The sequence below is a fragment of the Lytechinus variegatus genome, chromosome 19 (assembly GCF_018143015.1).
Source record: "Lytechinus variegatus isolate NC3 chromosome 19, Lvar_3.0, whole genome shotgun sequence".
Taxonomy (NCBI): Eukaryota; Metazoa; Echinodermata; class Echinoidea; order Temnopleuroida; family Toxopneustidae; genus Lytechinus; species Lytechinus variegatus.
In genome coordinates this window covers 22,942,744-23,009,318 of record NC_054758.1, presented here as the reverse complement: position 1 = coordinate 23,009,318, position 66,575 = coordinate 22,942,744, and the positions used below count along the sequence as shown (strand labels likewise).

Genomic DNA, 66,575 nt, shown 5'->3' with positions numbered 1-66,575 from the left:
TTCTGTTTTCACACAAGCTTTCTTGTTCTAAAAGTTTCATTCTTAGACAGCGATATCTGACCATTAATTGAAATTCTTATTCCAATGCCACTTACTTTGTGACTGATTCCCTAATCAGAGTAACTTCTTATGAAGACAGTTCAACAAAATACCTCCATGTATATTTACATGTATATGGTTATATTTTAATGAGAATATGCCCTTATAGGGATTGTTTAAAAATCTCTATCTGATCATGTTCGTAAAAGTTTGCTATTTTGGAAATTTTCCCTTATTTTACTGTATTTTCCAAGTCACTGCCGTTCCATGAAGAAGCAGAGATAGATAATAATCCTTCCTTCAATATTTGCTTTTCTGTATATTCCTTTTAATCAAAGAAGCAAAACAAATATCCATTGTTTATTTCCAAATTTCTGGTCATTTTATGGAAAAACGATGACGTCATTATGATTATTCAACGAAGGTGCAGCACAAAGGATGGTGTCCTAGTTTGGATTCAACTCTGGTTATATTTTAAACAGGAAACACCGAATCATCTCTTGTATATCATTATATCGAAATGTTGAATCAAACATCATTTAGGTTTGGCTAAACAAGGTTCAGGTGATCATAATTATGCAACTTTAGGTATTTCGGAGTTCAAACTTAAATTACTATTATGAATAGCGAACCTCTTCTACTGACTAGCGGACAGTTCTACTATTATGACTAGCAACGTTACGCTTAACATGCTTAATGAACCATTTTCATTCTTTATGACTAGTGACCTTCATTTATATAGTATTATAAATACCGACCTTTCTTGTTGATTATGACTAGAAATCATTATGATCAGTGACCCATATGGCTGATCATAGATGATGACCACTTTCTTGCGTTATGAACATTGGTCCTTATGACTTATGGTCCGAATGACTTTATGATGAGATACCCTTTTCCCTTTTATGATTAGCGAACCTTCGGGCATAGTACTCAACTACACTTTATGATTATCGGTCTTAATGACTAGCGAGCGGGCTTACCCCGGGCAGCGTGCCCTTGGTCAACATAGTCTTTAGATCTTGTAATATAGTTGTTTAAAGGACAAGTCCACCCCAACTAAAAGTTCATTTGAATAAAAAGAGATTTCAACAAGCATAACACTGAAAATTTCATCAAAATCGGATGTAAAATAAGAGAGTTATGGCATTTTAAAGTTTCGCTTTATTTAACAAAATAGTTATATGCACATCTCGGTCGGTATGCAAATGAAGGGAACTGATGACATCACTCACTCACTATTTCTTTTGTATTTTATTATATGAAATATGGAATATTTTGATTTTCTCGCCATTGTCATTTGAAATGAAGTTTCATTCCTCCCTGAACACGTGGAATTCCATTATTTTAACATTTTGTGTTTCAGGCAAGGAGGTCTTAATCGTCAAATTCGCAAAAATTGAAATGTCGTATGATTCAAACAATAAAAAACAAAAGAAATAGTGAGGATGTAACTGGCTCATTCATATACTAGTAATTATTTTGTTAAAAATAAGCGAAACTTTGAAATGTCATAACTTTCTTATTTCACATCCGATTTTGATGAAATTTTCAGCATTGTTCTTGTCTGATTTTTCTCTATTGATTGAAATCAACATATTTCTGAGGTGGACTTGACCTTTAAATGAAATATAAAATATTCTAATTTTCTCTTCATTCTCCTGTGAAACAAAGTTTCTTTCCTTCCTGAACACGTATGAACATGTGGAATTACCATCAGTCTGGACATAATTGACACTCTCATTTGCATATCATTGAGTTGTGCAGATTTCTTTTTTTGGGGTGAAAATTAAGCAAAACGTTAAAAAGTCATATATTTCTTATTTCAAATCCGATTTTGATGAAAGTTTTACCGTTATTCTTGTTTGTTTTTGCTCTATTGATTCAAATTAATATTTGTTCTGGGATGGATTTGACCTTTATGGTAGAAAAAAGGCATTTGGCACTGGGAAATTGGTGGGGGCGAAACCGACCCCCCCCCGCTTTCAGCGACCCCGCCATCAGTAAAAAAATAAAAACAGACAAATTATTTGTTTAAATCTAAATGGTGCACATGCCCACACGCGTGTCTGCAATCCGAGCTCTTTTCATTTCCACAATATTGGATAAAACATGATCTGATTAAAAATAAATAGACTAACAAACACAAAACTGAAAATTTTACCAATGACGTCACTAAATTGCTATATCTCAATTTTTTTTATTATAGGAAATACAAGATATTCTGATTTTTTTCCTTATTTTCCTGTGAAACACGTTTTCTCCCTCCCTGAACATGTGGAATTACCATTTTTAAAGAAATGTAATTGTACACTCAAGTTTAACTGGGTCCTTATATATTTTCATATCTGTAAAAACTGATGTATTGTTTCATTCAAATAAAAACAAAAGAAATAGTGAGTATATCATCGACTCTCATTAGCATGTAACCAATTTATGCTTATTTTTATAGGGTACTTAGCGAGATATGTATCTTGCCAAGTCGACTTATAAAACATATTATTTCGACATGGCAAGATATGAAGTGTCCAAGGACCGGCGGCGAGGCCGCGAGAGTCCAAATATCTCGTCAAGTTGACATATAACTTTTTATAAGTCAACTTGGCAAGATAACGTATCTCGCAAAGGCGACATAACCTTTTATAAGTCGACTTGGCGAGATAACTTATCTCGCAAAGGCGACATAATAAGGTTATTATGTCGACATGGCAAGATAAAGTATCTCGTAAATTCGTCAAGTCGATGGCACTTTAAAGGCTACGTACAAAATAGACCTGTATCAATTTTAAGTACTTTAGCAGGTAAACGAACTGATATATGGCAAAGCATAATAGGAATGATATAAAACTCTTAATAGTTTCCTTATTCCATTTAGTTATTCTGTAAGTTTTTGAAGGTAACTGATTTACTTAAATCCTTCAAACTTACATAGGATCCCAATTCTACAGAAGAGATAATAATTGAAAGACCACTGATAGACCCGACAATTGGCAAGGTCTTCCTCCAAAATCACTGACATTTATCATCTCTATGAAATGGCTTTAAAAAACCCCTACTAATACTTCTCGTTTTTCTGAACTTAGGTTAGTCATACAAAGATCCTTCAGTTAACTTTCATTAGTATTTTAATAGTCCACGGTAGAAAGGGCATCCTCGCTTCCAGCGACCGCACAATCAGGAAATAATTAGATGAACTTATTTGTTTAAAGATGATTCTGAAGACTTGTTTCTGCAAAAACTCTCAATTGCGCACATGTACGCACGCATGCATATCAAACGTCTGACCACTTATAATTTCCGTGAAATATTTGGTAAACCATAGTCAATCTTTACTATGAAAGAGTTTGTTTTGAAATTCTTTTAAAGGGAATGTCACACATGGATGATTTAACTATCGTATCCGGTATCGTATGGTGATGACGTATGAAATATAATAACAGTAAATATGTAATTAAGTGTGTGGCTTTCCATGAAGGTTATGAAGTCCTAACTAAATGGGTCACCATAAATAAAAGGCGAATAAAGCAACGTGAGTATTGGCATGAAGTTAAGTTTTTAGCTTAATGATAAGGTCCTACTGATTTAGGTATTTCACCAGTGCACATCCTCCACTCCCTGGGGAGTACAGTAGCTGGACAAGCTACAATTACTTTTACATCCTACCGCGTACTCATTAAGCACAGTCCTGGGTCGAGAGTGGCAATGTGTGGATTAACGCCTTTCCAAAGGACGCTGTAGACCGCGCGGGTTTCGAAAACACGACCCTCTGTTTACAAGGCGAGAGTACTGTACCACCATGACCACGACTCTTCCAGTAGTCAATCTGAGCGATCTCTCCACAAAATACGCATACAAATTACCAGTTTATAGATGAGTATAATTTTCAACTTTTACAAAATTACATGCCTACACACGAGCGTTTTTAAGTTACGTGACATATTTGATAAACCATGATAACATGATAAATCAAAGATATTCTTGTATGTTCACAAAACATGGTTTGTAAAATTCGTTCAGGTGCGATTTAACCAATGTCCTTTTTTCCTGCGCCCGGTCAACAAAGTGATTTGTGTTCACAACCATTATTGTGAAATATCCCTCTAGTTTTTTATAGATAAAGTATTTTGGAAGTTTTTGTCAAGTTTTGGTAAAATGGGTGAAATGAAATTGAAAAGCAACACTTAGAGCCTTACTTCCATAAGCATATACAACAGAACTCTTCAAATTAATCATGCTAATTGAAAATAAATTACTGAGGATTCACTTAATATTCATCTTAGCCCTTCTTACCAAAAAATCAAACAAATCTGTAGTTGCTGATGTGGTTTACGGTACACCATGTGGAGTGTTATAGAAACAGTGGATAGAAGGAGAGAAGAAGTGGATAGGCGAGAAAGTGGAGATTTGAGAGTAGAGTATTCTTTCTTGAAAAAATAGTCCTGAAAAGGACTGTAAACCAGAAGGAATGTTGAGTGAGAACAGCTTGAGTAGTAGAGCTGATGAGGAGATGCTTGGCTTGAGTCGGCGAGTAGAGATGATGAGTAGTAGAGAGACTCGACTATTCGGACAGGTTGACTTCTCCTGAAGACGGACAGTCAACCTGTCCGAAACGTCGAGTCTCAACAGTCCTTTTCATGACTATTTTTTCAAGAAAGAATACTCTACTCTCAAATCTCCACTTTCTCGCCTATCCATTTCTTCTCTTCTTCTATCCACTGTTTCTATAACACTCCACATGGTGTACCGTAAACCACATCAGCAATTGTACATGCCACCATGCAAACCTTCAAACAACATCCAAATCTGTAGTTAGTATTTAATGTCTTCAACATCAAACATCTGAGTCAGCGAATGATTAGAAATACATATAGGGTATCAATAAAAACTGGTAAATTAAAGATGTAATATTCAACATTTTTTGATAACTGCAATTGAAGCCTTTATTCATACACACCGTATGCGATGAATAAAAGCATAGTAAACAACCCGTTTCGGTGCATGAAATTGTGATTAAAATTCATAACATATAGATTCTATACATAAAAAACAATTTTTACCACTTGCTTAAATCATTAAATATTTATTGAATCTATATTTCATTCATCTCCATGGTATACAATGTAAAACATTGGGGGTGTTAAAACTGAAACCAGTTGGTGTCCAATGAGGATAGCAACCGGTGCAATCAGAGTTGAACACAACACCAAAGAGTGTCAAAGTAACAACTAAAGCTGTCATAATAATATATTGGTGCTTAACTAACACTTTGATTCTTACACCGGAATAAATAATGTTATGGTCATCTATGTACACTGGCTAACACAGAATTATTGCCGGTGTTTGGGTCAGAGGAGCATTTTTATGAAGAGGTTTATCATCAATTTTAACTGACTAATCTGATCCATGACCAGTGGCGTACCTAGGACTTTCCACAGGGGGGCAAATTCGTCCGCCAAAAAAATTGACAAGCAAAAACAGGGTCTTAAATTCAACCACAATTAAAGAATTTCGTACCAGAAATAAAATTGACAAGCAAAAAAAAGGTCTTCAAGTTCAAAGGAGCGGATCAGGGAGCAGTTGTGACTTGTCAGCGGTCGGGGGGGGGGGGAGTCTGCCCCCCGTAGGTACGCTAGTGTCCCTCAGGCTGACCCACATATGTTCAAATATAAGAATTTTTTGCACCCCATAAATTTATCAGTGATTTATTAAAACATGTAAAATAATCGTACAAAACATGTTGATAAATTGAAAGTGTTGATCTAATATCAATTTGAAACGGTGTCAAAGGTATCAGGGTTACGCCTTGTACGGTATACCACAGTGTTTGCTACCGATTCACCACAACCTTGAATTCATGACCCTATAATTCTAAAATTTAATTGATTAAAACAACCCCCAATAAATAAACATTGTTAGCGCCAGTGGTTTGTTTCAAAGCCAGTGTTGAATCATACAGGATATAAATACAACTGTCCAGATCTTTTATTTCAAATTGACTTGAGAAGCAATCAGAAGCTATCACAAACTTTCAAAGCACTTGTTTCATTTCCGTTGCTTAACTCGCTCTTATAGAATTTTGTACGTATTGATTTTTTTAAATTCCCACCATCATAAATACTTGAAGATAAACGACGACCAAACCCTAAAAGTATGCCTAGGGTATTGGACATAAGTCTTTTCTTATTTCTACTTGGTATTGTGTCTAGTAACCCAGTCGATCGCTATGACATCCTCTCCGATAATCAAAGTCCATTCTACATTGAAGAGGGCATCAATAAAGAGAATACTCAACAATCCAGAGTAATCAGAGAAATAATAGTAAGTATATAATGGGTGTTGATTTTGGTTTTATATTTTATTTGATTAATATAACTTAATTTATAACAATATATGAATGAAATTCGTTAATGGGCGATTCCCCCATGCTAGAAAAATCAGCCATTTTCGCAACATTTTTCAACCTATTGTCCACACAAATGAAGAACGTCAATTTTTTTTGTAATGATAATTTATTACTGGGTAGACATCTGAAAAAAAAATGGCAACCAACAAAAATATGTTGTTCATGGGTGAATTAGAGGTGAGATTGTGGCGTGTCATACGGGACATTCCTGAGTCCCGTACGACACACAACATAATCAAACATTTTTGTTGATCATCAGTTTTTCACATAACTATATACCCACTATAACTGTGTTACTGCCCCAAAATATGTATTTTTATTGCTCAAGCAATCAGCTACGGGACTGGAAATTGTTGACAAAGTGCAAAATGTCCCGTACGACCCGTATGGAATCGCCCTAATTCACTATAGATGATAGCTATTCAAGGTGGTTACCGTGAATGTCACATCTCTGATGAAGATGACGAGTGGGGCAGGGTTAAGGAGGCCCATTAAAGATCATTACAAACCCAAACCTTCCCCTCAAGATTGGATGCAATCAGTTCCCTCTATTACCATACAGAGTTTTGACAATCCATTTTCAATAAGCTAGGCAAGGACAATCAAAAGAAATGTCAAAAGAAAAGTATTGTAACCCAATGAAAAGAAATTATTGGTTTAAACTCTATTCTATTGTGTTCTCTGAACCGCCACCTTAACCGGTGATGCGTGATGTCACCTTTTAACAGATTAGGTTTTTTTTTTCATTTTTGTTGTACTGTTCATTATGATTAATGACAGTGAATTAAAACGAAAATTGTTGATTTTTATGATCTGTGATTTAGTACGTTGGTGAATGTGAGTCTGAATTACACATGTCTGCTTGCTCTTCAAGTTTGACTCTCTTGTATTAAACGCAGAGTACGTTTTGGGGGTCGAGCTCAGAGTGTGATTAACGTGCTGCGTAGTTTCGCGGTGATTTCGTAACTTTGGCGCTGTACATTTTTTTTTTTTATCATAGTCGATTGACAAACTTCCAGCTCCTCAGTTGAGCAGAATCACGGTAAGAACTGGAAATGAACCTTCTCAATTTCTACTAAGGCAGATATAATTCCGGATAATTGATGTCAGTGTTAATTTATGTAATTAATGTGAGACACTCATGTTTTGTGATTAAATTGTGACTATTGTTTTTATAAATAAAATCGATCATGGTCTCAAGTAGTGAATCAAAACAGCGGTGTCGACTCTGCACAAACCATTTTTTGCAAATTTTTCTCAGCTCCGACAATCAGCTCTCCCGGTTTACCAATTGTCTGTGATCTGATAGGCATTTTCAATAATTATACTATGTTGTAGAATCCGTCCCCGTTGCAATGGCTAAGGCTCGCTATCATCATTCTTTCTTTTTTGTTGGGGAGAGGGGCAAGGGCACAGTCTTTTTTAGAGGGCACAATTCTACATTATTCTCCAAGACCAATGATATGTTCATTGCGGCCAGGCAAGGGGGCATCCATGGTCAAAGTCTTATATTGATTTAAATCCAATCATTATTCAAACCAGCATTGTATAGCACCATCTCAAGTCCTCAACTTCTCAGTTCTGGCCACGTTTCTTACCCACAATGCAACCTTACGAACAGTATATAGTCTTGAAACAAAGGCCCATCCTACTGGGATAATGACTAGACTGTTAACCTTTCTACTCAATAAATTCATACAGCTATAATCATGTAACTTATTATCAGATATGTTAACATTCAGTTTTCAATTTATCAATTTAATTCATTTTCCACATTTTTACGTAAAAAAACCCATACAATATCAGTACAATACTTACAACATAAAAAAACAAATTTGGAGGGGATTGACAAAGGCCATATTGATCTATCAAGGTCAACCTTTTGGCTACTTATTAGGCTCAATTATATTTTAGTTTCTTTATACGAATAAAAATGTATAGGTCATTATTCTAAGAGGAGGAAGAAAATGAATGAAACAAGGGAGGGTAAGAATTGGGGGGGGGAAATTGACGTGTCCAAAGGACACAGATGCCCCCGCTTAACGCAATCAGAAATTGATTATAATATATCGTGCAGAAACCAATGTGCATTATAGACAAATTTTGACCTTTGACCTAAAGACTCACCCTTTCCATAATAATCTCTGACAGAAGATATGACGGTCAGGTCATTTGATGTGACCTGACTGTATTTTGGTGTCACCTACCTACACACCAAATATTTTTAAATCAGTTGAATATTTCATAAGCTATCATGCAGAAACCTATTCGCATATTTAATGAGCTGTGACCTTTGACCTTTGACTTGCGGACTCCGAATTTGAACTTAGCCTGTATTTTGGTGTCATCTACCAGAGCAGGAGCCAGGAGGGGTCAGCATAGCTGAAAAGTTAGACAATTTTCATGATCATGACATGATTTCCTGTATCACACAATGCAATGAATGGGGCGTCTGCCGTGTCCTAAGTGGTGGGTGTGGCCATAGGGGCCCTTAAAAGAGGGCCAAAAAATGAGCTAGCTCAGCTGGAAAGGTAACCACCTGAAACCAACAGGAAAATATTCGGCATAGTTCACTTGTACATGAATGACACTTAACTGACACTTTAAGTGGTGGGGCACCCCCGGCAGACGCCCCAAATTGGGGGCCCCAAATTGAGCTAGATCAGCTGGAAAGGTAAGCACTTGAAACCAACAGGAAAATGTTCGGCATAGTTCACTTGTACACGAATGACACTTAACTGACACTTTAAGTGGTGGGGCGCCCCGGCAGACGCCCCCAAAACCCCGCCCCCTCCCAAATTTAGCTAGATCAGCTGGCAAGGTAACCACCTGAAACCAACAGGAAAATGTTCGGAACAGTTCACTTGTACATGAATGACACTGTCTTAACTGACACTTTAAGTGGTGGGACACCCCCGGCAGACGCCCCCAATTGGGGGCCCCAAATTGGACTAGATCAGCTGGCAAGGTAACCACTTGAAACCAACAGGAAAATGTTCGGCATAGTTCACTTGTACATGAATGACATTTAACTGACACTTTAAGTGGTGGGGCGCCCCCGGCAGACGCCCCTAAAACCCCGCCCACTCCCAAATTTAGCTAGATCAGCTGGAAAGGTCACCACTTGGAACCAACTGGAAACTGTTCGGCATAGTTCACTTGTACATGAATGACACTATAACTGATACTTTAAGTGGTGGTGCAGCGGCGGCGCCGGCAGCGCGTTTCCGTTTTACACCCTGGCGAAGGCATTTTCCGCAAAAATAGCTAAAAAGCGACTAGTGAAGAGTCTACGTTTGTTTACATTATCAGCTGGGCGCGCGATGCAAAAGTCCGCACCGAAGATAACAACAGAACATGTTCAAATCATAGAGCTCTATGTTCACATGCAGCTGTATTCAGGTTCAACACCAATGTCTGCCTTGATCATTTGCCTTTGCCGAACTGCACGTAGTTTGCACCATGGACCTATTACAACGTAGTTCAGTGGTAATTTGCACCCTCACTATCATGGAAGAAGATGATATTCACCGTTGTATGACACTGCATTCTATGAGTATAAAAATATACCTATATTATAAAGTTTATTTTTGATGAAAGAAAAACAGTCATTATAGCCTATAGGGTATACGTAAGACACTGACTGTGTTTGTTGATCACTGCATTATTAATGTAAGATTAAGATTCATACAAGCTTGATGAATACAGTATGTGTTCAAACAATTTATTCATATTTTATCTATTCACTTGTTGGCAAGAAAATTTTCTCTTATTTTTTTAAAACTTTGTTTGATGTAAAGTACTGTATACTTTGTACCTTAATTTGACGATGGTATTTGGGGCCGTGCATGTATTAGTGATAAATGACATAAAAACTCAATAAATAGAGTAAACTTCGCAGAGTAAAATGCTGGAAAATTTATCAAAATCGGATAACAAATAACGAAGTTATTGAATTCTAAAGATTTGCATCATTCCGGTGAAACAATTCTTCATGAATATTCATTAGATGGGCTAATGATGTCATAGTTTGTATTTTATTTCATGAAATTGGGTTTATTCAATTGTTTTTTTTTTCTACCAAGAACTAAACAATTTGATTGACAACTAAATAAGCGCATTATTTATTTATTGCTGCAACTTATTTCATCATTTACAGATTTATGAAAAAGGTGAAAAAAATATAATAACATAAGAAAAGGAAAGTGGGGGTGTGACATCATCAGCCCACCTTGATGATATGCATATAACTGTTTTCACAAAAAATTAATAAACTTTTAAAACTTGTCCGATTCTGATAAAATTGTCATCATTTTGCTCTGTGAATTTTACTGTATTTATTAAGATTTATTAAGAAACATTTTCAGCCTGGACGATCCCTTTAAGGGGAAACAAACTGGACAAATTATACTTTGTTGATTATAAATTGCTACAAGTAGTTTTTACTTTGTTTTCAAATTGTAACTATAATTAGTAGTAGTAATAGTAATCGCCGCATCGTCGTCGTAGTAGTAATAATAGTAGTACATTTAATAATAATAATAATAGCTAGCATTTAGTACGCTCTCCATAGTTAACTATATCACAGCGTTTACAAACGAGTTTAAAACAAGAGTACATAATAATTACAATAAAAATACATTCAAAAGAAATTAATCGGAAAAGAGGTATGTTTTTAGAAGTTTCTTGAATTGATCTGAAGAGTTTGATGATTTAATGAAAGTGGGTATGTTGTTCCATTCTTTAGAAGCAGTAACACTGAATGTGCGATCACCTGATTTTGTACGAGTTTTGGGTATGGCAAGCAAATATGGGTCTTTAGATGAACGGAGATTAGGGCGAGTTGGTCTATGGGAAGAAAGGCTATCTTTGATATATTTTGGCATCTGGTTATTAAAGGCTTTGAAGACAAAAAGAAGTAATTTAAAGACAATTCTCTTCTTTACTGGGAGCCAATGAAGAGATTTAAGTAAAGGGCCAGGATCATGACGTCGGTCCACCCTAAAGATAATACGGGCTGCCCAGTTAGCAGTTAATGTAGTTATACATGTATTGTTATATTATAAATTATTATTATTAGCATATTTTTATCATGGTTAGTAGTAGTAGTAGTAGTCAGTGGCGTAACTACGGGGGGGGGGGCATGGGGGGCACGTGCCCCCCCCGTCGGCTGACCAAAAAAAAAAACGGGGAAAAGGAAGCTTTTAGTGTTTCATAAATTAAAATGAAAAGGAGCCGTTTCTCTTGTCTCTAGTACCTCCAATTCGGTTGACTATATTGCGATTTTGAACCTTGTTTTCAAAAGTGATTGTAAACGCACATAAGAGGTATACAATGGAGGAAATTAGAATGATAATAACTCCGCGCGAAGCGCGGAAGCTAAAGTGTTTTATCAATTTTTCTTGCCATAAAAAGGGTCCTGAGAAAAGGGTATGCTCAAACAGAGGCGTCGATTATGGGGGGGCAGGGGGGCGATCGCCCCACCAATGAAAATACTGGGGGGGCAAACCTATCATTTTGCCCCCCCAATAATTCCGCATGTGCTGAAAATAAAATAAGATTATAATGTTACACAGAAATCAGCAAGCGAGATTGAGATACACAACTCGTTCTTCGTCTAAAATCGTGCTCAAAATGTCCACTTTTCAGATTGGAATATCAAAAAATTTCAGCTCGCGCTTCGCGCTCGCATCATTTTTGTAACAAAAACCCATACTTTCCATGATTAAATAGGTGATTATGGTCCCGTTTTCAGTTCTAAACCTCAAAAGAACTCCCACTTCGATTTGCAACAATTTTTTTGTTGGATATATATCTTGTTCTTTATTAAAATACGTCCATTAAATTATTTTTTTTCAGATCGAAATATCAAAATTTTCAGCTCGCGCTTCGCGCTCGCATTAATCAGCTGGTGAGATATATATGTATATATATATATATGTGTGTGTGTGTGTGTGTGTGTGTGTGTGTGTGTGTGTGTGTGTATATATATATATACATATATATATATATATGTACACATATATATAGGCATATGTGTGTGTTTGTGTGATCGAGCGCCTTTGGAAAATTGATTCATGATTTTGCCCCCCCAATCTGAAAAATGGATCGACGCCCCTGTGCTCAAAGATATATTGAAACTTTCTTTGGAAAGATCAGATTTGATTACAAACAATTTAGCATCAGTGCATATTTTTAACTCGCAAAACAGAGAAGATTGGTAGAGGAAGATATTCCTCCCCGCGATGAGCAATGAAACTCTGAAATTTCAAAGGGCGGACGTTTCATCAAATGTAGATATCTCTAATACCCAATCGTCTCTAATTCAATTGATTTTCTAAGATTATTGAACTTCATTACAAGGAAAATAGTGCGCATAAAGTTGAAACTTCTGTGATTTATTGAAATTATCTATCTATATAATAAAGGATGATTATTTTTTTGACTTATCCTGAAGCGCTTCATTTTGAATATAAAGAAACTTAAGTGTCATTCAAAATTTCAAACTGAGGGCGCAAAACAGGACAGGAGATGAATGTATACAGGGAAATGACATGAAGTTTAATACAATTTGATAAAAAAAATATTGTACTTTTTTATTTAATACGACACGAATTCCATACCTTCCTCTTTTTAAATTAGGAACCTGTTTGCTCCCAAATTATGGTTGTTTATAGTAATGAGCTGAAAAGCGGGAGAAGCTGACTTTATGGAGGTGACGGCAGAAACTGATATAAAGATTTTACCCGCTCGGAGCCGACCAGACCAGAAGTTGCGCGATCAATTGAAAAAAAAGATAACTTCATACATTTACTTCGGCCTAACCTTACTCAAATTCATGCCCTAATGTATACAATTTTAACTTTAACTGGCAAGAAGCACATAGCTGAGGTGGAAAAACAGGGTTAGAGAAAAGGTGGGGGAACAATGGAGAACTTCAATATTGTCATTTAACCGCGCGCAGCGCGGAAGCAAAATTCATATATGAATTTAAAGCAAGAAGAGTGAAGGAGTTTCTCTTTTGAGAAAAAAATAAAGAATAAATAGAAAAAACACAAAGCTACCTTTCTTCCCTTTCCTTCCTTCCCTTTTCCTTTTCTCCTCTCCTTTTTTCCCTTCTTTTTTTTTCTTTTTGGGGGGCGACCACCCCCCCTGGCTACGCGCCTGGATATGGCCTTGATCAGAACACTAGAAACTTGAGAAATGTCATGAATTACGAGCGAGCGGAGCAAGCGAGCGGAAATGTTTGCGTTTTTCCGTCAAAACATACAATTCTTCTCAATAGCTTGTTGGTAATGATTACATATTAGTTGATGATACATGTCCTTCTGCTCGTAAGTCTCATGATATGGTCTTGATCAAGAGACTAGAAACTTAAGAAATTTCATAAATGATTACGAGCGAGCGGAGTGAGCGAGCCGAAATTTTCGCGTTTTCCCGTCAAAACATACATTTCTTGTCAATAGTTTGTTAGTAAATCAAGTATTAGTCGATGCTACATGTCCTTCTATTCGTAACACTCATAATACGGCCTTGAACAGGAGACTAGATACTTATGGAATTTCATAAATTATTACGAGCGAGCAGAGCGAGCTAACCGACATTTTAGCGTTTTCCGTCATTTCGGTTTTCATATTGGTAAAACATATTTCTTTGTCTTGGTTCACTTGTATTCATAAGTATACATCATGATAATCATGTATGGCCTTGTTGATGGCGATACCGTGATCATATCGGCGACATGCGGAAATAAAAGATATAATAAAATGGAGCGAGCGAAGCGAGCGGAAATTTTTTCTGTGTTTTTCGTCGGAAACATGAGATTCTGTTCATTATTGCTGTCATATACATTATTGGGTAGGGGAACTGTCCGTAACCAGACCAAGGAGTTATCAGGCTCTTGCCCGATAACTCCTTGACCAGACCGACCTCTGGGGAGACAAGCAAAAAAAAAAAAAAAAAAAGAAAAAAAAGGAAACGAAAAGGGGGGAGGGGTTTGAACCCCCGAAACCCCCACCTTGCGTACGCGCCTGACCTGTAACAGTACCCGGGGGGGGGGCACTCGACCAAAAAAGTGTTTGGGGTGTGCCGCGGGCGAGACAAAAAACGGGGGCCTCGGAGCGGGCTAATTGTAAAAAGGAGGGGCCTCGGAACGGGCTTCGGAACTACAAATGTTTGTGAAAACGGGGGTCCTTGGAACGAGTCGCCTGCATGTGAGTGCGCATATGCATCCCCATGGAACGGGCATACGTGCATAAAGCTAGCCCGGCGGCAAGGGCGCCGGGTGCGCTAGCACATAGGGTGCCATGAGCCTAATTACATCAGGAGGGCTCAAGATATTCGAATTTTTTTCAATCTGATGTTGCTGATTGACAAAACTGTATGAATATGATTCAAAATCTAACACTTATTCTAGAAATGGTTACTACTGAACTTCCTTCGCCCAAATTGGGAAGATAAAAAAGTGACTTGGAACTATTTTTTTGACTGGCGGACTAATTAGGGCTATTTTACTGTTTGAGTCGATGAATTTGATCCATTCATAGTTATCTTCATAAATGGCAATTTATTTTTAAAATGAGCTGGCTACGCTACCCTTTCCTGGTCAGATATGGAATGCCAGATATATATCCTATCCAATGGTAGTAAACATTCCACCCTCTAATTTCACATTTATTTTTTATGAATTTTTCAAAAGTGCCATTTTAACACACAAGTCTATGGGGAATGTTTTACGCGCGTGACACCTATAAGTAATATGGGAAATCCCTAGTAGTGGATGGAATTCCTGGCCAAACTCTTCAGTAGCAAACAATTTCTCACTGATATCAATATGTTTAGTCGTCAAGAGGTGCAAAGAATTGATTTAATGGCTAGCAAGGCCATATCAGCTAAAGTTAGTAGGTCTGTGTATATGTAAGCCTATATGTAGACTGGTCAATGTATAGAGCGTCTATGCCTCTTTTTGTTCTGATTCATCATAGGTTTGTGTTAGTGTACATCACATACTTAATATTAGAAAGACCTTTACAAATTGCTCATGTAAAAGGAAGGGGGTAGAGAGGAGCTTTGAGAACTAATTTACTGAAGAGAACTATAGATGGTACCTTCAAGAAGGTATTTAGAAAAAAGGCACAGAGTAAGGTAAGGTATCTAAGGGCTAATAGTGCATAACTAAGGAGGGATGGGGGGGGGGGGTGGCTGTGTGCTCCAATCTAAGTCTACCCCCCCTCTTTATAAGCCATGCCATCTATATAATTATCTTTCTTTCTCTCTCTCTTTCTATCTCTCTTTTTTTCTCTCTCTCTTCTATCTATTTTTATGTATCTCTTCCTTCTTACATCTGAGAGGCAATAGCCCAAGGAAAATTTTGATATAATAGGTCAAATGCAAATGTACTAAGGTAGTATGTTCTTATACTCTTATTGTTTCCTCATTCAATCTCATGTATATCTGGTAATTTTGATTGAGGCAGTTCTGGTATCCTGATATCTACACAAAATTTACATACACCTTTATATTACAATTAATAGGGACCTATTGTCATTACATTCACTGCTGGGCTGTATGCAGGCAGGATATGTATGCATCCATATAGTGAATATAACATGTATGAGTAATACATTAAAATGGGTCATTGCATAGAAAATAGGCATTTTCAATTCATTTCTTTGTGCTAGTGTGAGTGTACAGATATGAAAGAATAGCAAAGTAGCTATTCAATAAAATAAAATTCATAGGTCATATAATATAGGTGCCATGAGCCTAATTACATCAGGAGGGCTCAAGATATTCGTTCGACCCAACCCATTCGAATTTTTTTCAATTTGATGTTGCTGATTGACAAAACTGTATGAATATGATTCAAAATCTAACACTTATTCTAGAAATGGTTACTACTGAACTTCCTTCGCCCAAATTGGGAAGATAAAAAAGTGACTTGGAACTATTTTTTTGACTGGCGGACTAATTAGGGCTATTTTACTGTTTGAGTCGATGAATTTGATCCATTCATAGTTATCTTCATAAATGGCAATTTATTTTAAAAATGAGCTGGCTACGCTACCCTTTCCTGGTCAGATATGGAATGCCAGATATATATCCTATCCAATGGTAGTAAACATTCCACCCTCTAATTTCACATTTATTTTTTATGAATTTTTCAAAAGTGCCATTTTAACACACAAGTCTATGGGGAATGTTTTACGCGCGTGACACCATAGGCAATGGTCGGACATCGCTCAGCAGCCGCTTTTCACCAAAATTGCGGCTCATTGTAGCAGATCAATGCGACCGGAACGGCGTAACGGAAAATATGCGAAGCTTTGGAGCGGATTTCTTTCTTCGCTTTTCACGGTAAGAAGAAAATGCTATGCCTTGGAGCGGCTTTCTCTGTTCTTTTTCTCAATAAGACAAAAATGCTATGCCTTGGAACGGAAATTTGAGTGTAAAAATGGGGGTCCCCTCCGCGGCACATACCCACTAGCAGTGGCGTAACTACGGGGGGCATGGGGGGGGGGGCACGTGCCCCCCCAATCGGCTGACCAAAAAAAAAAAAAACGGGGAAAAGGAGAAAAAGAGGGAGAAAGGAAGATAAACGTAGTGGGAAAAAGATATTATTGTTCATTATAATGTTATATTATATCGTTCCTGGTGCTCACATTGTCTGTTTAACGAGATATATAACCCTGTAATACTAAATCCTCCCGTTTTCAAGTCAATATACAACATACTGCCAAATATATTTCCTCGCACTTCGAGTGATTATTGTTTTATGTACAATAGTATGCTTCTTTTTCAAGACTACTTAAAGTGATTGCCCCATTTTAAGGTCTTAATAAAAAACATTTCCTTCGCAGTAGTGGATTGGTGAAATATGTCTGCTCTACATGAATTCCTAGAATGAGTCCTAAATGTCCCTTTTTCTGATCTGAATATCAGAAATTTTCAGCTCGCGCTTCGCGCTCGCATCACATGGTAAGTGAACTACGTATGGTCTTCGTGAATTCCTACAAACAATGCCCCTCTTCGGGTCTGAATTTCCTAAATTTTCAGCTCGCGCTTCGCGCTCGCAAGATTTGATTAGTGAGATGGGTATGTTAATCATGATTACAAGTGCATTATGTGCATGTTTAGATGTAATTCTAACAAAATCAGCAAGCGCTTATTGGCACTCGCATTAGATGACTGGTGAGATGTGTATACTCTTATGGATTCCTGAAATATAGTACTTAAAATCTTTCTGTTTGGGGTCAATATTTACAAAAATTTCAGCTCGCGCTTCGCGCTCGCATTATTTAGTGAGACAGGTACGTATCATGATTACAAAAGATTAATTATAGTGTCCCTTTTTGGGTCTGAATATCAAAAATTTTAAGCTCGCGCTTCGCGCTCGCATTATTTGACCAAGGAAATACATATCCGTTTAATGGCACTGTCCTTAAAGTGACTCTATTAGGTCAGTATACCTGGCAACTGGGCGCGCTTCGCGCGCTCACTAGTGACTCAAAATTTTTGCTGGTGCCCCCCAATGCCATGACCCACGGTACGCCACTGCCCACTAGGCATTATATACTGAGTGCCCCCCCCCCGGGAACAGTACAAAGCCAAAGTGAGTACTGAAAGTCTATACATAAGTTATCAAGGATTATTGGGGTGACTTTGTAACAGTACAACCATGTGAATATGTAACTCATGTTGTATCTTTCTTCACAATGCGCAAAAATGTAGACATTACAGAATAATGTTGATTATGAAAAATCAACCACAAGTGGTTGTTTTTTACCAACTGATTGAGGAAACTTTGAGCTTCAAAACTTGCTCCTGAGGAAGAAAAAAATAATTTGACGCCTTGCTCCTTAGTTTCAGCAATAAGCTCCTTAGTTTCAGCAATATGCATCCTGTTTTTACTACTACTATATTGTAAGCCGTCGATAATACACGGGTCGTGTGGTCCAGTGGTTAGAGCATTGGACTCATAATCGCAAGGTTGTGAGTTCGAATCCCAACTCTGCCACTGTTTCCACTTTGATAAAAAGGCCCGAGAGTGATATCTGTCGTCTATAACGTCAGCCACTATGACTGATTAATCTAGACGTTAAATGTTTCATAGGTAATTGGTTATATACCAGCTTGGCGTTTACCAGCAAAATGCTGTCCTGCCGAGTTCCTACGGGAGTTACCAAAAACAGAAACAGAAACCGAAATACAGCTCCAATGTAAACCATGCATATATCATAACTCTTATTTACCCAGGGTAGCCACTCTCAGCTGTAACCTGTTCTTCTCCATTCTCATACATCGAGCGCATGACAAGAAGGCAGAAGGTCACATTTTAAAAGTTTTTGGTATGACTAGACCGGGGATCGAACCCACGACCACCAGCTATCATGATGATAATAATAATTTGAAATTTATATAACAAATTTAAGAAAAACAATAAATACTGTTCTTTATTCAAAACCCATGAAATTAAAATTTGTGTTCTCATCAACAGGATACGGCTCCACGTAGGAAGCGTTCTGATGGTATGGCGAATATGGAACCTATGGATATACAGAACAATGACACTACTTTGTTTGAAGGAGATATTAAACTTACTGAAGAACAAAGAGAATACATAAATAATGCTCGTATTGGAGGTGCTGAGACGAGGACTAAACGAAAGGCAGCCATCAATCTTTATAATATATGGGAGACTAAACAAGTCCCATATTTTATTACATCAGGTAAATGATTAATGAAATTCATGCATAGTGATTTGTAATGTAATTCTGAGGTAGACACCTGATCTATCTAGAATACGATATACAGTACTGAAGCCTACAGGGAGTAAATTTAAGTTTATGATTTAGCAAAAGAAGTATCTTTTTTTATCAAGGTAACAATATAAATAATGCAAAATGTTACCTTAACCATATCTTATCAAATAAAAGCAGAATGAAAAATCTTATTTTTTATTTTGAAGTACTTTTCCATAAAAAAACACTATTCCGTTTATTTCTAACACTTTTTCAGAATTGCTAGAATTATGATTATTGTGAACACGGATAGATTAAACTGTGAATAAAGAAAATTCCATGGAAGAATGATCTACGATATTGAAACCATATCATTCAATGAACCTACTCACAGCTAAGAAATTCGTTCAAAATGTGTCAAAATAATAAGAAGTTATATAGGTTTTAACAGATTGTCAGTGTTCATACATTGTGTATGGAAAATTACATTTCACAGTAAGGTAGCGGCGTACCCAGGGTACGTCCCCTGCATGAGTTGTGATTCGTCGCGGGGGGGGGGGGGGGCAGACTGCACCCCTTAAGTACGCTAGTGCAGTAAGGCTACTCTGCAAGTTTCTAGGAGGGCATGTTGTGGAAATATTTGACAGTGTGGCAACCTTCAGAGGCGCACTTTGACGCTCCGATAAAGAACAAATGAACAGAATACATATTACTAAGAATATAAACAATCTGCAAAACAATAAATAGAAAAATAATCCTAACCCTAAAATTAGACTGTCTCGCCAGGTAATAGTATAGTTTATCACAGATATTACTATTACCGCAGGGGCCGCGGAACGGTTTTCAAAGTGGGGGGGGGGGGGCTGACCATGCAAAACATCACAATCATATGGCCATTTTTACGTTTTTGTACACGGTTTTGGAAAAAGCCCCTCCCCCCGCTTCCGTGGCCCCTGTACCGGGTCCTTTCCCATACGTCAAGAGCGAAAAATCCTACTTGAGTTATTATTTCCAGACAGTTATGAACAAGGAGCAAATGTACTGAGAAATTGACCCTCTCCTGCTGTCATATATCTATAAGTTTAGAAGAAAATTGAAATGAAGCCAGAGTTCAGAATACGGACCGAATATAGTCCAGGGTAGGCCCCATAGAAAATTGACCAAACCTTGTTTTTTTATATATACAATATTTTTTTATGGTTTCTTGTCAATTCGAGGGTGCTGATTACGAATCTGAATGATGCCACTCGTGTAACCTTGAGCATTTTCCGCAAATTGGCAAAATCCAATATGGCCGCCATGATATGCAAATTACCCGTGAAAATCATGAAATTGTCCGCACATTGGCTGTGAAATGCATGAAATTGTATGGCAGGAGTGAAATACAATCTTAAAAAATAATTTTTGACAAAATATTTATTTTTGTGATATTCAAAATGGCCGCCATAGGCAATTTTAATGTACAATACGAATAGGGAAAACTAATTTTCACAAAAATGAGCACTAAACTGCAAAAATTGCGATGTATGAACGAAGTAATATATGCAAATCATCATTACTAATGAGAAATATTAATTATTATGTCAAATATGGGAACATTGCTGTATTCTAAAATAGCCGCCACTGGCCCAAAGAGTATTATGTACAATGGCAATGGCCGGGGTCAAAAAAGACAAGAATGAGCATTAAAATGCATATTATTAAGATAAACGAGTGGAATACTGACTAAAAACATAATTGTAAATATGTCATTTATGTGATAAATGCTGTATTTTGAAATTCAAAATGGCCGCCATAGCCCCTATACAGTGCGTATAAAAAAAACGGGACAGTTTTGAAAAGTCTATTAAAAAATTGTTTCAAAATATTATATCTATATTTTGATGTTAATAGATGCTGTGAGATCTTATCTTTGAAATGCCATTTAAAAAAATAAATTTTGTTCATACTTGAGCGAACAAGGGACGTTTTTGTCGGGGGTTCAAAAAGAGGCTTGCACCAAAATGGCAGAAATTAGAAATTTGAGAATAAGGCTTTTGGCTAATCAACACACTTTCTCTTAATCTTTTCATTGTATTTGCCATAATTTTCGAATCATGCTGTCAATTTTCATTACAATTTTATTTACCTGAATTATTTTGTTTTTCATTTAAACTACTTTTACCTCTGTATTTTCTTTCATACATGTAAGTAAGAAAATAAGACTTTTTGTCAACCCAAGTAGGAAGATTTGCATTATTAATTGGAAGAATTTGTATTTTTTTCAAATCCTTTTATTATGTGAAACAAATCATGTTATGGTACCTATAAAAGACATGAATCCTATTTTCAAGGGGTTATTGAACCCTTCACCAAGTTTAATCATGTGCTTGACAGGGCAAACAGGAAGGGATTTATGTCTTTTAATGGCAATCATTGCTCCTTCAAAATTGACTCAATAAACCATTATGGTTTATTGAGCAATGGTTTATTGAGTCAATTTTGAAGGAGCAAGATATGGCAGATCGAGTAAAATGTATTAAAAAGTTGTGAAGCTAGCAAGCAAAAAAATTTCCACCTTTTCATTAAAATGTCTGATTTTGTGATTTTGACATAATATTCAGAAAGCGATATCATATTTCACTTTCCATGTTTTCTGTTATTTTCTTGGTCATGATTTTTTTTTTTTTTTTTTTGGGGGGGATTACCCCTAGCCCCAACCCATCAGTATGCCACTGTTCAAGCACCATAACCTTTGTAGCACACAATGAAAGGATTTGAAAAAAAAACACTCTCTCATACTTCGGTTTAAAAAAAAATTGTTCTTGCCTAAAGAAGGAAAATTCAATGCTAAAACAGGATATCAAAAAAGGAACAACAGAAATATTTGAGCAAATTAGTAGATTTGGAAATGAATTTTGACCGCATAATACAAAAATTATGGCAAAGATAATGTAAAGATTAAGAGGAAGTCTGCTGTTAGCAAGAAGTCCGATCATCATGTTTATCATTTGATGCCATTTTGGCGCAAACCTCCTTTTTAACCCCTGACAAAAACATTCCGTGTTCGCTCAAGCGTGAACGAAACTAAATTTTTTTAATAGCATTTGAAGGATAAGACCCCAGAGTATCTTTTGACACCAAAATATAGAGATCATAATTTGAAACAAAAAATTTATAGACTTTTCAAATCTGTCCCGTTTTTTTTGATACGCACTGTATTCATCATGTACAATGCGAATGGAAAAACTTATTTTCACACGAGTAAGAAACATAAAATGCATGTAATTGTGATCCATGAGTAAATTATTGTCTGACAACATGTTTTATAGCAACACATATCATTTCTTTTGTCATGCATGAGATAAATACTGTATTATGAAATTCAAAATGGCCCCTATAGGCCCTATTAGTATTATCTACAATGTGAATTGGGACATATGATTTTGTAAGAATTTGGATTTGCTTGATTATGACATCCATATAATCCTGTTGTATGAGTAAAACGTTATTTGAAAACATTTTTTTTAGTCATCGCATTTCTTCTTCCGTATAGGCGATAAATACTGTATTTTGACATTCAAAATAACCTCTACAAGCCCTGACTAAATTATGTAACATGCGAACAGGGAAACTAATTTTCACAAGAGTGAGAATCATAAAATGCATATAACTGTGATGTACGAGTAAAGATATTGTCTTAAACATTATTTCTAACTAAATACATCACATATTGGTCGTGGACATGGTGGAGGTAATAAATGCTGTACTTTGAAATCCAAAATGGCTGCCATAGGTCCTAAAAGTATTGTGTACATTGTAACATGCATGGGACATAAAATTTTTAAAGAATTTGGCTTTGCTTGACTCTAAATCTTGCATATAATTGTGAATTGTGATGTAAGGGTGAATTATTGTCTAAAACCATGGTTTCTAACGAGATTTATCATAATTTTGTGTAATTAAGGTGATAAATGTTGCATTTTTAAATTGAAAATGGCCACCATAGGCACTTATCGTATAATATACAATTTGGGTGGAGACAAATAAGGTTCACAAGAAGGGCATATGGCAGCCATTTTGAATGTTGAAATACAGTATTTATCACCTAAATTACATAAGATATGGTATATTTTGTTATAAATCATGTTTTCAGACAATATTCCACTCTTACATCACCATTTGACCAAGCAAAGCCAAATTCTGTTGAAATGATTTGTTCCCATTCATATTGTGCATAATACCGTAAGGGACTACAGCGGCCATTTTTACTTTAAAATAACCGTATTTATCACTTAACTGGCAGAATAATCTTAGTAGAAAATATGTTTTCAGACAATATTTTACTCATAGATCACTATTACGTGCATTTATGGTGCTCACTCCTGTGAATATTGGTTTCCCACTTTGCATTGTACATAATACAGTTAATGTCGATGGCGGCCATTTTGAAAGTCGAAATACAGTATTTAACACAAACTTGAAACCTGAAGGATACATTTTGTTAGAAAATACGTTTTTGGACAGTATCCAATTAAGTTATCACATATATATGCATTTTAGCGCTCACTCTTGTGATTTCTTTTCTCCCATTTCTCATTGTGCATAATACTTTTAGGGCTTTTGGCAGCCATTTTGAATATCAAAATACAACATTCACCACATACGTGGCATATTAATAATATATTTCGTCAATATTTATGTTTATAGTCAGTATTCCACCTGTTTAATATTCATAATAAGCATTTTAGTGATCACTCTTGTGCATTTTTTGGCCCCCATTGCCATTGTTTGGGCACTGTTTGGGCCAGTGACGGCTATTTTAGATATCAAAATACAGCAATGTTCCCATATATGACATCATAAATAACATATCTCGTTAGTTATGATGATTTGCATATATTCCTTCGTTCATACATCGCGATTTTTTGCAGTTTAGTGCTCATTTTTGTGTAAATTAGTTTTCCCTATTCACATTGTACATAATAAGGTATATAATGACATATGGCGGCCATTTTGAATATCAGGAAAAAAAACATTTTGTTAAAAATTATTTTTTCAGACAGTATTTCACTCCTGCCATACAATTTCATGCATTTCACAGCCAATGTGCGGACAATTTTATGATTTTCATGGGTAATTTGCATATTTTGGCGGCCATATTGGATTTTGCCAATTTGCAGAAAATGCTCAAGGTTACACGAGTGGCATCATTCAGATTCGTAATCAGCACCCTCGAATTGACAAGAAACCGTCACAAAATATTGTATATATAAAAAAAACAAGGTTATGCCTCTTCTATCCTGGACTAATAGACCAGTTTAGTTCCATTCTACTCATGATCAGAAGGTCATTTGAACTCAAAATGGCATGGTGGTTAATAGGCTATACAATGAAATAAGCACCCACCTTGCTCTGATCATTTATTTTGCATTGTGCTTTTCATTAGCCTATATCTACTAGAAAGCAACAATGTCCATTGGCGACTGATATTTATTAGCCATTGGCAATGCATACTTTAATAGCAACATGTTAATGCAAAGTAGAAATGAATATATCAATTGATGAACTATTCGAGTCAATGTCGGTCTATGCAATTTCTGCATCCTGCTATGCCAGGCATGTTTTATATAACATCATTTGCCTTTAAAAAAGGGAAAGGTCACCTGAACAAACTTGCCGATGAGGGAACTCCGAACTGGTTTAATGCATTCAGTTCCTTTCTACCCCCCCCTCTCTCTCCCTCTCTCTCTCTTTCTATGCCTTTTCCCCTAGCTCAATGAGTATTAATTGACGCTTTATCATAAGTTTTTTTTTCTGGTATCTTTTTTTAATTTCTTGTTTGCTTGAAATCTACTCTAGGTATCAGTGACCTCAAGAAGACGCGGATTGAAGAGGTGATTACTTCTATGGAAGAGGAAACATGTATACAGTTCATTGAATTGGAAGATCCCGGTCAACATGATGGAAGTTATCTTAATTTCATCAGTGCTTCCGGGTATGTCATCCTTTTTTCAACTGTTTAAGGGCAATGGCACATAATGAGGAATTTAGCAAACGTTTGAGTAACGTATTGTAATGGCACAAAACGTTGACATTATAGGTGCTATACAGTGCGTCCCACAAAAAACGAAACCGAGATTTTTCGGTGATTTATCATAACTTAATCACAAATACAATAGACAAATGACCTATCATTGTAAAGCTTAGAATCTCCTCTTCCATCTGAAATTAATTAAATTGTTTCTCATTCATGCATGAGTGATCAGAAACAATTTGAATAGGGGATACCAAAAAGTCATTTGGCGGGCTGTATCTGGGTTTCAAACAGAAAGCCACATTTTTAAAAGGTTCAATATCTGCACTTTAATTTATACCTCAATTACAGAAATGGTCAGGAAATAAAGTTCTGGTTATTTGAAATGAGGCTTGAATTTCAACAATTTCATAAAGTGAAGAGGTTTTACAGGCTAGCGTTCAAACTCACTTGACACTCCGTTTTGTTGACGATCAGTCATACATCAAGTCTTTTGTTAACCATGCGATAGCTTCTGTGGGAAACCAGTGAAAACACGTTTATTTGATGAAATTATGGAAATACAAGCATTGTTTCAAGGGAACATAACTTTTTTATATTTCTTGACCATTTTCTGTGATTAAGGTATCAAATTAAAGAGCAGATATTGAACTTTTAAAAAATGTGGTTTTCTTTTTAAACCCAAGATACGGCCTGCCAATGATTTTTTGGTATCCCGTATTCAAATTCTTTTTGCTCACTTATGCGTGAATGAGAAATAATCTAAGTAATTTTATATGAAAGAGGAGATTCTAAGCTTTAAAAATGGTAGGTCAGTTGTCTATGGTATTTGTGATTAAATTATGATAAATCATCGCTAAATCTCGGTTTCGTTTTTTCTGCGACGCACTGTATAGTAAAATCTCCTAACACTAACAAAAAGCGCTTTACAGTCTAGTCAATATAGGGCATTGTCCACATCTGCTTAATTTGCATATTGTGCAAATAAGCACCCTCATATGGACACATTTCAAAAGATTGTGATTTTCACACACTGGAGGTGCCCCTACAGTTTTGAACTTTCAGCTCAATAATTATATTGATATTCCCCATCTGTATTCGGACCAAGCTGTATGACTTTCTCTCTCATGCTTACTGAAACCTACACTTGGGTTCACGGTTCAGCTATGTTAAATTAATAATTATGGTAAGCACTATGGAAACTGACCAACAGACATTAAACAAACTTGACATTAAAAAAGTTAAATACTCTGTATGAAACAGCAAATTAGACGAAGAGGCAACGAGGACTCACCTAATTGACAATTAGTCCAAGTGGCTAAAAGACCATGTAGATCTTAATTAGACCAACTGGTGACCTGGAAACTTAATGGTAAATCAAATTTGTTTGAGTTAAAGTGTATTTTTATTGGCGGTTTTAATAAATTAAAGGAGAATGAAACCATTGGAACAAGATAGCTTGTGTGAAAACAGAAAAATCAAAGAAACAAATCAACAAAAGTTTGAGAAAAATCGGACAAATAATGAGAAAGTTATGAGCATTTGAATATTGCGATCACTATTGCTATGGAGATAGCAAATTGGCAATGCGACAAAGATGTGTGATGTCACTGATGAACAACTCTCCCCATTACTTTACTATATATTTCACTTGAATTGCCTCTTTTATCATATCTATCCATAGATCATATGTTCTTTCTACATGAGGGGATGTAACACATATTTTTTAAGAATACATAATGGATAAAGAGTTTGTATAATCGTAAGAAAAAGCAAAAAGAGACATTTTGAGGGTATTTTATAGTCCACCAAAGGGAAAGTTGTTCATCAGTGACATCACACATCATTGTCGCATTGCCAATGGGAGGATCTCCATAGCATTAGTGATTGCAATATTCAAATGCTCATAACTTTCTCATTATTTGTCTGATTTTTCTCAAACTTTCTTTATTCTTATTCTTTGATTTGTTCAAAAGGTTTCATTCCCCTTTAATAAGTAGGCCTATACAGACTATTGAGAGAATTATCCTAAAATTACCAAAAATGTGCAGTCAATGTCCAACAAGTGAACTTACCAATATGTGTTGCAACATAGTTCCGGCACATTTTGGTTGATTGTTAAAATGTGTCTTAACATAGTTAGGGCGCAATTTGGTAAATTGCACATTTTGGTAGATTATCAAAATGTGCATGGTAAAATGTGTTAAATTGCACATTTTGATAATTTTCATCAAAATCGGATGTAAAGTAAGAAAGTTATGACATTTTAAAGTTTTACTTATTTTTTACAAAACAGTGATAGATCCAACTCAAATGAGACAGTCGATGATGTCCCCCACTCACTATTTCTTTTGTTTTTTATTGTTTGAATTATACTGTATAATATTTCATTTTTTATAGATTTGAAAATAAGGACCAACTTGACTGAATCATATAGTATTAACCAATGCTAATTTCACATGTTCAGGGAGTAATTAATCGTTGTTTCACTAACAATGAAGAAAAATATAATATTCCTTATTTCATATAATAAAATACAAAAGAAATAGTGAGTGGATTACGTCATCAGTCTCTCATATGCATATCCACCAGGATGTGCATATAACTGTTTTGTGACATTAAGCAAAACTTTAAAATGTCATAATGATGAAATTTTCAGTGCTATGCTTATTGGATTTTTCTTTATTTATTCAAATAAACTTTGTTTTTTGTCGTCGCGGATCTCATCTTAGGACCCTAATACAGATGCGTTAGGTTTGAAGCCACCTTGAGATCATTATTCCCCTCATAAGCCGGATTCGCGTGTGTATTAGACCAATTGCAATGTAGACCAAATGACAATTAGACCAAATTAATACTATACCGACTGGATTTAGCCCAACAGGTATAAGACTATCCGAACAGTAGACCAACAGCTTGTGGACCAAACCGCGATAAATGATACGATAGAATGACATCGTCTAGAGTGCTCTTAAAACGCATTAATCTAATTACGCTCCAAATACAGATGAGTTATATATAGTACTATTAATATCATTTTCATTTTCATGTAGGTGCTATTCATACATTGGACGATTAAACGGACAAGTCAACGATGTTTCTATTGGAGATGGATGTGAATATGTAAGTACAGTAATCCCCCCTCTCTCTCGCTCTCTGAAAGGGGATAAAGTGCGGGGTCAGATTATCACCCTCTGCAGTGGACATCGGCATGACATCAGTAACATGACAATCCGACGCATCGGCGGATCCAGGGAGGGGTGCGCAGGGTGCGCGCCCCCCTAATATTTGAGCGGCGCCGAAGGCACCGCTCAAAATAAAAAAATAAAATAAAAGTTAAAGAAAGAAAAGGCGCCGCTTGAAAAACTAAAGGAAAGAAAAGAAAAGGCGCCGCTTAAAAAAATTATACACTGATATAACATTAGCAACAGTAAAGAAAAGACTATCCCCAGCAAAGCGCAATCATATCATCTTCCTTATATTTTCTTTTAACTACCTTTTTCTCAACAGCTTCGCCGGTAGCAGTGCCTTGCCTGCATATAACTGGCGCCAATCAAGAATAATCAGCTCCACCTTAATCTAAATCGGCGCCGGACAAGAATAATCAGCGCTATTTGGTTATAAATCGGCGCTAGTCAAGAACAATCGGCACTGCCAGAGTCTTAACCGGCGCCGGTCAAGGATAATTAGCGCCACCTAAATCTAAATCGACGCTGGACAAGAATAATCGGCGCCATCTGGTTATAAATCGGCGCTTCCTGGGTTCTTAACCGGCGCCGATTAAGGATAATCAGCGCCACCTATATCTAAATCGGGGCTGGTCAAGAATAATCAGCACCACGTGGTTAAAAATCGGCGCCAGTCAAGAATAATCGGCGCCTCCTGGTTCTAAATCGGCGCCAGTCGATTATGAATTGCCGCTGCCTGAATCTTACGTGACGTCGGTAAAAAAAAATCAGCACTACTTGTTTAAATCGGCGCCGGTCAAGACAAATCGGCGCTGCCTTTGTCTTAACCGGCGCCACCTAAATTTAAATCGGTGCCGGTCAAGAATGATCAGCGGCCCTGATTCCAATAGATAGGCGCCGGTAGAATAATGAAGAAGGGCCTATTGCCAACCAAATCTAGATCGGCGCCGGTCAAGAATGATCAGCGGCACTTTTTTTGTTGAATGGTCATAACAAATAACAAAGCTTATCGCATGCCCTTACAAAGTGGACTGGTTCGGACAGTTGCCCACAGATGTCATGAAATTTTTAATTTGTTATTCAAAATATCCCAGAATCATTCAAAAGTGTTGAGCAAATCCTTTAATTTTGATATTATTTTCCAATGCTTTAGTAAGAAAAAGTCAGTCAACTTTCTCCTTTACACATTGTGCCACCTCTTTGGCCTTTAGTGTAAGACAGCTACTATATATAGTGTTTTATAAAGATGATTCGATATTTTAGTCCAAAACTTTGCTAAAACCCGTTGCTTATACCGGGAGTGTATAATTGCGCAACCAGACGTATATTCATTAGACCTTAAACCACTAAATATGATTTTCAATGTATAAATACAGTTTGCCAATACCTTTGTTTTAACATTTAAATGTTTACGCCACAAAATTTGATTTATTTTCATCTTCCATGAAGTTAAAAGTTATTCATCTGATCACTCTGGAAGAAGTTTAAAACAAAGATACCGATACCTGTAAAACTGGAGAACTATTTCCAAAGCTCTGTCTTGAAGGATCTCTTTCTGAATTCAGGTCATAAGCATTATATCCACTCTCATCAAATAATTAGATAAAAATTACTCATCATTACAAGTTGCATTAGATTTAGTGAAAAGCATCACAATATATTTATATATATATATATATATAGAGGAAAAAATGACTACGAAGTGGTCGTTGCTCCTTGCTTCTCCATTTAATCAAGCTTTCGATCAATGCATGATCTTCCTCAGGACTATAAATATATAAACAAAGTACAAATACAATACAATTTTGTATTGTATTTGTACTTTGTTTATATATTTATAGTCCTGAGGAAGATCATGCAAGCTTTCGATCAATGCATGATCTTCCTCAGGACTATAAATATATAAACAAAGTACAAATACAATACAATTTTGTATTGTATTTGTACTTTGTTTATATATTTATAGTCCTGAGGAAGATCATGCATTGATCGAAAGCTTGATTAAATGGAGAAGCAAGGAGCAACGACCACTTCGTAGTCATTTTTTCCTCTATATTGACCCTCACCACTATGAATGACCGCCAGTGTTACGAGGCTTTTAGAAAATTTCTTCCGCTCTATATATATATATATATATATATATATATATATATATATATATAAATATATAAATATATATAAATACCAAATTCTGTATAGGCCTATACATCATGTACATGAAATTTGAATGATGATACAATGTATATAAACCTGGATTGGCGATGTATTCCAAATGATTCATGATGGAGTATCATTGTATACGCAGAGGCGTCGATCCGGGGGGGGGGGGGCGATCGCTCCACCAATGAAAATATTCGGGGGCAAACATATCGTTTTGCCCTCCCCCAATAATTCCGCATGTGCAAAAATACAATAAGATGGTAATGTTACACAGAAATCAGCAAGCGAGATTGAGCTACACAACTCGTTCTTTATTTAAAATCGTGCTCAAATTGTCCGCTTTTCAGATTGGAATATAAAAATTTTCAGCTCGCGCTTCGCGCTCGCATCATTTCTGTAGCAAAACCCCATACTTTTCATGATGAAATAGGTGAATAGAATGTCCCGTTTTCAGTTCTAAATCTCAAAAGAACTCCCGCTTCGATTTGCAATAATCTTTTGTTGGATATAATCTTGTTCTTTATTAAAAACGCCCAAGTTAAACTGTCATTTTTTTCAAATCGAAATATCAAAATATTAAGCTCGGGCTTCACGCTCGCATCTATTTTTTTAAGATACCCATCATTGGTACCAAAAATGCCTAGAATATCAAACTTTCTGGTCAGAATATAAAGAAATTTCAGCTCGCCCTCGGCACTCGCATTATATGTGTAGTAAGATATGTATCCTCATGAGTTACTACAAACAGTCCTAAACAGGCACCTTTTCCTGTTTCAGGTCAGTATACTATAAAAAATTTCAGCTCGCGCTTCGCGCTCGCATTAATTTGTCGGTGAGATATGTGTCTCTATCTCATGAGTCATATAGATAAATATATATATATTTATGCATGTGTGTGCGTTTTTGTATGTGTGAGGTTTGTTTGCTTTTTGTGATCGAGCGCCTGTGGAAAGTTGATTCATGATTTTGCCCCCCAATCTGAAAAAAGGGATCGACGCCCCTGTGTGTGTGTATATACATGTATATTTATCTATATTTACATACATGTATAGTAAAAAAATAGTATCTCAATTAATATGCAAAAGATATGGCCTCATCGCAATAAAAGGGTTAGTACACGAAATTTATAACAAGCATAATTTGTGTTACATAATTATGCTTGTTTCTTTCTTGAATAAATTTTTAAATCTCTCTATATACATTGTATATGTTTTAGAAAGATTATATATTTACATTGATGTATATTTTCTGTTATAATGAGATATGTATAAGGGGACTTCAGGGAATGGTTGTAAATAGCAAGGGGGAAGGGGGGGGGGGTAAATTCCCGATCAGTTGTTGTGAAAACACATTTTTTCCTTAACATTTTATGAAAACTATGAAAATGTGCAAATGTGAGATGTGCACCAAATACTTTTATAGCTCGGTCCGTTTACTCTATCGTTTTTATTTTTTTCAAAAATATGTTCGAGTCTTGCCCCCCCGAGATATTATCCTCATTTGAAAGGAATATTTGACGGGGTCAGACTTTACCCCTTTTCAACATTTTCTTTTAAGGCGCCGGTGAAGTGCAAAAATATGTGCGCCGCTCGGCAGTGCGCCCCTCCTTTCGCCAAAAGCTGGATCCGCCTATGCGACGTTACTCTAAAACGATTCAATCAAGAACCTAGTTTTATAATTTAATAATTATAAAAATAGTTGGTTCTCTGCGTTCCATTCATTACCTCAGAGACACCTTTTTTCATTTTATTTTTCTCAGTTAAATAATCAGGGTTTTATGTAGTAAATGATTCAGAAATACCTTTTTTACGGAGCTCCTAAGATTGACATAATGACGCGTCATTATTTTTTAAACCTCGGATTATTTTGGGGCCCCGAATAAAGTAAAAAAAAATAAATCGCGCGTCGTAATGTCATCCAGAGGCGGATCTACTGGGAGGGGGGCTGCTAAATTAAAAAAAATAATAGGCATGATTACCAAAGATGGTTAGAATGTCCACTTTTCAGGTCGAAAAATCCTTTTTTCAAACTTTTAGCTCGCGCTTCACGCTCACATCGATTATTGGTACCCATCATGTTCATAATTTCAAAACATGCTTAGAATGTCCAGTTTTCATGTATGAAAATCAGTAATTTATTTAGATATAAATAGGATTTTATAAAAAATTCAGCCCGCGCTTCGCGCTCGCATTAATTGTTTGATTAGATATACCCATCCTACTTATGATAGCAAAGATTGGTTAACCTTTCCAGTTTTCATTCAAAATCTCAAAAACTTTCAGCTTGCGCTTTGTGTTCGCATTATTTGATTGGTGAGATATATTGTGCCGCAAAAACTTAGGGAAATATCAATGTAGTCAAAGACATAAACAAATAATCTAAATCTCAATATAAACAATTCCTAAAATTGAGTTTGAATGGGGATAAGAGTGATGATGAATGGATAACTAAGCATTGACAAGAATTCATGGTTCGGTGACATGAGACGTCGATGGACACTCTCGTCGTTGATCGAATGGCTGTCGCATAGTTGACCTCGATGTTGAATGGTTGTGGGTGCTCAGTGGAGATTCTGGATGGTATCTCAAAACTTTACAAATGCAGGGCAGCTGTAGCATCATTTGAGATATAGACAGCGTGGCCAGTGAAAAAAAATCCAATTATGCCAGAGGAGCAGCGAAATTATGCTAAATCGCGAAAAATTATGCCAAACAAAAAAGAAAAAGGTTATCAACCTAGATTTTAGGAGTGGCTAACCAAAAATTTTTGACAAGCAAAAAAAAAAAGGTTATCAACCTAAATTTTAGGAGTGGCAAACCAAATTTTTTGACAAGCCAAAAAAAAAAAAGGTTATCAACCTAAATTTTAAATTTTAGGAGTGGCTGACCAAAATTTGTTGACAACCCCAAAAAAAGGGTTATCAACTTATTATTAAGGGGCGAAATGTGAAAATAAAAAAACGATCAAGATTATAATAAATATGCTATTATTATGTCAGATTAAAAGTCTAAGTATGCCAAAATTATGCCAGGCATAATGAATTATGCTGAAAGGGTCGAAATTATGCCAGAAAGCATAATTATGCCAGTTCTGGCAACGTTGGATATAGAAAGGCGTAAAAAATACGAGGAAAATGTGCCTGAAAGCAGCAAAACTGGTGGTTTCAATCCTCGTCTGTTACAACTCTCACTCACATACAAGTTGCTATTAAGTTAGCTGCCATTACGAGTGACTGCATGCTCAAACAAACACGTCTGTCGTGTAGCGAAGATTGTGGCGCAGTGCCTACTTTCCTTTGGCAAGGCACGCTAATGTCCACCATGGAAAGTTTCACAAAAGTATATAGCTTAATTAATTATCATTGGAAGACAAAACTAGATCAGCTCTTGTAATCTTAGGGGCTCCGTACTTTTTGGTGGCATTCACTATATATTTTTTTGCTTCATTTTCTCCTTCCCCAGTTTTCTGCAGTCCCTAACATGTAGTTACACTTCTGCACAGTAGCGGTAATGATTATAATACATTTGTAACCACGTTTTTAATCGTGATTGTTATATGGCAAATTAGGATGATACAACAACTATTTACAACTTTATTCGAGACTAACAGTTCTTTTTGTCCTCTCCTTTCACAGTTTGGTATCATCTTCCATGAAATATGCCACGCCCTTTCCTTCTTTCACGAGCAATCCCGTCCAGATCGAGATGATTACGTCACAATCATTAGTGATCACATCCAATCAGGCTTCGAGAATAACTTCAATATGTATGACACCAGTCGTATCAATACGTATGGTATACCGTATGATACTGAGTCAATCATGCATTATTCGAGCACGGTAAGAGGTGGTTTTTTATTCATGTTATCAAGGACTATTTATGCTTCCCTTTTTAATGATAGAATTCTTCATACTAGTGTTGACCTTATTTTTCATAAATCATTTTATTTTGATCGTTTCCACAGAAGGTAAATTTCATGAGAGGTATTTCAAAACACATAAACAGGAGGCCAATGTACTCGTTTCGCTGATAAGCTTCATAATCTAAAATAAAATGCAGATAAAATAATACAGACAACAGTAATATCAGTTGATAGTTACAATTGATCAATCAGCTGTTCCGTCATTGTGACGTCACCGCGCGTAGCGCAAAACATGTGCGGATATGGGCAAAAGTGACGTATTAAGAAACAAAAACTCGGGCTCCGTAACACAAAGGTTTGCGATGAATTGCAAATACGAAATAACATCTCTGATTGGTCCCTGGTCAGTATTTTTAACTTAATGCGCGTGTCACATTGATATTAATTGGTCAGTTTATTTAACGATTGATCGCTAATCTTTGTGTTATGAAGCGACCGTTACATAAAGCTTTTTACCTGAGAATTGTTTTACCGGAGTTTTGCCCTGTGTCAAAGCATGGATCCTACTAGAACTTAAAGTCAGTGGCAGAAATCAGACTAACCTTAGTTTTCAGTTTTTACCAGTTTTCTCAGGTAAAAAGTTTTATGCAACGGGCCCCTGGCGTATTATTTTCATTGTTATTATAATAATTATTATATTTACATTGGCATCTCCCCAAAATCTACCATTATAAGAATCGATGTTAGGGACCACAATGACTCTATTTTGAAAACAATGTGATGTCTACGTTAGGGGGAGTTTTGAACATTGGGATTAAATAAACAAATTCTACTTACAACAATAGCGTGCTATGTAAAGTAAAATTATTATCGTTATCATTATTATATTTTATATTTGTCGCCAGGCCTTTTCTATTGACCCTAATTATTTGGACAAGCACGATAGAAGACCAACAATAGTGACCGTTGATCCATTGGAGATGCCTTACTTAGGGAACCGTGTTGGTCCTACACACAGTGATCTTAAGCTTCTTAATCTTGTCTATAGCTGCTCAGATTCTTGTGATGCTGGTATGTCATGTATGAATGGCGGTTACCTGAATAAATTCTGTGCATGTACATGCCCTCCTCAGTACACTGGAGCTCAATGCGAATCAGATGTTAGCGACAGTAATGATGCACGTAAGTGAAAAACACCAATAGTCAGCTTACTTTGGATCAAACGAACGAGCAAAGATAATCGAAGTCATGTGGAACCCCACATTCGTATGACAGCGTATGCGGGGGCGTCTATTTCATACGGAATCTTATGATGAAGAAAAAATATATATATTCTAAACACATTCAAAATTGTATCACCTTTGACAGTGTCAAATTACGTTTAGGTTTATACGAATTCAATTGAAATTAAGATGGTCAAAAAAAAAATGTATTTCTTCACTTTTTGAAATATATTCTCCTCATAAAACTAATACAAAGAACAGATTATTGTAATTTTATGAAAAAAGATCTGCATATGGGGAGCTGTAAAATAGAATAACAGTATATTTTTTCAATGGAGATATTTTATGCCTCATAATGATAATTATATATAATTATAATACACAATATCACCAATGACGGCTAACAGCCTATATAAACTTGTACACACGTGTATAAAAAAAATGACTTGTGAACAACAGGTAAATGAACAAACAAAATATTTAGAATACTGCATGACTATTATCGCTTCATTGATGTTTCTGATCAAATATTTTCTTCTTCAGGTTGCCTTATTACTAAGACTATGGAAGACGGATTAACTGGTAGTATTACTTCTCCAGGCTACCCATCAATGTATAATTCAAATACACTCTGTCAATATCTGATCACGGTAAGTTCATCTTATTGTAAGGTTGAACAAAATAACCATTCTACATTATGGTTACACTTCGTAATTCCGAAACACGTAAATTGCCTATACCTCGATGCTCGTTATTCCGAAACGAAAAAGGGTTCTCTAATCCGAACATTTGTGGCGTAATTCCGAAGGTTCGTTAATCTGAAAAGGAAATGAGAGTCGTAATTCCGAAGGTTCGTTAGTCCGAAAACGAAATGAACAACGAACCTCATTTCGTTTTCGGATAAACGAACCTTCGGAACAACGAACCTTATTTCGATTTCGGATTAACGAACCTTCTGAACAACGAACCTTATTTCGCTTTCGGATTAACGAACCTTCGGAATAATGAAGCTTCGGAATTACGAATGTATACGCGGCACAAAGGCTATGTATTCTGTGATCAAAGTTTTGAAGATATGAATACCTATTTGGTCAGACTGTTCAATTTTAATTTTGATAAATATTCTGAAGACGTTTACGCAAGAAAAAAAGTGGTACTGAACTCAGTGGGTCAGATGCATAAAAAGTAGCAATTGCTTTTACTTGGCTTTTGCTAGATTCTGTATGGCATTGCAAAAAAATGAGCGGGCAAATGCTTTTGCTAGTAAGTTGAAGCAATCGCTAACGGACTGCTAGTGTTTGCTTCTCGATTAAGCTATTGCTAAAAAGCGTATGGATAACACGAACATTTTGCTTGTGCGTTTAAGTACTTGCTTGGGTTTTTTAAGCTCTGCCAGATCAGCTTGAGCTTTTGCTTAATCAGGACGTTCTTGTATTTTAATCATGATTATGCAACTGAGAGATAATCCGAAGGTGTACAATAGCTTACATGTTTTCTTCCTAGTAAAGCCCCAGTCACATATAGACCCCGGACCATCCAGGATCTGATCCGGGGTGGTCCGGGGAGAGATCCGTGTTGGCGCCTTGGGCATCCTTGGAGGTCCGTGGTGGTCCGTGTTGGTCCTTGAACGTCCGGGAGGCCAACACAGCAGTTTTTTACTGTCAAAAACATCCGGCGTCATCCGTGGACTGCCGGGTAGACAAGCAATCCGGGATGGTCCGTGTAGCTGACGTGTTGGTCCGTGTAGCTGACGTGTTGGTTCGTGCTGCTGACGTGTAGGTCCGCGTAGTTGCCCTGTAGGTCCGTTTAGCTGCCTGGAGTATGTTTAACAGTTCGTGTTTTTCCCATCAATGTTATACAACACTGTTTACTTTATGAACTTTTCGTTGCTAAACAGTTTACATTAACATATGCTTAATTTATTTAAGATTGAATACTAAAAATTGAATTTGTTGTTTAAGATTTCAAGAACACAACTACTTTAAAACAGTAAACTATGTTGTTTGAAAAATAAAACAACGTTTTACTGGTTAAAAAAGTTTTTAGTTTATATATATATATATTTCTTTTTTTTTTTTAATTCACTCAGAAAACAATAACGATGTTGCGACAATGATGAGAAAATGATTGAAATGAATAAAAATTCAGCTCCTTTTTATGAGCAGATTTTCATTTTCCGTGCTGGTCAATATAGCTGACGTGTTGGTCCGTGTTGCTGACGTGTTGGTCCGTGTAGCTGACGTGTTGGTCCGTGTAGCTGACGTGTTGGTCCGGGTAGCTGACGTGTTGGTCCGTGTAGCTGACGTGTTGGTCCGTATTGATGACGTGTTGTTCCGTATTGCTGACGTGTAGGTCCGTGTTGCTGACGTGTTGGTCCGTGTAGATCATTGTGAAGATGCCGTGTGTGCTATCACCAACGCTCGTCGACACTTAATCTGGGGCAAAACGATCCCGGACCTCCGGATCATGCCGGCTTGCCGTGTTGATCCTTGTCTATATGTGACTGGGGCTTTAGAAACGAGAAAAGTCTGAGTCCCGCTTTTGTTCTGTGAGCAGGGTTCGCACCAGCGCACTGTTCAAACCACGAGCAATTGCTTTCTGAAGGCAAGGAAAGGGTTTAAGCACAAGCAAACGATTATTGCATACGAAATAGAGCAATTGCTAAGGCATGGTCTTTTGCTTGGCGAGTAATTGCTCGTGCTTGAAGCTCGTGCTTCCTACTTTTTATGCATCTGTCCCAATTCGACACTACGTCTAAGGAAATGATGTTGTATAAAAAAAGCGGTAATTTGCACTGCCACACACCTTTGCTTTCGAGTGCTGTCTTGTCTGTGAGTGGTGTTAGCACCAGCGCGCTGCAGCGTGACGTTGCTATATTGTTCACACAGCTAGCAATTGCTTCCTGAAGGCAAGAAAAGTGTTCAAGCGCTAGCAAAGGGTTATGCATATCAAATGAAGCAATTGCTGAGGCATGATATTGTGCTTGAATTGCTTGCCAGCTATTGCTACTTATGCAATAAACGAAAATTTCAATAAACGAAAATGAAAAAAATCCATAATTTATAGTTCGAAATAGACATGAAATGAAATACTCCGAAAATTTGCTTTGCCCAATTGATCGTGGGCCCGGCAGCCACCGTGCAGCGCCAGATCGACGAGGCTCTATCCCTTTAATTATTAAACGCCAAACAGGGTAGCAGCAACTCCCATCTTTTAACGTCTTTTGGTCTGACGCGGCCGGGGTTTGAACCCCTGACCTCCCGGTTGTGAGACGGACGCTCTACCAACTGAGCCAACACACCGGTTGGAAAATCACAGCGTCTTATCTCAATACCTGTTGATTTCGCTACCAGATTCATCGACAGGGTTATAGAACTACGCACTCTATTTGTCAGATGCATTAGGTAGCAATTGATTCAAGCATAAGCAAATGTTAGCCATGCAAAATATCAACCTTAGCAATTGCTTTATTTCCTATGCATAACCCGGGAAGGGGGGGGGGGGGCAGTCAAATGTACATGTATTGCTGTACACATGCGTGACCAACTTATTTTCAAACACCCCCTAAACGAGTTTTTCTCTGTTTACAAAATAACTCCTTAAACAAGTTTTTCGCGGACTTCATTTACACATTTTGGCCCCTAAACAAATTGTCGCCAGAATGTGACACATAAATCAGTTTTTTTCTACTTGCTAATAATAAGCAATGGCAAAAAGAAACTGTTGTAAACTGCTTATCTAAAAAAGAGCCAATGGAGTAAATAAGAGAGTCAAAAGGGGCCTAAGCTTTCGATCCTAGCAGAATCTTCTTCGGAGGCAAAATGACCATTTTGCCTCCGAAGAAGAGTCTGCTAGGATCGAAAGCTTAGGCCCCTTTTGACTCTCTTGCTAATAATAAGCTTAAATAGACAAAACTATATTCATGCATGGGTATTGCACACCCCCGAGTGCAGTTAGGGTTAGGATACCACGAAGGAATACAATGTTACACTGCAAATAAGTGTCATCAGGTTCATCAGGTAATAATTTAAGAAGTCCCGGGGAAAAAGTTGCGAAAATCATACCCTAAACACCTATGCCTAGTCTAAAAAAAAAAGCTTTGAAAAAAATACACTGAATACGTATTGACCCCACGATTGACTATTGACCAGTATTCAGCCGTGATCTGGCAAAACTATGTATCTCCTTGTTTTGCCATTCCGAGATATTCGAGCTTGAATATTTGAAATTGCTTCTTTTGCTTTTCTTGGAAAAATGGAAAATGGTATGAGTTTTTTTTTTCTTTGATCTGTGGAACTTATATAAGCTATTGGCACCAAAAACTCCTTGATTTCCTCATTTAATCTTCTAAAATTCCTCTTTTTAAAAATTTTTAAAAAACATACATACTTTTGCCTGATTAAATAATTTCAAAACCACCTCCTTTTTTGGAAAATCAGTGTTTATGATACCCGTCACGAGTGCACGCGCGGCCCGAGTCTAAAACTGAAAAACGCGTTTTTTGGTCACGCATGTGCGCAGCAATAATTCCCCCCGGGCATAACCTTTTGCTTGGCTTCATAAAGCAATTGCTATCGGTTTGAGCGATATCGATTTCACGCTGGTGCGAACTCGAGCAACAGAACAGGCATATATACACAACAAAAAAAGTAAGTCCCCCTAAATCAAATTGCTGTAACTTTTGAACGGAATTATTTTGAGATATGATATTTCGTAGGTAATTTTCTAAACTCATTAAGCAACTCCCGGGGAAATATGAGATTGATCGGTTGAGTCATGCATGATTAATCAAAGATTGAATTAAAAATGACCATTTTTGAAAGTCACAAGAGTCGTGTTTCAGTTTGTGCAAGTACAAAGTTGGACAAAAGTTGATTTTAGGTGAATTTTATGGTATTATACTGTTTTACGATCCATCATTTAGCCACTCCACACACAATTTTGATATCGTATGTTCATGGTTGAGTGAGCACATTGTATTGCAGGGGCCGCGGAGTTCAGCCCCCCTTTTTTTCCCGAAAGCATGTACAAAATGTAAAAAATGACCATACGATTGTGATTTTTTGCATGGTCAGCCCCCACCCTCACACTTTTGGCTCAACCCCCCCCCCCCACTTTGAAAACCGTTCCATGGCCCCTGTATTGTGACGTATCATCATAGGGGTTTATGGTAGTATCCTCTACATTTTGTTAGATCATGTTAAAATTTGAAAATGTTGGTGGCTCCCCCGATTATAGGCTCCTCCCCCATTTTAAAATTCTAGATACACCACTGATTTGCCCATATATTAAACTGATCATGAGAAATTGTTACGAAAAGAATAGTCATTTATGCTGTATAAGGAGTATTCATTCCTAAGTTTTTGAATGTGCTTGCTCAACCATGAAACTGTTTAAAGTTCGGAAAGTGTGTGGTGATAGAAATGATGGATGATAAAAGAATGAAACCGAATTTGCTCTCAATATTCACTTTATTACCCTTTAAAATGAGTCTGTGACATTGAAAATACCAATTTTCCCACTTTGATGCGTGCTCACTCATCCATGAATGAAGATATCGATTTCATTTTTGGACAGAATTCTGCCCATAGGTTGATAAACTTTACTGCCAAATGACATTGAATAAGGGGTTACTTGTTCTTAAACATATGCACCCATAATGTACACAAGTCTATGGGAGAAGAAGTCAAAATTTTCACAAATATGAAATGAAGGTTTGTTTCATGGACGGTTTTTGTTTCTTGTGCCAACAGTTATTTCATGAAACTTCGCACATGTCTTCGGAGTAACACTATCCAAAAGGTGCGCACACCAAAATAACCATTCAACACAGAACAGAGTGGGGCCAAGGCCTTGAACTTTCTTCTCATTTGCATAATTTTCGAACATTGTGTGCTCACTGATGCATTAAGCATCAGGATTTTCATTAAAATCAAATCAAATGAACTATGCAAGGAGGTTTGTGACAGATATCCATAGTTACAAAATGCATTTTTTCCAATAACGTAAAAAAGAGCTAATCACATTCCACATGTTCATTCAATATAATTGAATAATTGAAGCATGTTAAATGGTCGTGAACATAACGAAAAAAAAGAGAAAAGATCATTTTCTGTTACCAAAATGAAACAATACGTGCCTATGGTATTTGAAAATCATATTTTTTGTTTTCAGTAAATGTTCATTGAACCGTGAAACGATGAATATTGTTGAAGATACTCTTTACAAAAATAACTGTCATCATATTCTTTCATTCTTATTGAAATAAATGTGTAAAAATCAAATTATAGCAAATATGTACTTGTGTTTATTCAACCGTGAAATTTAGCCAGAAAAGTTATATCGTCTTTTAGAAAGTACATTTTACAAGCCTTCTGACTATTTTTCATGATGAGAATGTGGAATTAGTTCCAATAAAATGGAATCAAAGTCATGATATTTGGCTTGTGACTTTTGAAAAGTGAAATTTTTGCCTTCTGACGGTGCTCACTGAAGCATGACCTAAAATACGTCCATAACATTTACTCAGAGGGTAGCTTATAAAATTACCTACACGCTCATGTAAAAATATATCAAAAACTCACATTGGTTCGGAAATCATTGATGTTTGTTTAAGAGGGACTTACTTTTTTTGTTGTGTATATAATACACCAACCCGGTGGACTTAGTACCCGGTAGACTGAATACTTTCACGGATGATGATGATGATGCAATAGCGCTTTCCTCATGTAACTTATTTTCCTTAGACGTGGTGTAAAACTATTCCTTTAACTTGTTTTTTAGTATTATTAATAAAAGCATAAGGGTTGCACTTACTATAGCTAGAATAAAATGTAGGCTACTGTACACCTTGGGCCTGTTGCATAATTTTTTTTACCTGAGAAAACTCTGGTAAAAGATGAAATTAAGGTTAGCCTGATTTCTGCCATTAACTTTAACACAGGGCAAAAACTCCGGTAAAAACAACCTGAGTTTTCTCAGGTAAAAAGTTTTATGCAACGGGCCCCTTGTAGTTCTTTCTCAGGTTTATACATGGTTATAAGACGCGAACGCCATGATCAAGCAAATGCTCAAGTTGCTCCGACGGAGCTTGATAAAACCCCATGCAAATGCTTGAACACACAAGCAAACGGTTCACTTAATACATACGATTTTTTTTGCAATAGCTTAAACATACAAGCAAATGGTTCTGTTGTTTATGCATACGCTTTTTAACGCGTAGAGACTTTGGATAAAAGTATTAAGGGCTATATAAGCAAAAAATCAAATAAGTGAGAAAATGAGGAAAAAGAGGAAAGTACGTAATACTAAAATGAGGTTGAATTTGAGGGGAGACCCAAGGTGTGATTCCGGATAGCTTTGAAGATAGGGTTTATGGATGTCAAAGAACTCTCATGTCAGAAAGTATTGAATCGCATAGTCTTGGGAAAACGTAAGAACATGGAATTATGAGATGTTGCATCTTGATATTTCATAAAAAAGTGAGATTTTTAGATTACGAACTTTTAGACTTTTAGAAGTAAGCAGGTACATAATAATAATATATATTTATTTCTTGCAAATCTGTAGAAAAGATGATTTAGATCAATTGAAGTTTCGATTCGCGCTTCGCACTCTCATGAATTTATTGAGTTAAATAGCATAAATACGGATCTTGTCGCCCCAAACCTTTTTTTTTATTTACTTTTTTTACTGAAAATCTTCATAAAATTCACTAAATGTGTGCATGAAATCCTTTAATTTGACTTTCGAAAATACAAAAAGCTCCCCAAAGAGAAGCTTGGTTGCTTCGCTCGCTTGCATTCGAGTTTCTTCGAAAAAAATATACATCTTGCCCCTAGAAAAACTTTCTGCATACGGCCATGTTCAGTGGGGGCATTGAACCAAAGCGCCCCCGTGAAAGAAAAAGTGAGACTTGATGTGAAATAGGCAATATTTTCTTATTTTTAATAGGTCTTCCTTTTGTCCACTCTCTGTTACCCCTACAAACTTTGAGTCATTACGCCAATATTGATCCCTTGTTTTTTTATATGTATTATTTTGTGGCAGGGCCCGGATGGATCAACAATCTCTCTGACCTTTACTTTCTTCGAGCTGCAAAACAGTGGTTCTTACACAAACGGTCAACCTTATTATCCTGATTTTGTAATCGTTTACGATACATTTGTGACTCATGATGGACGTAGGCTTTGGGGATCAGATAATCCACTGCCAATGACATTCCAATCTTCTGGAAATCAAATGAGGATACTGTTCGAGTCAAACAGCCAACTCGAATTTGGTGGATTTGCCGCAAATTATACGATAAATACACCAGGTACGTCAACTACGCAGCCAACTGCAACCACAACAACTCAACCAACTACAACAACTCAAACAACCACAACAACTCAACCAACTACAACAACTCAACCAACCACAACAACTCAACCAACTACAACAACTCAACCAACTACAACAACTCAACCAACTACAACAACTCAACCAACCACAACAACTCAACCAACCACAACAACTCAACCAACTACAACAACTCAACCAACCACAACAACTCAACCAACCACAACAACTCAACCAACTACAACAACTCAACCAACTACAACAACTCAACCAACTACAACAACTCAACCAACTACAACAACTCAACCAACCACAACAACTCAACCAACTACAACAACTCAACCAACTACAACAACTCAACCAACTACAACAACTCAACCAACTACAACAACTCAACCAACCACAACAACTCAACCAACCACAACAACTCAACCAACCACAACAACTCAACCAACCACAACAACTCAACCAACTACAACAACTCAACCAACCACAACAACTCAACCAACCACAACAACTCAACCAACCACAACAACTCAACCAACCACAACAACTCAACCAACTACAACAACTCAACCAACTACAACAACTCAACCAACCACAACAACTCAACCAACCACAACAACTCAACCAACCACAACAACAACAACTTCCGAAGTCGTTGGTAGCTGTGGAGGAATCTTTAACGACCCGGTTGGCCAGTTTGCTTCACCAAACTATCCGGCATCATATCTGAGCAACTCTTTGTGCACGTACCAAATAACCGTGGCAGAAGGAAAACGTGTTGCTTTGACATTTAACGAAGTTGATTTAGAGCCGCGGTATTGGCAGTGGTGTTATGACTGGATAAACGTATATCTTGGAAGTGACAGCGGTAACATCAGGTAAGTTTTAAAAACAAATTATATACCATGTAAAAGAAGTAAAATTTTGGTCCAATTAGCTGATACCCCTTTCATAAACCCCATTAAAATGAATTAGGCGGCTAATAGCAGCATAATTTGGTCGTAAAATTGGAGGAGGACAAGAGTTATCCGCATTACTCTGATGCTGCTATTATCCGCATAATAGCAGCATCGGGACAAGATTTTGAGTTTATGAACGCATTTCCAAATTATGCGGATAATTGCCATGGTGCGGTCACAAGGTCACCCTTTTCCAACACAACCGCATCGGAGGGGGCGTGTCCAGTTGTCATGGCGATTATCCCCCTTTTTGTCTCACCTGCGAAGCAAAGTGAGACTATAGGCGCCGCTTTTCCGACGGCGACGGCGACGGCGGCGGCGACGGCGGCGGCGGCGGCGGCGGCGGCGGCGTCAACATCAAATCTTAACCTGAGGTTAAGTTTTTGAAATGACGTCATAACTTAGAAAGTATATGGACCTAGTTAATAAAACTTGGCCATAAGGTTAATCAAGTATTACTGAACATCCTATTAGAGTTTCATGTCACATGACCAAGGTCAAAGGTCATTTAGGGTCAATGAACTTAGACCATGTTGGAGGAATCAACATCGAAATCTTAACCTGAGGTTAAGTTTTTGAAATGTCATCATAACTTAGAAAATATATGGACCTAGTTCATGAAACTTGGACATAAGCTTAATCAAGTATCACTAAACATCCTGCATGAGTTTCACGTCACATGACCAAGGTCAAAGGTCATTTAGGGTCAATGAACTTTGGCCGAATTGGGATATCTGTTGAATTCCCATTATAACTTTGAAAGTTTATGGATCTGATTCATGAAACTTGGACATAATAGTAATCATGCATCACTGAAAATTTTGTGCAAGTTTCAGGTCTCATGATTAAGGTCAAAGGTCATTTAGGGTCAATGAACTTTGGCCGAATCGGGGGTTTCTGTTGAATTACCATCATAACTTTGAAAGTTTATTGGTCTAGTTCATTAAACTTGGACATTAGAGTAATCAAGTATCACTGAACATCCTGTGCGCGTTTCAGGTCACATGACCAAGGTCAAAGGTCAATGAACTTTGGCCGAATAGGGTATATCTGTTGAATTACCATCATAACTTTGAAAGTTTATGGATCTGATTCATGAAACTTGTACATAAGAGTAATCAAGTATCACTGAACATCCTGTTCGAGTTTCAGGTCACATTATCAAGGTCAAAGGTCATGTAAGGTCAATGAACTTTGGCCATGTTGGGTTTTTTGTTGAATAACCATCATATCTCTGTAAGTTTATTGGTCTAGTTCATAAAAAGTGGACATAAGAGTAACCATGTATCACTGAACATCTTGTGCGAGTTAGAGTAGTGTTCAAAGTCAGTACTGCTGCTATATTGAACCGCGTGATGCAGGTGAGACGGCCAGAGGCATTCCCCTTGTTCAGGACGGGCGCTCGTAAAAATAATGCGGCTTATTTTCGGAGTTTATGAACGCAATTTTTATTGAATTATCCGCATTACTCTTAGGCGGCTAATTGGAGGATAGGTTTATGAAAAGGGTATGAGATTGCTTTGTGTCTCGCCTGCATAGCAGGGCGAGGTTTTATATAGGCGCAACTTTTCCGACGTCGGCGTCGTCAATATTGAAATCATAATCAATGTAAACCGGCTTCACGTCGCTCATTCAGGTGACACGGAACAGTTTTATTTTCTTTATTGGGTTCGTTGTCTCTATCATTGTTCGCTATTTCTATTTCAGTGGCCAGCACGCCTGAGTCAATATATACCATTTGCAGGACTGAAGCCGACGTGAAGCCGCCTTTAAACCGAGCCGGCGTCAGTTCGGCTTTCAAAAAGGGAAGGTTTTACATAAGACAAGCCGCCTCTGACACTGGCTTCCGACTACTTTCGGCGTATGTGTATCACTACCCAAATTGCAGGCGTGAAGGCGGCTTCACACATGGCGCATATGTATTATGGTTGAAAAATAATGATTGCTTGTTTATACCTCGGTCACATTTGCTCTGCGGCAGCTGTAGGCAGCGAGACGAAAACACCCGTTTGAACATTTCTTTTGTACCAGCTAAATATAGGTGGTTTGAATAAAAATGAATAAAACGGCTGTTTTCGACTCGCCGTACGGCCAGCGAAATTATTTTTCCCACCATAGTTCTGGACCAAAATACGAACTCATTTGCATACAGCCAATCTGAGACGAGTGTTTTTTTTCCTCTCGATCTTTCGGTCGACATGATATGAATATTCATGCATGCGTCTTCGGAGTAAGAATACGCATGCTCGTGGACTTACTTTTCCTCAGTTCTCTTTTTTAGCTCTGGATAAATAAGAGTGCGCATGAGTACAAGCAAAGATGCATTCAATATCAACCAGCACCAGAGCTCGTCTCTCGCGCTATCAAACTAAAAAGGAATCAAAATTGTATTGAGACAATACTGACACAGAAATTGTTATTTCTAATCTAGAGATTTGGGAGAGTGGATAGATAAGGCCACATGTTAGTTTTTAGCTCAAATGGTTTTCTGATTGAGTAGTAGGTTTTTAGGCAGTTCCTTAGCACAGATTTTCAGCAGAGCCAAAGGTGTCACAGTCCAGTGGAATGCACGTGTCAATCATAGTTAACTTGTATAAAGTATTATTGTCATGTGCATGCGATAACTGTAGTAAATTTCACCACTTTCCCTTTTTTCTGACTGGATGCCTGTGAACTCAACATGTCCAATGGGGTATATGAGGCTAATACATAATTAAAATTCTATGGTTACATCTGTTGAAACTTTAAAATGAATGTGGTGTAGACATCGCAACACTGTCTTGAATAGGATAAAGTATGTGTCCACTACCAATAAAAACACGTAGATACACAATAATATGACTGACAGTAGAAAATACAATCCAATATTCCCCCCATAATATTGGATGGGATTAATTAATCTATAATAAAATGGGGGGAGTTTTGGTAAATAACTAAATTACAACAATATAATTGTTACTAAATGTTTAGTTATCGTTTCAAACCAATTGATTTAACACATCTAATGAATAATGTCGGTCTACTCTAGATCTAGTCATAGACATCTAACATATCTACTGCTTTACATTAAAAAGATATAATTGGAATTATACAAAAAAGTGGCCTTATTTATCCCACTCTTCCCTGTTTAATTTAGGAGTGATTTTTAGTTACGTTCTTTAAAGCTCCATAGGTTATTACAAAATTATCAGTATGCCATTGGTGTTTTTGGATTTGACAATTCATAAGACATTGACGTTTAAGTGATGGTAGTGGTAGTCATCGATTGTGATTACGAAGAAAACCATTTGAGCTAAAAACTAACATGTGGCCTTATCTACCCACTCTCCCAAATCTCTAGATTAGAAATAACAATTTCTGTGTCAGTATTGTCGCAATACAATTTTGATTCCTTTTTAGTTTGATAGCGCGAGAGACGAGCTCTGGTGCTGGTTGATATTGAATGCATCTTTGCTTGTACTCATGCGCACTCTTATTTATCCAGAGCTAAAAAAGAGAACTGAGGAAAAGTAAGTCCACGAGCATGCGTATTCTTACTCCGAAGACGCATGCATGAATATTCATATCATGTCGACCGAAAGATCGAGAGGAAAAAACACTCGTCTCTGATTGGCTGTATGCAAATGAGTTCGTATTTTGGTCCAGAAATATGGTGGGAAAAATAATTTCGCGTTATGAATTGCACAGAATATACTGGACACTTGGCGCGCCATATGTCGTAGAGCAAATGTGACCGAGGTATTATAACGTCCTCTTTGGAAGTCCATGGACGAGCACGGTGCCCACCTTTTCATAACGTTTTATTGTATCATAAATATGTATGTATGTGTGTGTGTATGTATGCGTGGGTGGGTGTATGTATGTGTGTATGTATGTATGTAGGTATGTAGGTATCTATGTATGTATCTATGTAGGTATCTATATATCTATCTATCTATTATATCTATGTACCTGCTCTTTTTCATCTATCTACACCTATCATGCCTATATTAACATCAAATTGATAAAATATAATCCTCTCTGTAAATTTTAATTACAGAATCTGCGAAGATGACGTCCCACAAGGAGAAGTAATTTCGACGTCTAATACCATGACAGTTATCTTCTCGTCCGATTACACCATAGAGACAGGCGGCTTCAGTGCCACCTACCGTACAGTCGACATCGTGGTCGTCAATACTGATCCTATTGCTGGAGGTTCCAGGAAACGGGTTTGTGAGGACACGGTCAACCAAGATGATCTGTTCATTCAGTCTCCAGATCTTACTCCTGGTAATGGTCAGAAGAACATCCGATGTAATTATGATATCACTGCTCCCGAAGGCTCTCACGTTGAACTTTTGTTTGATCCGACGTTTGAGATTAAAAACGTGACTAAATGGAATATTCCCTGCTTTAGGAACTACCTTGATATCTACATAGGACAGGCAGAAAATGATTACGTTTTTGATATCAGGTAAGTCCATGACATCGGCTTCATCCGGGTGTAAAAACCCACCCCTTAGAATAAGTATTGTACTGTTGAGCCCCCCCCCAAAAAAAAAACAGGTGTAATACCGGACATGTCCAGGATTACACTTTTTTTCGGAGCCACCAGGGCTCCGACCCACAAAGGTCTGCAATCAATCGCTAAATACCAGTGACCAATCAAGATCATCGTTTCATGCGCACTTTGTTTAAAATATTGACCGGGAACCAATCAGTACGGTTCTTTCGTATGTGCATTTCATCGCAAAACTTTGTGTTACGGAGCCCGGCAATCTGTTCCGAGACCAATCATCCTGCATTTCACTTGCAATGCCATCGGGGGTACATCACTCCTAAATCGGCCGAGGGGTAAATCATGGGGTAAATTGAAATCTCAATATATAATATTGGCTCAAAGTGTATACCATTATTAAATATTTTCTATTTTTATATTTTTTGCAAATCGGACCCTAAAAACGTATAGGTTACCGCACTAATAGTTTACCTTATTTTTGTCTCACCTGCGAAGCAAAGTGAGACTATAGGCGCCGCTTTTCCGACGGCGACGGCGGCGGCGGCGTCAACATCAAATCTTAACCTGAGGTTAAGTTTTTGAAATGACGTCATAACTTAGAAAGTATATAGACCTAGTTAATAAAACTTGGACATAAGGTTAATCAAGTATTAGTGAACATCCTATTAGAGTTTCATGTCACATGACCAAGGTCAAAGGTCATTTAGGGTCAATGAACTTTGGCCGAATTGGGGATATCTGTTGAATTCCCATCATAACTTTGAAAGTTTATGGATCTGATTTTATGAAACTTGGACACAATAGTAATCAAGCATCACTGAAAATTTTGTGCAAGTTTCAGGTCTCATGATAAAGGTCAAAGGTCATTTAGGGTCAATGAACTTTTGCCGAATCGGGGTATCTGTTGAATTGCCATCATAACTTTGAAAGTTTATTGGTCTAGTTCATTAAACTTGGACATTAGAGTAATCAAGTATCACTGAACATCCTGTGCGCGTTTCAGGTCACATGACCAAGGTCAAAGGTCAATGAACTTTGGCCGAATTGGGTGTATCTGTTGAATTACCATCATAACTTTGAAAGTTTATGGATCTGATTCATGAAACTTGTACATAAGAGTAATCAAGTATCACTGAACATCCTGTTCGAGTTTCAGGTCACATGATCAAGGTCAAAGGTCATGTAAGGTCAATGAACTTTGGCCATGTTGGGTTTTTTTGTTGAATAACCATCATATCTCTGTAAGTTATTGGTCTAGTTCATAAAAAGTGGACATAAGAGTAACCATGTATCACTGAACATCTTGTGCGAGTTAGAGTAGTATTCAAAGTCAGCACTGCTGCTATATTGAACCGCGTGATGCAGGTGAGACGGCCAGAGGCATTCCACTTGTTCATCATTTAAGTGGTTTTCACACCCTTATTACATAATGTATAATATACGACATGTACGAGTACATAACGTGCGGTATCTTCAAAGATTTTAGGGGGGCACGCATCATATCCATTTGTCAATGGAATTGCTCCCCTTCCTGGAACTTTCACCTAGCAAAATGTAAATGACTTCTTAAAAATTTTCGCAAGAAAATGCGTTACTAGTAAAAGACATAACATTAAGATCATATTCGCCTTTTTATAATTTATATTGCATTAAAAAGTTTGTTTAGTGTTATAGTACTTCTATTTCTATTGTATTAGAAATATTGTTATTTTACTTAATGCAATTATTTTTTGTAATCTAAAAATAACCCTGTGTGCCACAAAGTTCATTTGGCTGGATAGAGGCCGTTATTTTTCAGCCTTCCCACAGGCTTTGAATGAATATCTTCAACTGTTACAACTTCGATTTTTACTAAATGTGTAAAATTAGGGTTGGAAGGGTCTGATGACTATAATATTGTGGTTTCACAAGTAGGGGCGGATCCAGCCTTCGCCAATAGGGGGGGGGGGGCGGAACTATTTAAAACCATATTTTCCCCGATCGGCCGCTCGAAGATGATTTTTTTTGTTTATTTCTTTGAAGGGAGTAGTCCTATAAGTCACTTCTTAGCTATATAAATATATAATATCATAATCCTTATTTTATAACCCGAGCGCGAAGCGCGAGAAAATTTTTCTTGAAATTGTATGTATTTTTTCCTAACATTTAAACATTCTGAAAAAAAGATGTGCATGCAATAATTACTACGAACGCAAGTGCGAGCAGAAATTTTGATACACTTTTTAAACTGAACGGAAAGGTAGGCCTACCTGTTAAAGACTGCTTGCAGTTAGCCATGAAGACATTTCATATTTCAACAATCAAATAATGCGAGCGCGAACCGCGAGCTGAAAATTTTTGACATTTCTACATAAATAATTGAAAATCTTAATCAATTTTTGTAATCATGAACAGTATAGCTATAAAACTAAACGATTAGTGCGAGCGCGAAGCGCGAGCGGAAAATTCTAGTCTTAGACCTAGAACGGGTGAATGAAAATAAAAGCCAGCGCGAAGCGCGAGCTTAAAATATTTGATATTCCGATCTGAAAAAGGGGGTCAGTTTAAGCTTTTTATTTCAAACACTTTGTAGGAAAATTGTAAGGTGGATATAAATCGCACTTGATAAAGAGCTGATATTTTTCATTATTACTTTGAGTTTGAGACATAGGACCATGACATCCTTAGGACATGTTATCATATGAATATGATGACTATATATCTTCCTATTCATCTTGCTAAGCGCGAGATTAAAAAAGGACAATTTAATTATTAAATGGATATCTTATTTATTAATGCATAATGAGGGCGAGGAATCTGATGATATTATGGCCTGAACACTGTACATTTCAAGCACTTTTTTTTAATGAATAGGATGCATCAGCAATCAGTTAATTTATTTTTAATAATTAATGCGAGCGTAAATCGCGAGCCGAAATTTTTGGTAAACTGTCATGAAAAGGGGATTTTAAGTAGTTTGTTATATAATCAATATTGAGACATGCATAACCCGTCAATCAAAATGCAAGCATGGCAGCGCTAGCTGATACGTTATGACAATCAGACCTGAAAAGGGATATTTTGAAAAATTTATGGAATACATGAAAATAATAGGTACCTGATAAATAAAAATTCGCGAGCGCGCAGAGCGAGCGGAAATTGTTAATATTCAGACCATAAAACTGGCATTTTTACAGAGCACTTTTTAAAATTCAAATTTGTAAATCACACAAATTAACAAAAGTTCGATTTTCGAGGAGAAATATGTTTTGTATATTGACTTCCAAAACTTGATATTTAAGCTCCATGTTGAACAAGATATGTGGATCACTTAACAGGCAATGCGAGCGCGAAGCGCGAGAGAAATTTTATATAGTGACATGAAATATTTGTTCGAAGTCTTCCTCTCATCTTATTCTATTCAATCGTCTTCCTCCTCTTCTTTTTCTCTTTTCTTTTCCTTCCTTTTCCTTTTTTTTTTGGCTCCGCCAATAGAGGGGGGGGGGGGCCTCGGGCCACCTCCTGGATCCGCCTATGCACAAGTGTCATGATTTATAAAATTGTGCGCGCTTGCATGTCGGCCAAGATACCTTCATTACGGGGGGGGGGGTATTTTGAAGGTTCCTCTGCCTCCTCCCCCTAAATAAAACACGCCCCCGAAAATCCCCACAAAAGCGTGCCTCCCAGCCACCAGAATTTTGTGACGGAGCCACTCCTCTCAAAAGAATTAGGAATATTTGCCTCTTCATTCAGACTTGCTTCCAGGGTAACTGTGAATTAAATCATATCACAAAACCACATTTTTTAATTGTAAAACTTTGTTTAACATTGTAAAGATCATGATTGAAAACTTCATTGCTTGAAAGCAGAGTAAATTTTCGATTTCTTGTCATGAGCAGCGGAAAATGATATCCAATATTGTATAGGTGTTATGCACCAGTCACAACAGTGAGCAAAACAATTCATTCAACAGAGTGTTTAATTTTGATGTAGTTGATTAACAAAAGAGTTTGCATATGATTCGCCATCTACATGATCTAACACTGACTCTATAGGAAGGCTAATCTATGAAATTCCTTTTCCCAAAAGGGGAAGAGAAATCACTTTATTTCTGGAATTTTTTGACTGATGGAAAAAATGGGGCTTTTTTATTTTTTCGATAGAAGATCTTGCCACAATATGTTAACATACATATTGGATTTTGAGTCGGTCGACTTACCAGTGGCTACTAGTTCCCCTAATTCAATCCTTATTTCATATAGGAATTTATGTTTACTATTAAAAAACACACGTATAAGGGGCAATATTTCTAGGAATAACACCCTTGGGTTATAAGTCAAGAAACCTTTTGAATTGGCGTAGCTTACACTTTTCCAAGGAAGACGTTCCAGTTTACGTGAAAAGAAATCACATTTAAGGTCTATTTATGCATGTGTTCGAATTCCACCGCGGTCTGGTGTCTTTTTGGCAAGGCATCAATCTACATTTTGCTACACTCCATCCAGGTGTTAAATGGGTTCCCAGTAGTATATAAAAGTATTTGTAGTATGTTTAGCGATTGAATCTTGGAACTCTTGTTGGAATGCTCTCCAGTGAGTGGAGAAAGTACATACACTGTGTGCAGGCATGTCAAGATCCGATGACCGGTGTAAGGATTATCAAAATGTAAAGCGCTATGAAACAAACTGCGCTATATGAATGTAACTATTATTCTTAATTTTATTATTATTCAAAGTTGATACTTCGTCACCAACTTTGTAAGTCTGTAGGCAAATTCAGGGGCGCTTTTTTATAATGTATATTAAATGTATTTTCTATTGGATTTGTTTACGTTATTAAATCGGCATCCTGTTCAATATCTCTCCTTTCTCACTCACACGACTTTATCTCGCTTAATAAAAACTCTCAACAGTTGACATTATATAGATCCGTTATTTGAATAGTTTGCCTGATATTATTGTACTATGTAAAGATTTAAAGCCTTAGGCTTATAATAATTTCATTTAAATCTGCTGCTTTCTGAATCATGAATTTTTAAACTTTTTGTTTGTAAATTTTGTGACTTGACATTGATTTTCTAATAACTCTATAAAACAATATTGAGACTTGGACTCTCTTTTTTTTCTCTCTCTCTCTCTGTACCAGTCTCTGCGGTGACCAGGCCCCTATTGGCTCGTTCATAGCGGTGAACAATCAGATGAATCTAAAATTTAAGTCTAAGCGGAATGGAAATGATGGATTCAAGGCTAACTTTAGATCGGTGAATATCGTACAAGGTTAAGTGAAGGTTAAAAACCCTATGGTCACTGAAAACAGAGGTATCAGGGTCAAGACAAACATATGAATATTACGATTAAACAATACAGGAGCAAGAAAAATATCTTAAAGGCATTATTGGCTAGCATTGATTTGACTTTTGCAAATCTGAGCTGATTTTTCAGTCAAAGATATAAGTGCCTGCCCGAATTTGATTTTGTATTCTTCCTGAGTGATTTTCAACCATTATCCATATAAACAATATCAAATGAATCAAAATTTTGTATTTCAAATTGGATCTTTGCGATATTCGCCTATGCCTTTAAATGTGAAGTCTAGACCAAGAAAAGTTTCTTTTAGTAAATATGTAGTAAGTGTAGGATGAACGGCTTACAACCCTAGCGGCCCTTGTGAGCATGTAAATGATGGAACTGTTGAAATCACCCGTCACTATTTTTTTTTATTTTACTGTATGAAATATTTTATTTTACCTCTTTATAGTGTGAAACGAACTTTGAGTCCTATCTGAATTGCTATATTTTGATTTAATATGATAACGTTCAGAACATAGTAACCAACTATATCATTTACATATACATGATATCACCTGTGCTATGCACAAGTGAAAAATTGAATGCATAATGTTAAAATGTATGACATACTTCTTCTAAACTGGGTTCCAAAATAAACTGATCAAACTTTACAAGGGCATTGCACAAATTCCACTCAGTCAAAATGAACAATATTTTTTACACAGGCTAGCTTCAATAATCTTTACCAAGGACATGGTTTAGTCATAGCGAGACTATAGCCCAAATTCACAAAATGGCAAAAGAAACCCTAATGCAAATGAGATGGGATTAAATAAACTTCCTAGTTTTCACAAATGTCATTCACAGTAATTGGCTTGATCACAATAAACTACCGGAATTGAAAATCAAAATTTTAAGTGTTGGAACAATCACCCAGCTACGAACAGTTCCCCGGGAATGTCCTGCGGGGGATAATCTGAACACGGTGTTATTTGTATTGGGCTGAGCGAGTTATTTGTAAAGTTTGATCAGTACATCCGATTTTGATTAAATCTTCAGCGTTATGCTTGTACAATTTGCGTTTTGTTGAATCCACATTTAAATTCGGGCTTGACCTTGAGTAATGATGTATCCGCCAAGTTTCATAGGAAGTATCAATGAATGCAAAATAATACTGGCTTCAACAAATTAATTAGTATGATTTTTTAAAAGGAAGATTTGAAGCAGTCAACCAATCATGAAGATTAAATCAAATCAGGATACGATTGATATTATTGGTTGTATATCCATGAAAATAACAATAATAAAATTACCTTCAAGAAATGATTTGTGCCCGAGAAATTCAAACAGTGATATAGCGCGATGGTTTTTCTTGTACTTGCTTTGGTATAAAACAAAAGAAGGTCTTGCTTGTAATTTGTCAAGTTAGTCTGTTAAGCATTTGTTTGAAGAGTTAGAAATGCTTTGCAAATGAAACTAGGAGCAAAAGCGTTGCTGTAAAATTTTGTGGACTGATGTTTTAACAATAATGTAACAAATAGTTCCTAGTTAGTTTATATCAGATTATAAATATATAAATCATTATGAAAAAAGTATAATTGATGATTTGACTAAAAAGGTATAATTATGATAGCGTTGGTGTAAAGTTTAAATCCTTTAATTTTTGGCGAATTTACCTCAGTCTGTACGTAGAGCTTCAATATACGCCTCAGAAGATTCTTGTAATCTTATCTAAAGAAAAGAAATATGCGATTGTATATTGTGTATTTAATAAAGGTTGTTTGTATGTTCATATCATTTATTAATTTTCATATTTCCTTAAATGAATTGAGCACTGTAAACAGCTGCAGGGTAAAACCGGGTAATGATGAAAGTGCGCCTCGGAATACATTACTTTGCGCTATACACATAAACGCATTTTACGTGTATTATCATATTTTTCTTGTTAAATTTAATTATTTCATACGTCTTGTTGTATACACTCATAGAAGTTGTAATTAAAAGGGGGAAACACACAACGGTTTTATCATAACGTTTATCTTGTTATTTCTGTTGTTTGTGCATTAGAAAGAGCTGTTTTTGAGAATTGTGTACATAATGTATGAGAAACGAAGATGTGTTTATAGGAAAGTACATTGTAATGATTTAAACTTTTGGGCTAAGGGTCTTCTTGCAGCATGTTAGAATACCTAGACTTATTTATTTTTTTAAATATAATAAATACAATCAAATACTCCCAAATCCATTGACATTTTGCTTGCAGTATTGTAATCATACTTTAAAGCTTTTTCTGAAATGCTGCTTCTTTGCTTCTTGTACAATTACACGTTTGGAGAACGTCATGACATGTTATTTCATACTTTACCATCATTTGAAAAAGTTGAGGTGTTGTGGCTCAGAAGATAAGTCTCCTGATTTTGAACCACAAGGTCTCGGGTTCAATTCCAACCTCAGTCCTCCCAGGTGTAGTAAATGAGTACCTATAGTAGAAAGGAATTCCTTGAATGTTTTAGCGTCCGATAAGGATAGCCGTGTTAAAGCCGGGGTAATAATATGCAGTACTTAAAAACATTGTATTAAGTGCTATCTCAATTTTGCATATCATTAATAATCATTATTACTATTAGTATTATTATTATTACTCTGAACAGGATCTTTTCTTGAATACTTTGCTCTAACAAAAAACACCAAGTAATTTCAAGTGCAACTATGAACTTCACACTACTAATGTCCAAGAGTCTTTCTTATCAATCTGGTTGTACCTAAGATAGCTATTATTATTATTATTATCATCATTATCATTATTATTATTATTATGATTATTATCATTATTACTATGATTATTGTTGTTGATTTTATTATTATTATTGTTGTTGGTTTTATTATTATAATTTGCTCTTCATGGGCGTGACAGACACCCTAGCTTCAACCGCAAACAGGGGGCGTTTTCACAAGAGGTAAAGTGTTATTTTCATCAAGATATTTTGATAGATGTTTTTATGATAAGAATTACATGGGGATTATGCTATTACATGTAAACTATAAGAGATAGTTTCATTTAAAACTCGCCTGAATAATAAATGGTTTTGATTCTTTGTTTGATTTGAATGGTTAAAGGGAAATTAGATTTTGAGAAATATCCAGTAGTTTTACTTATCCTTTTGTTTTCAAAATTATTTTTACTTCAATATGTTTTTTCAAACAAAAGTAGGCCTATTAGTCAAGCTATTTCCCTTTAAACATTGACTATAACACAGAATACACACTAACGAATAATATATCGGCCAAATTTCATGAAAATATGAAAGTATATTAGCATTATATACATTTGCTATAACATATTTTGAGGTTGTCTTTAGGAAATTATGGTATTACATTCCCTTTCCCAGTCTCACTAGAGCTATTTATGGCTCTTAGCCTTACATGTGTAGGACTCCCTCTATAGTTAGAATACATGTTCATTCATTTGCTTGTTTTGTCTGTTGATGTTCAAAATCCCCCCGGGGTGGGGGGGGGGCACTTCCATTGACAAGTGGATACCAGGCGCGACCATGCATGGGGTTTCGAAAAGCACCCTTAACAATAACAACAATGATAACAACACTTCTAATGCGCACATATCCACTCCAAAAGGAATGATCAAGGCGCCTGACAATTCAATATAAAATCAACATAATAAACAGTAAATTAGAAGAAAAAAAAATCAATCATATATTAATACAAAAATACACTATTTCATTAGAAGAAGGGGATTATTATGGTCTATGTATTAATGGACATTATGAGACATAAGATTTCAAATTTGTTTGGAATGACTGAAAAGAAGATGAGATTTGAACTGGGTGGGAGAAGTGAGTATTTTCCATATTCTGCACCCCTTAATAACAAATAAACCCTACCCTTAACAAGTATTGGAAACAAAACAATATATTCCCTGACAAATATTCCCTGAATTGACCCCCTAAACAAGTATTTTCATTAGGTTTAGTACTACGTCCCACACACCTCACTTAAATCGGACCCTAAACACGTAGCTTCCCCAGCAAAATATATAAATTTGTCAGTATATTAGTGTTTTGATACCCTTATTACATTACGTACGTAACGTGTCCAATCTTGAAAAAGAGATCCCTTTACGCGTTTCTTTGGTCGCGCCTGGAATCAACTCGTCAATGAAAGTGCCCCCTGGGTAAAAATAGTATAACGAAACAAGAAATTATGAAGAATTAATAATAATAATAAACAGAAATATAGAATATCTACCATACTCTAGTACATCTTGTGGGCCCTAAATATTTATGACCGAATGCACCCCCAAATAAAAAAGATAAATTAAGAAGAAAATGAAAAGAAAGTGTGTCGGTTATAAGTGAGGGGAATGTAGAATAATGGTGTGTGTAGAGCGCACTGATCTCTCCCCTACCTGGATGGGAACAATAACGCTGATTGGCCTATTCCGTGTTGAAGCACCGGAAGTTGGTACCTCCGCACGCCGAGTTTCCCCCATAAAAGCCAAAATCGGAGTAGAGTCTGGTACACGGCAATAGTGTCAATTCTTAATTATACTTACCAAATCAACTCTTATAACAGCACTTTTCAATGTGAATTTATACCTGATACAAAGTTTAAGATATCGTCCTGTGCCACGTATAATTGCACTTATTGTGACGACCGTGGAAACAGAGAAAATGGGATTACTTTTCACAGATAAGACAAGCTGGTGAACTGCATAGTTGTAGACTTTATGTAGTCCCATGTGCTCAAATACATGTGTGGTAATTCTAAATTACCAGAGCAAGTTTCCAAAACTTTAAAACTCCGGGGGGGGGGGGGGGGTTATCGATTGTTGTGATTTCTCTGGAAGCGTGATGAATTCAAACCATGATTCAAATAAATATTCAGTTTATTAATATTCACAAATGTCACCAAGTTTTATGAGTTTATCAATCATGTTTGGACAGAAGAATATCACGACTGAGACACGAAAACTACTGACCGTGTATAGCATGTATTATGAAACTTAAGTTAAGACTGAAAATCTGCCATTTCGGAGGAGTTAAACAAAAATATTTTTTTGCAAAGCATAGATCCTGACCGAAATGATTTTGGGGACAAGGACTGGATCTACAAGGTATTCTGAAAATTATTTATCTTTTATTTGTGAAAGGACAATGAAGCTATAGGTACATGTACGGTATAGGACTAGGACTTTAGGGGGCTTATGTAACTTGTGGCATGTGAATTTGTGATATTTCTCTGTCAACAATAGATCAAATAATTTTTTCCAAGAACTCTTTTTTTTAAGTACGTAAAAAAGACATTAAGCTACAGAGACGGATTTACAGACTTCAGAAATTTCACAGAACTTATTTTGAGATGCCGAATGTCTTCAAAGAAAAAATGTCTCGGTGGAGCAAAAAAAAGGGGGGGGGGGGTTATCAACCAGAAATTTAGGGGGTGACGCAATGAAAATAATCTGACAAGCAAAAAAAGGTTATCAACCCAAAATTTAGGAAGGGATGCAAAACAAAAGAAATAATCTGACAAGTATCAAAAAAGGGTTATCAACCAGAATTTCAGGGCGGACCACAACGATTTTATGGGGGTCCACCTGAATTTAGGGGGATGCAGGAAAAAAATTGACAAGCAAAAAGAACCAAAAAAAAGTTGTCAACATAAATTTTGGGGGGTCTGTCCCCCACCTAAAATTTAGGGGACCAGGACCCCCCCCCCGCTGCCTACAGTGTATATGAACAAACTGGGTAGAGGATAATTGAAGAGGGTCGATCGATGTGACAGAAGGAAAGAGAGAGAGAGAATGTCAAGTCCACCTCAGAAAAATGTTGATTTGAATCAATAGAGAAAAATCAGACAAGCACAATTCTGAAAATTTCATCAAAATCGGATGTAAAATAAAAAGTTATGACATGTCAAAGTTTCGCTTATTAAAAAGAAATAGTGATATGAACGAGCCAAATGAGAGAGTCAATGATTTTACTCACTATTTCATTTGTGTTTTATAGTTTGAATTATACAATATTTCAATTTTTACGAATTTGACGTTTTGGACCTCCTTGCCGGAAGCACAAAATGTTAAAATAATGGAATACCAACCGAGATGTGCATATTACTGTTTTGTGAAATGAAGCGAAACTTTAAAATGCCATAACTTTCATATTATTTTCAGGGTTATGCTTGTTGAATTTTTTTTCTTTTTATTCAAATCAAGATTTTTTTGGGTGGACTTGTTCTTTAAAGGGCGAGTCCACCTCTTGAAATGATTATTTGAATAGAGAGAAAAACACACAATAATGCTCAAAATTTAATCAAAATAAAATAAATAAAAATAGAATATGAAAGTTATATTTTTAAAGTTTCACTTAAGCGATGAATTTTTCGGTGTTACACTTGTTTGATTTTTTTTTTTTTTGGGGGGGTGGGGTAGACTTAAATTAAAGGGGGGTTCAAGCCCAGTGTTATAAGCCTTCATAACCTAGAAAGTCCTCGCCATATCGATCCTAAGATGGCTATTTGGAAAACCTCCAAAATACCCCTAGACAAGTCAAGGATTTCATCCATTCTTCCGTAGGTGAGAAAAACACCAACCCCTTCAAAATTATGTTTCCGAATTGTATACTGGGAAAGTACCATGATTTCAAGAAAATTGCGAATTCTGGCACTTTAAATATATTAATTTTGTATAAAAAGCAATGAGTGCTTCAGTGTGCAGACAGCTAGCATATCGCTCACAATGCACATGCTAATGGGGCGATCGCTTTCCTTTTGGGGGAACTGGTATGGCGGACAATAGAACTCGCGGGCTTCAAACAAAGGACCCTCACCGCATATCCAGGTAGGGGAGAGATCAGTGGTAGAGCGTGCACACGAGAGAGATAGAACCGAAGATAGACAGAGAGAGGGAGAGAGAGAGAGAGAGAAAGAGAGAGAGAGAGGGGGGGGGGGGAAGCAAAGAGAACTCTATCTTGCAATGTGTGTGTTGTGTATGTGGGTGTGTGTATGTATGTCTATTATCGCCAACTTAAATTACATTTGTGCGTTAGTGTAATTGCTATATATCAGGGCCGAAAAAATCGCGGGGGGGGGGCAGGGGAAAAAGGGCACCTTTTCTTTCGAAAAGGGACTGTCTTAAAGGGCGGGCCTTTTACAATTATATTGTATTATAATATTTATAAATAGTATAAATATTGCCAGAAATCGCACTTACTTTTTATTAAAAAGATATATGGAATTTTATATATTTTTTTGAAATTGCCTAGATCGTTCCCGGGGAGGGCAGCACGCGTAAACTTTTGGGGAAAAAAATAAAATCGAGGGAACGAAGCGACCAAGCTTATCATTGAGGCGATTTCGCATTTTGTTCAGTGAAATTGTTGGAATTTGTGCATACTTTTGGTGTACTTTGGGGAAAGGGGGCACCAAATGCAAGAACATAAAGAGAGGAAAAGAAAAAGGGGAGAAAAAAAGGAGGAAAGAAGAAAAGAAAGAGAAAAAAGGGGAAAAAAGAGAGAAGAAAAAAGAAGAAGAGGGAAGGGGGCGCCGAATTTATCTTCAACCTAGGGACGAGCAGAAGTGATGTTCGATCTAGGGGGGGGGGGGCGGATTATGTTTTACTTAGGGGCGCCGGATTGAAGTTGGACATAGGGGTGCCAAATTGATGTTCGACATAGGGGCGCCGAATTGATGTTCGACATAGGGGGAGGGGGCGCTGAATATATGCTCGATATAGGGGGCGTTGAATTGATGTTCGACAAAGGGGCGCCGAATAGTTGTTCGAACTAGGGGCGCAGAATTGATGTTCAACCGAGGGGGCGTCGAATTGATGTTCGACCTAGGGGCGCCGAATTAATGTGCAACCGAGGGGCCGTCGAATTGATGTTCGAACTAGGGGCGCCGAATCGATGTTCGACATAGGAGCACCAATTTGATGTTTGTCCTGAGGCGCCAAATTCATATTCAACCTAGGAAAGGGGCGCCAAATTCAGATTCGACCTTTTGGGCGCCAATCTGATGTTTAACTGTGGGGGGGGGGCGCCAATTTAATATTTCACATAAGTTTGGCGCTCGCATAAAATGCCTATGCATTTGATGCCCATCTTGTTCATGATTACCAAAAGTGCTTAGAAAGTCTAATTTTTAGGGCAGAATATCAAAAATTTTCATCTCGCTCTTCGCGTTCGAATCATTTAGTAAGGTGACGATCGATCCTGTGCCTGGTTATATAAGTGCTTAGAATGTCCAACTTTGGGTCGAAATGTAAAAGATTTTCAGCTCACGCTTCGCACTTGTATAAAATGTTTTGTTGGATACTCATGCTGTTCATGATTTCCAAAAACGCTGACTCTAATGTCCAAATTTTAGGTCAAAATATTACATTTTTCAGCTCGCGATCGCACTATTGTTTAGATAGATACTCATTTTGTTCGTGGTTGCAAAAAGTGCTTAGAATGTCCAGTTTTTGGTCGGAATATAAAAAAAATTCTAGCTTGCGCTTTGCTCTCGCATAAAATTATTTGTTAGATACCGATTCTGTTCATGGTTACAAAAAGTGCTTAGAATGTCCAGTTTTGGGTCGGAAATTCAAAATGTTTTGCTTGCATAAAGAGTTTAGGTAGATAATCATCCAGTTCTTGATAACCAGAAGGGCTTACAGACTTTCCAAATTTGAGGTCAGAATATCAACAGTTTTCAGCTCGCTATTCGCAGTCGCATCAATTCTTTAGATATACGTATACCCATAATGTTCATGGTTACCAAATATGCTTAGAATATCCGATCGGGAAACATGTAGATGAAAATATTTTACCCCCTCCCCCCATTAGCGAAAGCTGGATCCGCCCCTGGTAAAGAAATATCAGCTCCCGCTCACACATGTTTGTTAGGGCCTACTCTGGTGAGAAGTTGAAACCCCAAAGTGCTTAACATTCTATGCTTTCCGCAGGGGGCTGTTTCATAAAGTTAAGAAAGAATGGCAATCCTTTATTTTTAGAGCTTAAGAAAAGTTCCTCAGTCGTTCTTAAAGTCGTTCTTAACCCCCCCCCCCTCAGTGTAATTTAGGGTACGCCTATGCTCGTTCCCTCCCTTTGAATGCACCCTCTATCTCATATCTTCTGCCAAAATTTCTGAACCACTCCTTTCGTGGGCTTTTCCTGCCTTGGAGACCCCCTAAATCCGGAACACTGCTCGATGTACCCCCTTTCTCAGGCAAGCTCTCATTCCAACCCCCTATTTCATGACAGACACACCCCTTCATCTCATGTAAGCTGTCATTACAATAGAGGTTCCCTGATGTCATGATGGAGGACCAGCTTTCAAAACTAGCAGGAATTTCAAGAATTTGATCCCGGGATTTGATCAATTTTTCTCTGATATTCATGATTTTATCAAGATATTTCAGGAGTTCAAAGAGAGAGAGAAAAACACACACCCCCTTTTTTAAAAGAAATGAAAAGTCAACTACATCCCCTTTTTTACAAATCGCGGACCGGATTTGTCCCGCCGAAAAGTACGCCATAACCAGACATTTTGGGAACACGCATGCGGTCACTCTGACAACCGAGTGGGAGGGGGGGGGGGCTCTTAACTTACGAATAGCATTATGAAACACCATCTGGTCGCACTTATTCTTTTCAAAAAGTAGTATGACAACATAATCAGGGATATATTTTTGAATTTGGATTGACCATTTTCACGTGATTATGAAATAAGGTAAGTCAACATGCATTTAAGGCACCTATGTTTGCCCAGCGGGAGGCGAAATTATTTTTCCCATGGGAGTTCTGGACCCCAATATGAATATTCACGACTTGCGTCTTCAGAATAAGTTCTTTACAAAATTATGGTCGTTCGCAATGCCGGGCGCGTCGCCATGAATGAATCAGCACCCTCAAATTGCCGGTAACCTTAGGCTTTGATCTATATCTAGATTCAATTCTTAAACATTCATCAAATTGCCATAAATGACAATAACTAGGCTAGTTCTCAAATCTAGACCTGTGTAGTCCACGCGCATGCGAACTGCGAAGACGTAAGTCATGAATATTCATATCGAGGTCCGGAACTCTGGTGGGAAAAAATAATTTCGCTGGCGGGAGGGAGGGCACCATTTCCAAAAGTTCACAGGGGCGTCGAAATTAGGTGGAGCCAACGGGGAGCTAAATCCTGGATACGCGCCTGATTGCTAAATAATAGCATTTAAAGTTGGTGATAATGGACATACATGTACATATACCTATACCACTTGATTGGTGAGGGGGACTATAACGACAGCATCAATCCTAAAATGAGTGCCTCTTTTGCTCGAAATGGCCCCCTTTTTATGTTCAACTATTTTTACAGCATAACAGGGTCCTCTTACTTCATATACTTACCATTTTTATTTCTTTGTAATAGGGCTACCAAGTTTCATCAAATTGATCAATTTCCGTTATATATTTAGAACAACTTAATTTCCGTTATAAAGAAGAAAAAGAATGGAAACCTACAGCTCTTCGATGGGTTTTCCTTATTTCTTTGACTCTTATTGAACGTGAATTGCTATGTCAGGAAAAGGTGTTGTAATATAACTTGAATACGGGTAGAAATTAGAAGCTGATGAGCCAAATAAGCGGAAAGTCAAACCTGGCAAAAGCGTTACAAAGATGTAGCTTTAATATTCAAACTTGCACAAAGAGATAATATGATATCGTTGTGTGATTGAATAATGAAGAAAATAAAATGTGCATTCTGAAAACCCAGATTTTCTGTGTACAAACCTATGGAATCACAAAACATTTAACACAACATGACGTCATGGTCTTGAGGCCGGTGAAAAGCACAAGAAAGCTTATTTTCTAAACCCAATAATTTGAGCGAACTCAGCTAGTGGCTATGGTAAGCGTAAAGTTGCGTAAAGCTTACATTGCTGTGTATACATAACCTGTATGGTACTCTTCAAGCTTTCGATTAGTAAATGATGGTAAATGAATTTTTTTTTTACTTATCGGTCCGGTCTGGGCTAAAATGTACAGTGATATTTATTCCATCGTCAATTCTTGAATTCTAATTTTTGTACAGCATAACAGGCCACGATTTTATGCATGGACGATTAAAAAGCTCGTGGTTTTGACTCTTCTCTAGCCTTGTAGTGTTCGAATCCCAGCGTGGCCTCACTTTCCACCCAGGTGCTGTAGGTTTACCTGGTAGGATGTGAAAGTCATTGTAGCTTGTCCAGTGTTGCGTGCGCCTTAAAATCGACTGGCTGGAATATACTATTACTATAGGGATTGTCTTCTAGTGGGTGTTTCATAAAGCTGTTCATAAGATACGAATGACTTTACGCACGACTGGTGATCCTTTCTTGTACTGTGTGATATCCCTATGTAATTGATTTATGACCTAAGAACATGTTCCAGTCGTGCGTAAAGTTGTGCGTAACTTTACGAACAGCTTTATGAAACACCCACCAGGTCATAAGGACCGCGTTTAATAAATAAAAAAAATGTATAATTCAAACAATAAAAAACAGAAGATATCGTGAGTGAGGGACATCATCGACTTTCTCATTTGCATATCACCGAGTTGTGCATATAACTGTCTTATGAAATCTATGCGAAACTTTAAAGTGTCATAGCTTTCTTATTTTACATCAAGTTTTGATGAAATTTTCAATGTTATGCTTGTTTGCTTTTCTCTAAATTCAAATCAACATTTTTTGAGGTTGACTTGAGCTTTACTAGTAAAACTTTCTGTTTTATATCGAACGTTCGGATATTTAAGGAACTTTAAAACTTCATGAATTGTACATAATTCCTGCAAGCACGATATGTCTATTTCAGATGTATGGATTTCTTTCAATGAAAATGGAAATATCAAG

The 66,575-nt window shown here is 36.8% G+C and overlaps 1 protein-coding gene across 1 annotated transcript; it reads left to right on the top strand.

Annotated features, from left to right (window-relative positions):
- The first annotated feature begins 5,997 nt into the window (after window positions 1-5,997).
- LOC121406098 (protein SpAN-like) lies at window positions 5,998-56,721 on the top strand. The gene is made up of 10 exons (XM_041597115.1): window positions 5,998-6,357; window positions 18,939-19,170; window positions 25,024-25,159; window positions 28,252-28,321; window positions 34,181-34,384; window positions 35,313-35,589; window positions 36,174-36,280; window positions 43,680-44,854; window positions 48,975-49,391; window positions 54,561-56,721. The coding sequence occupies exons 1-10, from the start codon at window positions 6,190-6,192 to the stop codon at window positions 54,694-54,696; spliced, it is 2,922 nt and encodes a 973-aa protein (XP_041453049.1). The 5' UTR covers window positions 5,998-6,189; the 3' UTR covers window positions 54,697-56,721.
- Window positions 56,722-66,575: the final 9,854 nt, after the last annotated feature.

Bases quoted from the DNA above. Each gene is read 5' to 3' on its own strand.
- LOC121406098 (XM_041597115.1), top strand. From the start codon at position 6,190: ATGCCTAGGGTATTGGACATAAGTCTTTTCTTATTTCTACTTGGTATT. The intron at 25,160-28,251 runs GTATGTCATCCT...ATTTTCATGTAG, and splicing joins AATTTCATCAGTGCTTCCGG to GTGCTATTCATACATTGGAC. The intron at 28,322-34,180 runs GTAAGTACAGTA...CTCCTTTCACAG, and splicing joins TTGGAGATGGATGTGAATAT to TTTGGTATCATCTTCCATGA.